This window comes from Sciurus carolinensis, chromosome X (genome assembly GCF_902686445.1).
Source record: "Sciurus carolinensis chromosome X, mSciCar1.2, whole genome shotgun sequence".
Taxonomy (NCBI): Eukaryota; Metazoa; Chordata; class Mammalia; order Rodentia; family Sciuridae; genus Sciurus; species Sciurus carolinensis.
The window spans coordinates 113930612-114001838 of NC_062232.1; the positions used below are offsets into that span (position 1 = coordinate 113930612).

Here is a 71227-nt window from a genome sequence, read left to right on the forward strand (position 1 = left end):
TCCCAGGAGAGCAAGAAATAAGATGAAAAGAGCTTCTGCACTCCACCCAGATAAGGGGCACTTACTGAGTCTGAGCTGTGTCCATCCCATGTTCAACAGACCCTGCGTAAGAAGCCTAACAGGGTGGGGGGAAGGAAGGTGGGGCCCACGTGCAAGTGGAAGGATCAGAGCACAGCTCACTGCCTTTCCTACCGAAGGCTTCAGCCGGGGCCTCACCTCAGTGGAACAAGTGAGAAGCAGCTGCAGCCCTGAGAGGGGACAGCTGTGATCATCACCTTGGACAAGACAGAGAAAGGACTGAACACTCATGGGGTGGGATACCAAGGCCACCAAAGCATGTAAGAGCCTGAAAGTGATCCAAAAGTCATAGAGCTGACCCTCTGATTGACAGTGGGGCGTGGCCAAGAAGGAACCCAGCAGATGGACAGGACAGGGGGCATCGTAAGGTGATAGAAAAAAACTCTGGTTTTAGCCTGTGCTTTTCTATGTGCCAGCCACACGGATATGGGAACAACAAAGTCCAGACTCAAATAGTGCTTACTCCAGGACCAGTAGAGTCCTTCCGTTGGAAGTTTCATTTCCTTAGCTGGATATTGGGTACAGAGGCATTTCTTTGGCTGTTACCTGTTCATGTCTGTATTCCTGACATAGATCATCAAGTGAGAAAAAGGGAGATCATGAGGCAGCATATTCAGGAGACATAGAATGATGGGCAGCCTTTCTGTCAAGTGTTGGTGCCCAGTAACACAGAGCACAGGGTTCTATATCCTGCCCCCTGGGGAGCCCTCCATGTTCAGCAGAGTCAGGTTTGGCTGAGCCATGGGATACAAGGTCTGACTCCCAGGAAGTGGCAGACATGAGAGACTCTTCCAGACAGCCTGGAGAAGGTGGCCCTGTACAGAGTGGCTCACCCCTGAGGAAATGCTAATTCTCTGCGCAAATGGTTTCCCTAACTCCACCCCATCCTGTCCCTCACAGAAGCCCCTTCAGGTCAGGGTCCCTTTACCTATGGGACTATAAATAAAGGTGAAGGTGGGCTTCTCCATCTCATTGGAGGCCAGATCTAGCATGGCCCAGTCCACCACATCCCCTTCCACTTGGAAAGATTATTGGCTCTTGTGTTTATTGATTAGATACATTTTTTGGTGATTAATTGATAGCTGGCACTGTCCTGTCCTCTGACAGAAAGTCTTTTCTCACATCCACACGGGATGGGGCAGGGAAACCCCCCACACTGCCCCACACTTCGGTGTGGGGGGATTGACATGCCAGGTGCCAAGTGTGGGTTCTCAGGAAGCGCCTGGAGGGTAACCTGTGACTACAAGCAGCTTACTTGAGAGGGAAGCCCAGGTCCTATCAGTAGGGGTGTGGGGACGTGAGACTTTTGAGGAAGGCAGATCATTCAGGGCAGTGGTATCACTGGGGCTTGCTGGATTGTTCCAAGGGAGACACCACGGGAGACTGGAGAACTCACACACTCAGATTCACTGCAGGCGTAGCGTGAGGATGAACTGGGATGTGAATCCAAAGAGCACTCTTACGGCCATACGCCTAACCACGTGCTAGAGCACACAGGAGGTTGACAGAGGTTGCTCATTCTTCCCACACAGGGAGAAGCCCAGGGCACTGACCCAGTGCGAAGCGTGAATGGAGCCTGAATGATCTGTGAAGCACAAGGAGATGTAGGTGGTCCTAGAGAAAGGACCATGTGGTATTGGTCATCTCAGAGACCACATCCCTCTCCAGCATCCCCGCTCTGATGTCTCCCCACGCGCCCACCTGAGAGCAAAGAATGCCCGTATACCTGTAGGGGCAAGAGCAGGAACTCATGGACCGTTTCCTCCAGGAGTATCATGAGCAAGCTCTGCCAATAATGTAGACCAAACATGTTTGTGTCTTTCCAAATGTCAGAATTTCTTGACTATCCCTAAGTTCACAGGCTCTATGCCACTTTCAGCATCAGCAGTTCACGGAATACTTGTGGCTCACCTGGTACTCATAAGCTGGGTGAACACAAGTTTTTTTTATATACATTTTTAGTTGTAGATGGACACAATACCTTTATTTTACTTATATGTGGTGCTGAGGATGGAACCCAGTGCCTCGCAAGTGCTAGGTAAGCGCTCTACCACTAAGCCACACCCCCAGCCCGAACACAAGTTCTTTTATTCCAATCTGAAGTTCTCATAACAGTAGAGCCACACCTCACACCTCGCACAATGATGCAAGAATAGGTCGCAGAAAGACTGAGGTTTAGGATGGCCACAGAGTTACGGGATGTGGAATGAAGAGCACAGGTAGAGAGAGAGATGAATACAAAGTCAAAGAGTCACTGTAGGTGGCCAGATGAGACACAAACCAGCTGAAGACATTGATCAGGTAGAGAGCTGTCAAAGAACACAACCTTATTCTAGGCCAAGGCCCAGAAAGACAGTGGTTTCAGAGTGTCAGCTTGGAGTGTCAGCAGCTTAGAGTGGGTGTACATGATCCTCACAGGCAGGACAAACCACACTCTGCTAAAGTCCAAGGACAGGGATTCAGTGGTTGGTCACTGTGGAAATTGTATTGGGAAGGCTTATGATGAGTGACCAGGTGATGGATCCAGGCACCCGGTGTCCGGTCTCAGGATGCTCCTCCTTTTATGGACTGGAGTGAGGGGGTTGCTTCATCTGATCGTCTGGTGTGTTGCGTGGGCTCATGAGCCTGGTTTTTCCGACATGCATTTGATGTGCCCGTGCATCCGTGTACTACTCATTAATTCCCTAATTTCACAGGTCGTCATTTTTATTAGCATACTAATTTATCTGTTTGTTCCTTACAGTTGTATGAGGCAGAGGGTGGTGTTTACTTGTACAAATAAAATATGGAGCTCAGAGCAGGGCACAGCCTGGTCTCCAAAAGGGGGTGCGATTGATGTGGACCTGGATTAACAGGGGGAGCCCGATTTCCCCGCTCAACAGTAACAGGAAACCGAGGCCAAGGTCTGAGGGGTCGTTTCGGACGTTGAGGGATGTGCATCGGTGCAAAGCCTTCAACTATTCAGCTGGGTCTTGAGATAGGTGTGGGGTTCCTCTTGTGGGCCTTCGGCGAGCGCAGATCCCCTGACTATCATTTCAGGCCCTCCAATCACCTTGGTGGAGGGCGGGGCCATGGCCTGGCTGTCAAGCCCTCCACTGGTGAGCAGCAACCCGGGTGCTCTGTGGTCGGGGAGCAGTTGAGCTGCGGGTTGTGCAGCTGGGTCCCGAAGATGGTTCCGCTCATGGATGTAGGACCATGGTGGCCCCCTCCAACAGTTACCGTCACCGTACGTTTAGTTCATTTTGCTTCCTAATTCGTGGTTAATGGTGTGATGTTTGATGGACAAGTGGATGATGTGTGCTAATGTCCTTAACCACGTCTTGTCTCGTGGGCTTCTGTGTGGATGACCGGGCGGGCCTTAGCCAACTGGGCCCGGTGTTGTGCTTAAAGCCGTTGCAGGACGCGGCTCGCAGATCATTTTTTTGGTGCACGTGTTGCTCTTTCACCACCCGAGTCGTGATCGTAAGGCGGTGTTTTGAACTTGGGATAGATGCTGGTGTGGATGCTGAGCTGGTGTGGCCAGCAGCGCACAGTGGTCCTTGGCCACCAGGGGGCCCGCTTTGACCTAGATTTTACAGCATTGTTGGAAAGGGATGGTCCGCATGGATTTGTTTAAATCTTGGTCTTGGTCGTTTGTGAGATTTCTTCCCAGCGACCATAGTCCTCGTATTATTTTGTTATTTTTGGTACCAGATATTGAACCCCATAGCAGTGTAACCACTGAGCACATCCCCATCCCTTTTTATATTTAATTTAGAGACAGGGTCTCACTAAGTTGCTTAGACCCTCAATAAGTTTCTGAGGCTGGCTTTGAACTTGCTATCCTCCTGCCTCAGCGTCCCAAGTCACTGTGATTACAGGTGTGAGCCATCGTGTCAGCTGTATTCCTGCTTTTCTTAACCTGGAAAGGAGGAAGGTAACACGTGAAGGGAGTGTGTTTGGTATTAGTTACCTTTGAGTGAAGTTTTCTGTTTCGTTAACAGTAAGATAGTACTTTTCATTTGAGTTGTTTGGTTAAATTTCTAATTTATCTTGTTTGTATGTTGTCTTCAAAATTAAAAAAATAAAAATTCTGCCCAGTGCCATGGCTCACACCTGAAATCTCAGCAAATTTGGAAGCTAAGGCAGGAAGATCACAAGTTCATGGCTAGGCTCAGTATTTTAGTGAGACCCTCAGGAGTTTAACAAGACCCCTATCTCACAAGCAAATACAAAGGGTTGGGATGTAGCTCAGTGGTGGAGTGCCCCTGGTTTTAATCCCCAATGTTGAAAACACGTTTTTAAAAAGATCATAGACATTTCAAAAATCCGCATTTCAAAAATGAGAGGTTGGTTGGCCTGGTGACTTAGGAATTGTTCACTCAGCCTAATGCTTGGCCTTCAGTATCATTGACACTGGTTTGCTTCTGTATGTAACATGACCTGTTTCCTCCTGATGCCTTCTATGCATTTTCCATAAAATGTTTGGTGTTATTTTCACTTTAAAAATAAAGAAAATAGGACTGGGGATATAGCTCAGTTGGTAGAGTGCTTGCCTTGCATGCACAAGGCCCTGGGTTCAATCCCCAGCACCAAAACAAACAAACAAAAGAAAAATAAAGAAAATAGTGGTGTTGTTGGCAAGAATTTGTTACTTTAGGTCCTTGAAGGGAATCAAGGTACCAAAAACCCTGTTGTCATTTTATTTTATAATACAATTCTGAGTTTTTTCCCCTAATAACATTGAATTCATTTGAATTTGTTTGATTTAGGTTTGTGCCATATTTCATAATTATTGTTCATATGAAATAATTTTTCTTGTGCACTTTGAATATGGATTATCTAGCTATGTACTTGAACCTTAAGGTCCACAGTGAATGTTCCTTAATGGATCTTGTCAGGCACATTTGGACCTGTTTGGTGTTCAATACTAGATGTTCATCCTCATGGCATCCAATAAATTTCAGTTCTGGTGCTCCTCGCAAATTTTCCCTTGCAAGGTTTTGTACAAATTTTAATTTACAGATTGAGAGCCTTTAACTTTATTATATAATCATGTATTTGACATAATTTATATTGTTAAATTCTGGTGTAGTTCCAAAACCATAAATTTTCTTTAAAATAAACGTTTTGTTATAGTCTTGATTTATAAATAGAGAACTTAATCAGTCTGCTCAACCCTTGATATTTAGGACCATGATTGCTTTTTACTATTTGTTTTTGTCATTTAACAGTTTAGGATTTTATTTTATAGAAACTTGTGTTTTGCATCATTTCATACTATTAAATGTAGGTCTTGACCTTTTTCATAAGCATTTCATAACCACTGTGTTTAAAAAAAAATCCCAGTATCTTTAATTCACAAATTAGAGAAAAAATACCTTTATTTATCTTGCATTTGGACAATTTACTTTGTTCAGGTAGCTACAAAGTCAAACTTTTAAACCATTAAATTGTTTTAATATCATTATTTTCTGAAAAAATAATTGGAGTACCAGGTATCGAACACAGTATGCTTAACCACTGAGCCACAATGCAAGCACTCCCTTTTATATATATGTATATATATGTATATATAATTTTAGACACAGGGTCTTGCTAAGTTGCTTAGGGCCTCACTAAGTTGCTGAGGCTGGTTAAAAACTCCCCATCCTCCTGCCTCAGGCTCCTGAGTCACTGGGATTACAGGCATGCACCACTGCACCCAGCATGCATTATTATTTTATTTTATTGGTTCTTTTTACTTATGCATGGCAGTAGAATCCATTTTGACATAATTATAGAAGCATGGAATATGTCTTATGGCCTAGGTCTTCCTTTCCAAGTATTTTTATCATTAAAAAAGATTTGTATAGTTTCTGTTTACTGTTTACAAGTAAGGAGGATAGAAGTGATCAGAGGTTAGACTGGTAGGAATGTGAACTGCAGGAACATGCGACTCCTCCAACAATAGCAAGAGTGCTGTGTCTGCCTTTTTGGCCACAAATGCTGACTATGCCTCACTGCCTCAAGTGCTATCATATTGGATTCAGTAATAGGTAGTACCTGCCTATTTATAGTCATTCTTCTATTGTGTGCCATAGACCGTATATCCAAGAGGAGAAGTCAATTAAAGGGAAATACTTGATGTTTTGTTGGGAAACCTAAGGATTCTAATCACTGAGAGTAACCTGATACTTTCAGTGAGGCAAGTTGCTTCCTTTGATAATGGTGATGGATGAATTTTTTTCTGTTGATTCTTTATTGACTTGAGTGGTATATATTATCTCATGTTGAAATGAATTAATGACTCCTATATTAATGGAATAGATTTATTGCTGCCATTTGGGTTTTACTTTATCTGTATTGTTATTTTTTAAAAATGCAGATTTTAGGAATTGGCACATTAACTAGTCAAACTAATCTTAACTTCTAGAAAAGCTATAGACCTTAAATAATATCAGTATCATAAAGTCACTTCAAATAGGATGAAACCATGAAATATATATTATGTGCTAGTGATTAATTTTTAACTATTATCTATGTTTTAGGACCTATGTTCAATCTAATTTGTTAGTGGCATTAAGATATGGAATAAGTAATGAAATTGTATCTTTTATAATCTAAGCAACTTTCCAACTTACTATTTCACTGGTTACTGACATACTAATATGTAGTTGTATTCTATGTATTCTATTCAGTGACATGCTTATAAAAGGACTGAAAACACATTTGTTTTGTTAGTCATAATTGTGCTTGGTATGATAGTGTCAGTAATCAGTAACAAAATAAGGAACACATAAAATTGATCCCATATCCTTGCCAATATTTATTGTTATTTGTATTCTTTTTTTTTTTTTGTGGTGCTGGGGATTTGAACCCAGGGCCTTGTGCTTGTGAGGCAAGCACTCTACCAACTGAGCTATATCCCCAGCCCTGTTATTTGTATTCTTGATAATTGCCATTCTGAGTGGAGTGAGATGAAATCTCAATGTAGTTTTAATTTTCATTTCTCTGATTGCTAAAGATGTTGATAATTTTTTTCATATATTTGTCGACTATTCATATCTCTTCTTTTGAGAAGTGTCTGTTTAGTTCTTTTGACCATTTATTAATTGTTTTTTTTTGGTGTTAAGTTTTTTGAGTTCTTTGTATATTCTGGACATTAATACCCTATCAGAGGAGCAGGTGGCAAACATTTTCTGCCATTGCGTAGGCAGTCTCTTCTTGCTGTGCAGAAGCTTTTTAACTTAATGCCATCCCACATATTGATTTTTTTATTTTAGGTATGCTCATACATTATTGGTGGGACTACAAATTAGTTCAAGCACTCTGGAAAGCAGTATGGAGGTTCCTAAAAAAACAAGGAATGGAACCACCATATGACCCAGCTCTCCCACCCCTTAGTATATATCCAAAATATTTAAAACCAGCATAATACAGTGATACAGCCTCATCAATGTTTATAGCAGCCAACATAAGGACCAAACCTAGGTCCCCTTCAACAGATGACTGGATAAAGAATGTGAGTATTACTCAGCCATTAAGAAGAATGACATTATGGTATTTACTGGCAAATGGATGGAATTGGAGACTATCATGCTAAGTGAAACAAGCCTGTCCTCAAAAGTTAAAGGTTGAATGTTTTCTCTGATGTGTGGAAGCTAATATAAATAAGGGGGGGATATAAAATAAAAGAAAGATCAATGGAGTAGATGAAGGGGATTGAAGGGGATGGGATAAGGAAAGACAGTAGAATGAATCTGACCTAACTTTCCTTTGTACATATATGAATATACTACAGTGAATAACACCATCATGTACACCCACAAGACACTAATCAAAAATATATAGAAGTATATGTATACTTGGGAGGCTGTGACAGGAGGATCATGAGTTCAAAGCCAGCCTCAGAAACTTAGCAAGGGCTGGGGATGTGGCTCAGTGGTTAAGACCCCTGGGTTCAATCTCTGGCATATATACATAGAGAGTAGATGGAAGGGAATAGGAGGAGGGAAGGGAAAGGGGAAGTACTGGAGACTGAATTAGAACAAATAATAACAAGTTATATTTCATGCTTTTATAGGTTTGTCAAAACGAATACTAACATTATGTATAACTAAGAAAAAACAATAAAAAGAAAAAGAAGTGGGGAAAAATGATCCCAAAATTTGGTTTCCCATCGTTCTGTGTCAGATTGCTCTAAGACTTCCCTTGCAGAAAACAAACAGCATAACCCTTATTGTGTTATTTACTATCCCTGTGCTGAATGGTTTATTGAGATGAATTATGGTTCAGTTTGAAGAAAAAGGCTTCTAAAGAGCAGGGTTATCTGATGTTTCATTTGGATTAGTGCTGTTCCTCTCTTCTCTATGATCTTTCCCTCTTTTGCCTTACCTGGCAGACTGTCTGCTTAAGAACCTTGCCTATTTTCAGAAGTTCCTCTGGAGAAGGGAGAGAGGATATCTGCTCAAGGCACTCAGTTTTATTGGAATACCCAAGGTTGTTGCTGACCACTGATGAATAACTCCATGATAGAGACCTGGTTTCAAAACCGTTGTTTTCATTAGAGAGTAATGTCTTTTCCTGGTCATTAAGTGTGCCCCTATATAAAGTGTAGATGACACTGATAAACAAAACTATTGACCTTGTTTCAATGTTCTAATTCCCCAAACACTTGACTATGATGTTTATTTCCATACAAGTTTTTATCAGAGTTGTATCCTCTTTGGAAACTTGCAGTAACAGGTGGAAGCAAGGTGGACCAAAATGGACTGTCCAGGTAAACCTTCCTAATGCAGGGATTGTGGAAGTGCTGCTTAGGTGCCTTTTTCTACTTTAAAAAGACAAGTGGTGAAGGTAGTTATAACCAGCACTATGCAAAGGGGGAAAGAGAAAGCTTTGGAAAGTGATAGGGCAGAATGGTATCTGCCAGTCTGTCTCCACCTTGGAGGGAGAGCATTTACTTGGTAGGAGTGCAGAGACAGAGGCCAACAAGGAAAGTCATTGAGAAGTTGGTATGCCTTCAGCTGTGCCTTGTTGTCAGGTCCTTACTTTGCTGGGAACACATCCTGTTTCGTTCTGTCTCCAGTAGCTGAGCCTCAATGCCCCAGGGCTCTTTCTCACTATCATATTTGGGCCTCAGTTCCCTCCTTTGCACAGTGGGAATTGTACCTGGTGCCTTGGATATTGTGAGAATCACGTGTGATTATCTTTATCAAGGGCTCAACACACAAAAGTTGCTCAAGGAATTAGAATCCTGATTTCTGGGGCTGGGGTTGTGGCTCAGTGGTAGAGCATTTGCCTAGCACGTGGGAAGCACTGGGTTCGATTCTCAGCATCACATATACATAGAAGAATAAAATAAAGGTCTATCAACATCCAAACAATATTTTAAAAAAGAATCTTGATTTCTGAATCCACATATTAGAAAAGAGTGTTCTGGTAATTGGTTTAACTCCTCCTGCCACTTCTGAAGCCCCGCTCCTGTCTGAGCTCTTTCAACTTTGCCCAAAGATCATTTACATATTTCTTTCCCAATTCCGGCAAGGTTCCTCAGTGGTTACCAGGACATTTCCTTGGAAATGACACCACAAATCTTTTTGGAAAGCCAGAGGCAGGCTCGACCCCAGACTTTTCCATCTTCTGAGGCTCATTCTGTTCTGGCCAGCTTGCACACATCACGTGGAGGCTGTCAGGGCTCAGTACCCAGCACCCAGGACCCAGTAGGAATTGCTGCCATCCGTAAACTGACCTGGAGGGGTGCCGTTAACCTGGCAGTGCCAGAGAGGTTTCTGCTCTTTCTTTGATTCTGTAAAGTCACTTCTCTTCTGTGTGGTAATTATTTGTTTTAGTTCGTGTGGAAACATCTGCCAATTTGAGAGTGGAAAGAAAAGTGCAAATATCACTATGCACTATTGAGAGATATGCTCAGACACTTGTAACCTTGGTCTCAGTGGATACCTCCAGTGCCTCACCTTTCTGTCGGCATAAGTTTCCTTCAGAAGGTAGCATCACAGACCATGAAGTTCACTCACCCAAGGTCAAGTTCCGTTTGTCTTGTTTAATACAAACTCAAGAGTCTAGCCTTTGTCCAGCCTTTTCACATTCAACCTCTTCTGGTTGATGCTGGCAATGGATTAAATGACATGAAATCTTTGGAAGATGAAGGTCATTGTTATTTGGCACCCTGTGAAAAATGGAGGCCCAAGATCCCTAGAAAAAGCTTTAGCTAAACTTATGTTTCTTAACCAGTAATGTAATGGTGACCAAGGGCAGTTTAGTTGCCATTGAAAAGCGGTTTTGACACTGAAGCGACACCTCTCCCCTGTTATGCATGCCCTCGTCCCCTCTGCCTCTATGATGACAGTCACTTGGCTTTTCTCCATTGAGTTGGGGTGACAGTGAGGAAGGCCTACATGAGTGGTGCTCTGAGTAATTCTGCTGAGTATCAACATCCAGGAAGAGGTCGCAAGGTAGAGGATTCCAAAGGAAGGTCTCTCTAATTGGTGACAATCTCAGGATACAGGAGGTCAATGAAAGAGAGAGAAGGTGTACTTCCTGAGTTTACAGTGGGACCTGATCTGGGCACAGAGGTGCACACTTGTAATCCCAGTGATCTGGGAGGCTGAGGAGGGAAGACTGCAGGTGTAAGGCCAGCCTGGGCAATTTAGTGAGATCCTATCTCAAACTAAAAGTATCAAAGGACTGGGGATATGTAGCCCAGAGGTAGAGTGCCCCTGGGTTCAGTCCCCAGTACTGTCACAAAAACGTGGGCCCTGGCTCTTGAATCGTTCCCAGGATTTCATGCCTAAGCCAATGTGATGCCAATTAGTCCCATCAAGCATGGAGTCGAGAGTGTTCACTCAGAGCCCAGCACAATGGCACACGTCTGTAATCCCAGGGGTTCTGGAGGCTGAGGCAGGTGGATTGCAGGTTCAAATCCAGCCTCAGCAACTCAGCGAGACCCTGTCTAAAATAAAATAAATAAATAAATAAATAAATAAATAAAAGGGCTGAGGATGTGGCTCAGTGGTTAAGTGTCTACTTGTTGGTGGGACTGGGATTGGGACCGGTAATGTGCTTTCAACTCTCAGTGTGACATAGTCTAGGTCAAACTCATATTTGCCTTCAAGTATTTTCCATGCCTTCTATATGCGTGGATTAAAGAAAGACAATTTACCATAAGGACACTTTAAGGCAAGGTCTTTGAAACTCTATAGATGTCATACAGAGAGGGTCACAACTGATTTGGGTGATATTTGATGAAATGGCACAACATACTTAAGGACTGATGTTCTTAGTCTTCACCTTTTCTGAAATGAGTTTTGTATTTCACGTGTGATATGTGCTCAGGTACAAAGTCCAGAGATTTCAGGACTACACACGGAAACCTAACCACTGAAAAGCCACGTGCGTGGAAATACACCCACTGGGACCGTTTTGGAACATTGCAGGTCAGGCTTTCCCATGGCAGTACCCTGTTTGGTTTTTTTAATTAGGACTCTCATCATGATCTTTATCAAGTAAGCTTATACTTACTTCCCTCTCAGAAATTTGAAAACGTTTTGGATGACATTTTTATATGCATGCAAGAGGCACATTTCCCTCCTGGGAACTGAAGGCCTGTCTCTCCCACCTTGAATGCAGCTCCAGACTTCCTAAGGTCTTATTTGTGAGTCTGGAGAATAGGGCCTGACAGGAGTAGGAGACATTAGCCAGTGAGGAACACCCAGTGGAGTTTGTTCCTTGTTATCGTGGTTCCCTGTTTGATGCATCCTGTAGTGTTGCTGGGATGGCAGCAGCCATTTTGAGCCTCATGCAGATGATGGGGATGGTGGTGATGCTAAAGGAAATGAGGCACAGCTGCCACTGATGAAAAGCCTGTGACAACTGAGTACTGTGTGCAGGCATTGCAATGGGTTCCTCACTTAACCCTGTGAATCCCCTGTGTGTTATGTGTTGATATTATCTTCATTTTATAGGTTGCACTAAAGCATTATTAAATAATTATCTTGCTTGTTGGTGGATTTGCAAATTGGTGCAGCCACTCTGGAAAGCAGTATGGAGAATCCTCAGAAAACTTGGAATGGACCCACCTTACGACCCAGTTATCCCACTCCTCAGTTTATATCCAAAGGACTTAAAATCAGCATACTACAGTGATGCAGCCACATCAATGTTTATAGCAGCTGAATTCACAATAGCCAGATTGTGGAACCAACCTAGATGCCCTTCAGTTGATGAATGGATAAAGAAACTATGGTATATATACACAATAGAATATTATACAGCCATAAAGAAGAATAAAATTATGGCATTTGCAGGCAAATGGATAGAATTGGAGAATATCATGCTAAGTGAGATAAGCCAATCCTCAAAGAACCAAAGGTGGAATGTTTTCTCTGATAACTGGATGATGATACATAATGGGGGTGGAGGGGTGTGGGGGTAAAAGAAGAATGGAGGAACTTTGGCTTATGTAGAGGGAAATGAGAGGGGGAGGAGGCAGGGGTGTGAAAGATGATAGAATAAGACAGACATCATTACCCTATGTACGTGTATGATTACACCAATGGCGTGACTCTACATCATGCACATCCATAGAAATGAAAAGTTGTCCCATTTGTGTACAATGAATCAAAATGCAGTCTGTAAAAATAAAAAAATATTATCTGAATATTTAGCAAAAATGGTAATAATAATTACCTTGCCATAGTAACAGCACCAAAATATTATGGGGAGGGTACTCAGTCCAAATTCTGCGATATTAATCACTAAGGTACAAGAAGCATTTTGAGTAATGTTTTGTGGCTGGGAAAAGCAGTTGTTACCTTATCTTCTACCTGCTCTGCATTTTCCAGTCGATATGGTGATCCAGCAGTCACTCTTGGTGTCTTTTCCCAGGATCAGTAGGTAGCATTTATTATGTCTTATTAACACAGATCATTACTTCCCCTCAGTATTTTGATGTTTTGTTATGATGGGCAGGTTTATTATTGAGGCAGAAGCCTTGCTGGAGTGAGACTTTGGTTTGACTGTTCACTCTGGGTGTTTTTTAGTAGGAGAAATAACTGCTGATGAAAAGATAGGAGAACATACTTTGATCTCAGTGGAGTTCAGGACTGGTTTCTCAACTACACTGTTCTTTTTTTGGGGGGGGGGGTGCTGGGAATCAAACCCAGGGCCTTGTGCTTACAAGGCAAGCACTCTACCGACTGAGCTATCTCCCCAGCCCCTACACTGCTCTTTTAATGAGAAGAACTGCAGAAGTTAGAGGCTCCGAGGCGGAGAGGGCTGTTGTGACCAGCAAAGGTGGAATAGCCCATAAATGTGGCCCCTCATTCAGGGGTTTACAGCCTAGAGGCAGGGAGAGGGCCTGGAGCAGCAGCACTGTGCAGAGCTGCTCGTGGAGGCTGAGGACACTGGGCTCTGTTGGGGGACCTGTGACAGACATCGTGTATTCAAGACATTGAGGCCTATGAGGCTCCTGTGCTCAGCCTCAGCTCGCTTCCTCTGACCACGCTCTGCACATCCATGGGAGGAAATAAAACCCACGGGTTCTGTCAATGGCAAGTTCAGAGCCTGGCTTTGCAGAAACCTCCAGGTCAGGTCTCCAGGCTGGCAGCAAACCCCTCCTTCTGTTCTCCAGCTTCACAGGCCACAGGCTGAAGGTGTCACTTCCTCTGTGTGTGCAGGAAGCCTTGGTGGCTTGGTGGTCCCACCCAGGGTCCTGCGTTCCTCTCGAGGGCTGCCTGCATTGCCTGGAGACTGCTGCACTCTCAAGGAGAGGGTGTGGCCAACACAAGGGGGAGGAACTTGGAAATCCCTTGGAGTGCTACAGCCCCTGGGACTGCGACAGGATAAGGTTCAGCTGCGGTTTGGGGCGGGGGACACAATAGTCTCCCTGTGTCAGGTTCCATGTAAGCAAGAAAGTGAGTTTGCTCCCTAGATGAGGAAGATACAGGCAGTTCTAGCCTGAGGGACTTCAGTGTGAAAATGTGAAGGACCTTGGGGGTCTGAGGAAATGCACCTGTCCCCCTTCCTGTTCCCTCATTTGTGGGGCAGCCTGGCTCAGCAGCCATTGCTAATGTGAGTGACATGAGAGAACGTGCCCTCTGCAAGTGGAGACATTTATGATTGGGGGGTGTCCTTATGTTCCATTTCCCCCAAGGACGCTGGGTTTGTCTGTTGGTGAAGGTTGTGCTGGGTCAGTCTTAGGCTGTGACGATGGCCATGGAGGTAGGTGGCCCTGCACACTCTCTCCATGTTGGGCAGTACAGTCGGGTGAAGGAGCTGTGAGAAGGAGCTGCTCCTGCTTTTGCTCAGTGATTGGAACCTGGATATGCTCTAGACACAACATATCTGGTCCATCTTCTGGGTCTTTCTCCTGTGGCTTCATGGGTTGCCTGGGCATTGGCTGCAATGTGCATTTCCCTGTGTCTGTCACAGGAGGGCCTGGACGAGGTTCTGGTTTCAACTTCTGCCCTCTCTTCCTCTTTCCCTAGTTCTCATGCAGCCCAAATATTTTTGCTGCCAGCTCCTTCTACATTCCTCCCATCCAGGTACTAACCAGGCATAACTGCTTAGCTTTCAAAGTCAGAGGAGATCATCCTGTCCAGGGTGGTATGGCCATCTTCGTACATTCCTGATTGTAAAATTACCATAAGGCTTAGTTTTGGATCATTAGAAAATAGAAATGCTCTAAAAGAAAGCAAGGGATATGCCTCGTCTCTCTTTCAACACAGAGAATTAAACTTTTTTTCCTTGTTTTACTTTGCATTTGCCTTTATGACATGCTAGTTTGAGACATAAAATTTCCATTTCTTCCCCAACTGATGACTCCTGAATCCTGACCAAAGTCATTCAAGTACAGTGAGCTTCCTTGAGTGGAACTTTTGCAAAGGGGGACCAGGACAAGTAACAAGTAAGACACATTGCTTCTCCTCTAACCTGCTTATGCTTTTCCTCTTAGTCATGTCCCCATGAAGAGTTTTGCATGATCAATTAGATTAAGGCATGCAAGCATCAGAATCAGTGACAGATGGTTTATGTTGGTACACTGGCATTAATGCTCTTGAAGTGTGGGCTTTACTGTTTCTCTAAGATCCTCATGTTCTTGAGTGTTCTGGATGAGCTGCAGTTTGATTTACCCCAGTTGTAGAGATTTGATCTTTGACATATTTTCCTATTGTTTATTTATTTTTTGCAGCACTGGTGATGGAATCCAGAGCCCTCTCACATATTGGGCAAGCACTTTACCATAAGTTACACCCCCAGCCCTTTGAGGTTTTTTTTTCATCAGGGATTGAAGCCAGGGCACTTAACCACTGAGCCACATTCCCAGCCCTTTTTATTTTTTATTTTGAGACAGGGTCTTGCTAAATTGCTTAGGGTCTTGCCATGTTGCCAAGGCTGGGTTTGAACTTGCAATCCTCCTGCCTAAGCCTCTGGAGTCACTAGGATTATAGGCACATGACCATGCCCAACTATCTTTGACTTTTGATACATATCACTTGATTGAATAGTTCACAGGATGTCAGGAATTACATTCTATTTTAAAGGAACTTTTTTTTTTATACCAAGGATTGAACCCAGGGGTGCCTATCCACTGAGCCACATTCCCAGCCCTTTTATGTTTTATTTAGAGACAGGGTCTCTCTAAGTTGCATAGGGCCTCACTAAGTTGCTGAGGCTGTCTTTGAACTTGCCATCCTCCTTCCTCAGTCTCTCAAGCCACTGGGATTACAGGTCTGTGCCACCATGCTTGGCTATGTTAAGGAACTTCGATGCATAGGCCTCTTAGGGAGTATATACAGTGTTCCATCGAGTTCTTCTATACAATACGTATTATTTCCTAAATCCCTTTGGATTCCCATGTTCTCCTCAGCCCATTTTACTGACTCCAAAAACACAATCTCTAGATTACTCACTGCTGCAGTTCTTGTCACTTAACACTTTAGATTTGAATTTGCCTTCTGAACATTGCTTTTGTCTTGTTATTCATATGCTGACCTTCTGTGCTGCTTTTGATTTTCCTGAGAAAGGAACAGCAATGGCTGTGCTTCTCAGTGGCCCTATCTATTCGATGTTGCTGGCTTCACAGAATGCTGGAAAGGCCTATTGTAGACTCCAGACTACTGTGAGCTGGTAGACTATAGATGGTTTTGTCAGGGTGCTGACCCACAGTGTGTGCAATGTGGTTTTAGGTAAGAACAGACACCTGTATTTTCCTCCAGAGTTCAGAAGAAATGGTTGTGGGAACCTGAGGTCATGATCAATTATCGAACCTCCTGTTCTTTCAGATGAGTCCTCCCTGCTCAAATGTTTTTAGATTTTGAAGTACAAGGGGAAGGATACTATTAAGGCTACTTTTTTTTTTTTTTTTTTTTTTTTTGCGGTACTGGGGATCGAACTCAGGGCCTTGTGCTTGTGAGGCAAGCACTCTACCAGCTGAGCTATCTCCCCAGCCTGAGGATACTGAGCAATGTATTTTATGGTTTCTGTGAATTTTTTTTTATTCTGCAGTTGGTGTCTGATGTTTTGTATTTGTGGTGTTTCAATTTAACGTTTTATCCATGGGTTTCTGAATCTCAAATAATCATAGCAATTCTACAGAAGACATGAACTCCATGTGTAAGATCTCAACTCAATGAGTGGTCACAAGACATTAGTTTTTTTATTGACATGAATACATTTTCCTTTTGGGCTGTGACTTTTGGATTAGTTTTAACTTGAAGTTTAGTTTCTTCGCTTTATTTACAATATCTTCATTTGTGCTTACTCTTACACAAAAGATCTTTTAATTTTATATACTGGGGCATGTCACATGTACTGTATAAGTGTCCTATGTGTGGAAGGCAGCAATCTCAGGCCAATTGGACTGTCCCACAGGGACCTCTTCAGTGAAACCTTTCCCCATCCGTGTTTGCTCTGTAACTGAAATCTCTGGCCAGAGCTCTTTTCACCCTCTCGCACTGACCTAATGGAACCACTCAGTTTTTCTCCTACTAATTTTTAATTTTGAAGGTAGACACCCAGACTGGATGGTTGTCTGGTAAGTCTCTACAATGCCATTATTTTTGCAGAGAATGTATTTAACAGCCTATCTGTTGAGTATTCCTGAGAAGTTATCATTTCTTTGTATAAGAAGTGTGTTTGTGGATTTGTTCCTGAATTTTGCACAATACTGTGTTCTTTCGATAAAATTTGTTTGCTGAAAAAATTCCTACATGAATATTTGCTTATTGAGAATGAATAAAAGCTTTATCAAGCAGGGCATGGGGTACACACCTGCAGTTGCAGCAACTTGGGAGGTTGAGGCAGGAGGATCACAAGTTTGAGGCCAGCCTTGGCAACTTCAGGAGACCCTGTCTTAAAAATAAAAGAATAAATCACAAAAAGGGTTGTGGATATGTCTCAGTGGTAAAGCACCCCTGGGTTCAATTCCTAGTATGGCAATAAATAAATAAATAAATAGTAGCAGTATTTTATCTAATACCACCATATAAGAAGTGATCATTTTGCTCTCTCTATGTGAGGGTAACAACACTTATTTGAATATTGATGGGTGGCATAATAATCTAATTCTGCTAAAGAGGTGGAGTGACCAGCAAGGGCTCTGCAGAAGGTTAGAAGTCATATGACCAAACCTGGAAGCAGTGATCAGACAACTAATTTCTGGTCCAGCCTGCATTATACTCTTGGTTCCTTAAGTCTTAAAAATTTTTCACACTACTCGCCATTGAATGGATTGAATGAAAAGAGTTAAGATTCTTCTTGTCATCATCTGTTCCTTGAAAATATACACACTCAGTAGGTGTGGAGGTGCCTGCTTGTAATCCCATCCACTCTGGAGACTGAGGTGGGTGAATTGCAAGTTCAAGTCTGGTATGGGTAATTTAATGAGACTCTCCCTCAAAATAAAAAATAAAAAGGACTGGAGTATAGCTCAGTGATAAAGCACCCCTGGGTTCAATCTCTAGTACAAAAACTTGTGTGTGTATATGTGTCGATACTTTTCTGACTATGTAAAATTTCCAATTAACTACATTTACATATCTATTGGACAGCTGAACATTGCTTAAACATTGTGTGAATGAGCAGTTTTATTTGGTAACTAGGTGCTGGAGCACCCATCTCCCCAAATTTTAAGATATGTTTTATTGTCCTAAGGAAATTTCAGTCTTACATAGTCATTAGAATATTCTTTCAGGGCAAAAGATGCTGGGGAGATAGCTCAGTTGGTCGAGTGCCTACCTCGCAAGCACAAGGCCCTGGGTTCAATCCCCAGCACCGGAAAAAAAAAAATCAGTAAAAAAAAAAAAAAGATAACAAGACTTTTATGGTCAGTCCTGTCTGTAGATTTGCCACATTGGGTGGTTGGGCTTAGGTCTGTCCCTGGGGTTTCATAGAGATCTTTTCTGCAAGGGTCATCAAATCTATTCTTGTCATTCATTCTAGAGGCTCTTGTTGAGACAATTTCAAGTCCTACTTGAGAGTTCAAAGATCTTTCATGATCCCCCATTACAGTTGGAACTTTATTCCTATCCCCATTATGACCTTCTGTGTGTTAAGGAGTGAGTCACCCATCAAGTTACTCCTACTTCCCTATGATTACCCATGCCCATACCTAGTACTCTATACATATAGTGGGTGCTCATTTCTCCAGGAATTCTTGGAAATGCTGGTCCATGTAGAAGCTGCATTTCAGCAATGATATAGCCACTGGTAGGCACAGATGGCCTTCCCACACTTATGTTAGGAGTCCAATAATGAATCCTTGTCATTGTTCAGTTGAGGCTTGCAATATTCAACTCCATTATTATTGCTGTTTTCCCTGTCTCCAGTCCCACAAATTACTGAATATTGATGAAATGCCTAGGAGCCATGACAACTTCTAGCTGCAATTTTTGAGAATCATATAAATGACTGAATAGGGGTCTCCTATTCAGTTAAAGGGCCCCAGCTGCTTGCCCTCTGGATAAACTGTTAAAAGAATTGTTATTAGACAAAGCCAAATCCTTTTTAACATTGAGACAGGCTCACTGAGTTTGAGTAGAGGTCCAACTTTAGTGAGGCACTATCCTCAGAGAGAAAACCCAATAGAGAGATTCAGAGCTTGACCAGTCAAGAGTCAACAAACACCTGACCACACCCATAGTAAAGGAAGAGTATGTAGTCCTTGTTATATATGATGTGTATCTCAGCCATTGTGGGAACCTGTCCCCTGACTCGGGATATTCAGTAGAAACATCTGGGTTTCTGAGACTCTTGAGAGTAGAGAAGAAAGGCCAAGTGTCCTGGGAAACCACCCAGAAATCAACAAAAGACTGGTTGTTAATGTGCAGCTTTCCTGAAGGTCCTGGCTGGGATGTTATCAGCTGTTCAGGTCAGCCAACATAATGATCCTCAGGTCCTGACAGTAATTTCCATGTGAATGTCACCTCGAATAAAAAAGAACCAGAAACAAAGGAGAGGGCAACATGAAGAGTCCAGATCATCCAGGAATTGGCAGAGGAATCAAGAGTCTTGCCATTTACAGGGAGACAATTCCACATCTATTTCAGAAAAAGATAAACAGAGTTCCTGAATTTTGTCCCTGTGTTACGTGTGGTTTGGACAAGAGGTATCCCCTAAGAGATCTTGTTGATGCTGGGATATTCAGAGGCAAAATGATGGGAGCTGTAACCTCATTGGTCCATCCAAGTTTGAATGAACTGATTGGGTAGTCACTGTAGGCAGGTGGGGTATGGCTGGAGGAGGTAGGTCTTTGGAGACCTGCCCTGGAAGGACACATCTTCCTTGTGTCCTTCTCTCTTCTCCCTCCCTCTTCTCTATCTCCTCCCCCCAACTCCCTGCCCCTCTCTGTCACTGCCATGAGCAGAGCAGTTTCCCTCCACTACAACTACCCCCATGATGTGCTTCTTCACCTTGGGCCCAGAGTGATGGACTGGTCATCCATGGATTGAGGCCTCTAAAACTGTGAGCCAAAAGTAAACTTTCCCTCCTTTAAGTTGTTCTTGTCAGATATTTGGTCACAGTGATGCAAACCTGACTAAAACACCCTGCTTAGAAGATTCCATAAAAGATATATTCCCTAGGAGATTTTGAAAATATTAATCCAAGGAAAATCAAATATTATGCCTTTCCTTGCTGAGAGTATGTTTGCATACTATTAACTATCTTAAGCATGTATGAAAAGTATGAATCTTCATTGAAGGCCTTTGCCTTGACTTTGAGTTTTGATCTGTCTTCATCTACCTTGATTAAAGAATCTTCTTTTCTTTGTCTTAATAAGTTAGTCAGAAAGCTTTTTACAAGCTGGGCATGGTGGCACACACCTGTAATCCCAGCAACTTGGGAGGCCGAGGCAGAAGGATTGCAAGTTCATAGACCAGATTCAGCAATTTAGCAAGACCCTGTTGGAAAATAAAAATAAATAAGTAAATAAATAAATAAATAAATAGGACAAAGGACTGACTGGGGATGTAGCTCAGTGGTAGTGTGGCCCTAGGTTCAGTCCCCAGTACCATATACACTATACACACATACACACACACACACACACACACACACACACACACACACAAAGGAGAAGGGTAAGGGGAGAAGGTGAAGATGAAGAAGTGCTTCTAACAAAGGTGGCAGCCTTGGCTGAGGCACTACACAGTACCAAAGTTTCTAGCACAGTGACTGTTCAGTATGATGCTGTCATGAGGTTTCCTCTATTTTCTCTTCTTTCCCTCTCCCAGTCTTGCTCCTTCCTCTTTGTTTAGAATAGTTACTTTATTGTGAGCTAGATGAAAGGAATCATTTTTCTAAAAGAGAGGATATTTTGCTTTTCTAAATGGTCCTCAGGAAGGAAGCCATGATCCCCCGGAAGAACTGAACATGGTGGGAAGACAGGACAGGGAAAACCAGAAAATTGTATTCTGAGATGATTTTATTAGAGGAAAGCATAACATTTTTAGAGTGGGGAATTGGGAATAAGAATTGAGTATGCATCTGTGAGAAGGAGATAGATTGTCAGTCACTGTGACCAAAATATCTGATAAGAACAACTTAAAGGAAAAAAAGTTCATTTTGGCACATGGTTTCATGGGTTTAGTCCATGGTGGGCCAACTCCATTGCTCTGGGCCCAAGGTGATGCAGCACATCATGGCAGAACAGCATGGTGGAGGAAAGCTAAAATTTTCTTTTGAGACAGGATCTTGCTAAGCTGTCGAGGCTGGCCTCCAACTCCCTATCCTCCTGCCTCAGTCTCCCAAGTAGCTGGGATTAGAGGCATGCACCACGCAGCTCTAAAGATTCTTACTGTTATAATAAAATAGCATATGGGTCTTACCATCATAATTGGAAATTTGAGATTTTAGGTTCAGCACCCTTTTCAGAAGTGTTCAGAAGCTTGCTGTTGAGTTGCTACCTTGTTCACAACAGGGACTGGGGTGAACCATGAGGGAGAGGGATGAGGATTAGAGAGAGATTGATATAGAATCACCAGTGATGGGAACAGGGCCACAGTCAGAGTAGGGCAGGGCTGATGTGGCTTTTGATACCATGAAATGTGAGGGTGGAGTAAAGTTATTTTTATTACTAAGCACTCTCTCTGGCCATGGTGACAATTTATATAGTGTGTAAATCTCATAAGGGTGAAACCCTCCCCACCACCGTGACAAATGTAACATCCTTCATATTGACCTCATGTAAGATGTTATCAGAATGATATTGTTCCTACTTGGGGCATCATGCCTTGAATCTGAAATGTGAGGAGCCCCAGATAATTTCCCCTAGATACTAAAAATGCTTTCTAATAGGAAACTTCACTTAATCCTTAACCTAGCTCCCCTTCTTGCAAACTTCACGAGCATTGCTGGGCTCTGTTTTAATGAACTAACTTAATATTACACAAAATTTTGCATTTAAAACAGAACAGTGTTTGGTGCATACCTGTATTTGTGCCAGTTGTAGGTAAATAAACATAGCTAAAGGTCTCTCTTCTAAGTCCCTGGCTCTGGGATCACTGTAAAACAACTCTGGCAGGAATTTCAGTGAGTAATCTGCTATTGAATGGAAGGATTGATGACCTCCAATCTCTTAGAGTCCTATTTCAAAAATCAGCTTCAAGCTCCTTACTGCAGTGTCCCATTGAGGTTGCTTCAAGGGATAAATAAATTCAGTTTTTAAATTTCTATTTTTACATTTTATATACACACTTTAAACAATTATACTTTTATTGTCCAGTTATCCCACAAAAGAAACAAGAACATATTTCAACTGACTTTCACGTGAAAGGGAGAGATCAACACTGGGGCAAGAAGGATCCCCAGTCTCTAAGCCTAAGTAAGTACAAAAGGAAACCTGGGAGACATGAACTGACCCTGCGTAGTAGCTACACCTCCTCATAGCAAAGATAGCATGGGAAAATGGCAGAAAGGCACCTGGGTAGAGAATCAGTACCACACTTAAGTTAGGTAAAATGCAATGGCAAATGCAAAGCAAATGGCAACTCAAGCATGACAATGAGAGCAAAGTCTGTAGTCAGTGCCAAGGGTAGGACAGGGAGTGTGGAAGGAATTTTGTAATATGAAATCACTGAATATTTGATTTTTTAGAACTCCTTTACCAATCACTATCTAAAAATTTTTAATAAAGGAACTTATAGGTTCCAACATCATAATTGGAAATTTGTGGTTTTGGATGCAGCACCCCCTTTCAGAAGCATTTAACTTCATTGACTTATATGATTTTGCAATGTGCAAAATCACTACTGCCTTAAGAGTTGCAATTTATCTAATATTTTAAAAATGGTTAAAACAACTGCCTTGATAGATATTAGAAGAAAACCAGTTAGGCCAGGCATGATGGTACACACCTGGAATTCCAGCTACTCAGGAGGCAGAGGCAGGATGATTGCAAGTTTGAGGTCAGCCTCAAACAACTTAGGGAGACCCTGTCTCAAAATAAAATTTTAAAAAAGGGCTGAAGATACAGCTCAGTGTTAAAGTGTCCTTGGGTTCAGTCTCCGGCACCAAAAAAAGACAAAGGGGAGGGGAGAAAAAGAAAACCAATTAGCAAGTTTATTGGCAATAAAAGACTTTCTCAACATTTATTTCTTCCAGGAGCTCAACAATAACAATAGCAAGGTCAGTGAAAGTGTTGTCTGGTTTGAAGCTTTTTTTTTTTTTTTTTTTTGGCTGTAATGGGGATGGAACCCAGGGCTTCACACATGCTATGGAAGTGCTGTACACTGAGCTACATCCCTAACCCTTAAAGCATTTTTTTCAGCCTTCAATCTAACTTTCAGGCACTTTTTTGGGGCGGGGGTTACTGGAGATTGAACCCAGGGCCACTTTACCACTGAGCTACATTCTCAGCCCTTTTTATTTTTTATTTTGAGACTGAGTTTTGCTAAGTTGTTGAATCTGACCTTGAACTTGCAATCCTTCTGCCTTAGCCTCATGAGTTGTTGGATTACAGGTGTGCACAAGAGACACCAGATGCTTGTCTCTTTGCATGTATACACAAAAAACAGCCATGTGAGGAAGAAGGCACCCACCAAGAACCCAAGCATGTCAAGTCTTCCATCCTCTAGAACCATTAGAAATGAATATTTGTTGGTTAAATCATTTAGTTGATGGTATTTTTATAGCAACCTCAAGTGATTGAAATGTAGGCCTTCGAGAGCATATTTAGGTTCCTTTCAGTAGAGATTCTTATGCGTTAGATAGAATTATTGGTTTTTATTTATTGTGACTCTGCTTAGTTAAAAATTACAACATTCTTTGTTGTAAGTTTTAATTTTGGAAATTCCTTTTCCTTATTTTGGTCATCATGACCTTATTCAAAATCACAATATTCTCTTCAAGTTGTTTCCACCTATAAAGTTGTTTGCAGCTCAAGATCACACTTTGATTGGGTGATCCTAGGAGGTTGAAGTATTTAGAGGACAAAAAAATGCCTGTGTGTGTATTTTTTTTAATCAAACCCAGGGTATTGCATGTGCTGAAAGTGTTCTATCACTGAGCTATATCTCCAAGAACAGAAAATGCCTTTAATCTGGCCATCCTCACTGGCTAATGATTTAGTTGAAGGGTTGTGTGGGAATTATCCAGAAGTAACAGTGCCTTAACTTCCTCTTTATTGAGTAATGAAACATTATGATGAAAATGGCTGATGTCAGGAACATAGTTTTTTGTTGTTTTTAATATAGTTTCACTTATTTGCATGTCATATTTGTGCAAGGGCTATGTTGAGTCTGTGTATCATTCCAATTTTCATAAATGTGCTGCTGAAGCAAGCACAAGAACTTCTTTTTAAGTTGTAGATAGACACAATACCTTTATTTTATTTATTTATTTTTATGTGGTGCTGAGGATCGAACTCAGTGCCTCACATGTGGTAGGCCCAAGAACATAATTTTGAAAGAACCATTCTAAAAATTTTCTTGTGAGTCTAACATCTTCACTAACTTTATATATCACAGGTGACAGACACAGTGTTCACTTGCACACTTTTGAGCAGCTTTTAGTTTGTTGTTATTGTTTTAGTACTGGGGATTGAACCCAGGGGCACTTAACCATTGATCCACATCCCCAGCCCTTTTAATTTTTTAAAATTTGAGACAGGGTGGTGCTAAATTGCTAAGGGCTTGCTAAATTGCTGAGGCTGGCTTTGAGCTCTCCATTCTCTTGCCTCAGCCTCCATAGCTGCTGGGATTAGAGGACAGTGCCTCCACACCTGCCAGGCAGCTTCTTTATTCAAAGGACCATTGATTTTAATTTACTTAGAGTCTCATCTTCATTTGCATATGAAAAGACAAAGGGGGTGTGTGGGAGTTTTGTTTATTTTCCTCCTGGGCATACCGATATCTCTTGTTTGTCTGAGTAGTTTCTCACAGCGACTTCCTAAAGATGGCACTTTCATCCCCATTGTACAACTGAGTTTAACAGTCTCCTCTTTGATTCACATGGACCATTTCTGTCCAAATGGCACAACAATAGGTAAACACTGAGAATTTGGAGAATACTGACAATCTGAAATACTCAGATTCTTAGGAAGATGACTCAGTAAATATTTACAGAATACCTACCTCACCTAGAGTACTGCTAAGCACTGCCAGCGATAACATTTATGAAGATACTAGATGAAAATAAGACCCCTGTCCTTCAGGAAAGCATAGCAAGAAGAAAATGCACAGAATATGACAACAAGAGACCTAAATTCTTGTCTTAAATCTGCCACTGGTAATCCCTAGGAAGTAATATTCTACGTTTCAATTTCTTTCTGACTTCCTTTTTTTTTTTTTTTTTTTTTTTTGCAGTATCGGGGACTGAAACCAGCGCCTCACGCAAAAGGTCTGCCACTGAACTTCAACCCAGCTTCTTAATTTCTTTATATGTAAAAGAGAAATGTAAATGAAACCCACTTCAAAAGTTTAAAATCTACCTAACAAGAATAAAACAAAATAATTGTGGGGAGGGACTTGCGAACAAACCAGAAAACTGTTTTAAAAACGTAAGGCAATGTTGTTCCCGATCTAGCGAGGGGCTCCCACTAGGACCAAACTGTTTACTCTTGGAGGCTGCTGACAAGTCTAGTGAGGACAGTTCCAACTCTCTGGGACTCAGAAAGGCCCAGGGCAAGGCGCTTGTACCGTAGTGTACAGGTGTCCCCACCCATCTGAGTTTTACTCTTTCGTGGCCCCTTGGTAGAAAGGGCTACCTGTCGCCGGGAAGCCAGCAGAAACAATGTGGACGCGCCACACCTTGGCACAAGAAGTCAGTAGGCTACTTTGCTTCAAGGTGACTGATGATTTGCGGGGCTATCGTAGACTTCTAGCAGACCTGGAGACTCGGTGGCATTAACCCCAATGCCAAACTGGAGCAGGAGGCCGGTTCCTTGGGGTGGCAAGGACTCGCGAGACAGTTCCTGATTTGGCTAGGATGACACTTCACAGGTAGAGGTGGGAAGATGGCTGGGCGTGGCTGTTAACGCAGCTACCGGAAACGCATATTTCCTTTTCCGGTCGGGGTGCGGTCCACACCAAGACCCAAGAATAGGAAGTTGGGGTGCGGTCTTGAGGAGGTGGAGAGACCGGGTGGGTGCCTGCTTTTTCAAGGACCCTGAGCTTCCGAGATCCTGGAGCTTCTCTGGCCAGGCATCGCGGGTTTTCTTGACCTGGCCTCCCCGAGTGGCGCGCGAGCGGGGCTTCGCTCCACAGAGCGGCGGGGAGTCGTGGAGACTTTATAGTGAAATTGAGGAAAAGAAAAGTGGCCGCCACCGAAGCCCAGAGTTAACCGGAGGTAACGGAGAAACTAATCTACCCTTTAGATTCGGTTGGCGAGCCCCTGAGAGATAGCCGCTCTTGTCATTTGCAGCCCTTGGGGTTGCTGCGTGGCGGCGAGTGGGGGCGGGGATGGGACGCTGTGTCTTTCAGTTCGCGGTGGCTTCGTTGCCAAGCGGCAGGTTGGCAGGAGAGCGAGCGGGACTTGTCGTCAGCAAGGCCCAGATGTAGGTTCCTACAGCCACTTAACCTCCAGAAGCAACCTCTTTACATGCAACGTACAAATATAACTCAGGGATGCTAGTGAAACTCACTCGGACTGCTGGCGCGGAGCGCCTACGGGCATCCCCGTGGTCTATCCAGGAGGTGTAGTGAATTGGTGGCGGAGTCTGGGGCACTTGTGTCCACCTCTGTACCTAGCGAAATTTCCTAATTTCCACTGGCTTATGAACCTAACACTAGAGAAAGGGCCATTTCAGCCCCAAAGACATTGACTTCTGTAGGCACAAAAATCTAGGAAGTGCCCCTGTACCTCCTGAACCTGTATGGACAGCAAGGGACCAACCATTTCTTTGAATACCCACGACGTCCTGAAAAGTTTTTTTTTTTTTTTTCTGTTTCTGCTGATCTCCTTGGGGAAAAATCAGACTGTCAAGTCTATCCTCAGCCTTGAGGATATGGAAAGTCATTTCCTGAGGAAATGCAAACTTAGGAGAAAGGTTACTCTTAAACCCTCCTGTCTATAAGAACCTTCATCCATCCATCCATCCTTTCTTTCCTTTCTTTCTTCAACCTGGCATTTGGATATATTGTAAACAAAGGCCAGCTGTAAGTTTTTCCAGTTAAAGTAAGCACAAAAACTAAAAGACAGATATAAATCTCTACATACCTTTTGTAAATCTTCCAAACAAGTGCAGCCCTCCCCATATTTGATCTGGTTGCTTAGTGGGAGAACATTTGCTGAGAAAAATTAGGTTACTTTTTCCCTAATTATGCCTCTTATTGCTGATGTCTCTGTTTTCCTATCAGTATTAATACAGTGGAGTGAGAATATCAAATAGTCCATGAAGTAAAGGCTTCAGTCTTCATGAAAAGATAAAGCAGCATAGAAGTTATTTTTCCAATGACTAGAGCCAAAAGACTGGGACGATCTATTAAAATTTGGAAAAGCTCAAATATGCTATATTTGTGAAAGTATAACAGGAAGCACACAGATTAAGTACTGGATAATCTCAGGGCTGGGGAGATGGTTCAGCTGGTAGAGTACTTGCCTTGCAAGCACAAGGCCTTGAGTTCGATCCCCAGTACCGCAAAAAAAAAAAAAGTACTGGATAATCTCAAAACTGCTTTTGGCCTAAGGGTGCCTGTTTTCTCACCGACCAACCTTTCTCAAACTCACACACACACACACACACACACACACACACACACAAAACAACAGCAACAAAAATCAGTGGGTGTGGGGGAAGGAAGATGTTTGACATTTGTCTTCTATGAGCTATGCCTAGTTTCAAAGTTGAGTAACAAAGAAAAGGTGAAAAACATACCTCCTGAAGTAACCTGTGATCATGAATGTCCTAATACTTGGCAGTTGATTTTAAAGGGGAAGGAGGGTAGTGACTTTTCATTTTTCTCTGATAATAATTAGCAAGTGAGTTTGTGTCAAGTGGCTTTCTTTTTGACATGCACTTTTTTTTCTGCTCTCCCTACAGTGATTTTAGGAAGAAGATCTGTACATTGGTTTTGTGTCTAGTCTGATGGGGCCTCAGTTGTCAGAGATGGCACCAGCAGGGTGTCAGTGTCACACACAGAAATAAAACTGTTTCTAGAGCAAATGATGAGTGAGCTGAATGTGGATGTGTGCTTGAACTCCCACATGGGGGCTGTGTTCCTGGACACTGAGGGATCTGTGCAGGAAAGCTCCAATCAGAGGAAGAAATACAACCCACAAACCGAAAGCCTTCATCCTGAGAGTGCCCGCCAGCGCTTCCGGAGCTTTTGTTATCATGAAGCACCTGGGCCCCTAGAAGCTGTCAGTCAACTTCAGGAATTATGCAATCAGTGGCTGAGACCAGAGGCCCACTCGAAAGAGCAGATCTTGGAACTGCTGGTGCTAGAACAGTTCCTGACTGTTCTGCCCTGGGACATCCAGAACTGGGTGCAGAAGCATCATCCACAGAATATCAGACAGGCTGTGGTCCTGGTAGAACGCTTGCGGAGAGAACCTGGTGGAACAAAGAATGAGGTGAGAAGAAAGATTCCTTACATGTGCACTTGAATAGGATAAAGGTAGATATATGTGGGTAGGGGGTTATCACAGAATGAGATGGATGAAGTCACACTTTGCTTGTTCCTTTAGGATAGCCAGTCAGGAGCTGAAATCACAATCATGCAGCAAGCCTCAGTCCACAGGTTTCGGAGTTCCTGGCAGAGTCTTTTCTAATGTTAGAGGGAAAAAATACATTTTTCCTTCTTTTGAGCCAGGATGATTGGGGGTGGTGGGCCTAGTTTGGCATGGCCAAGGAGATAAGACTCGAGTGCTTAGAAATCAAAGTAAAAGACGAGAAAGAGTTGGGAAAGGGGAAACATTCCAAAAAGTGTACAGCACTTATAGAAACCAAAGGAGAGAGAAGGTAGCAAACAGAAATAAAAATCAAACAATTCTGGGAGACTTCAAGTGGAGGGAAGAAATGGAAAGCAAAAAGGGAAACAAAGATATGGAAAGAAGAAAAATGACAATAGAGAAGTGAAGGGAGTCGGGATGTGGAGGGACAATGTCTTCTAGTGGGAACACACACCTCTGAGCTGGGTGAAAAGAACCTCTGCTCCCCTCCCTTTGTGGGACCCCCGTGCTTGACCCTACTTGGGAGTGGAGAACCAAGGTATGTCCTTGGGAGATGGCAGCACGCTTCCTATACACAGGAACCTACCTTGAGGGATATAGGTAGGGCAGAGCATATTTTTGGTGTCTTACTGCAACCAAATCATATGGAGGGAGGTTGGAGCCAATCTCTTCCCTCATTTTCCCTTCCATCCCATTCTATTTCCACATGAAATCCTTCCTTAGCTATAGGAAGATTGGAAGATCTGGCTGATAAGAAATACTTGTTAATTCAATTCCTTATCTTTGAGAGAAAATTAGAAGATTGAAATCCACTAAGGCAGGGATCCAAGTCAAAAAAGCAAGCTGATGAAGGCAGTGTAAGAACAGCCAGCCCACCCAACCCCGCTAATGGCTTGCACTGTAGCTGGGTTCACAGGAGTAGAGATTGCTGGCATGGAGGAGAGGGGCTGGAAGTTGACGCAACTTTTTTCATTTTATCTTAATTTTCTTAGATTCTGTGATTCTTCTTTATAAGAACATAGCAACACATTTTCTCTTCAGCCTTTGTATTACTTCCTGTAAGATTACACACTCCCCAAATCTGGGCTCTACTCAAGTTCCTCCCTCCTCCACTATCCCCAAAAGTGAGTTCTGTGCTAATGAGGATGGGGATTATTTCTAGGTCACAACCCGTGAGCTGGGGAAGGAGACAGTGCTCTTGGGAGGAGTAGAAAAGGCCTCAGGCTTCAGGTGGAAGTCAGCAGAGCCCCAAGCAATTGGTGTGTTCCAGAAAGAATGCTGCAATACATACCAGGTACTACAAGAGCTGCTGGGCTGGCATACTCACAAAGAAACCCAGCCTGTATATAAAAGAGGTGAGGCACTTCATAATAATTCTCTTCTCCTGGGAGCTGTGATAGTAATTGGTTTAGCTAGAATTTGTGGGAATTTTCCAGGTGCTCAGCTGTGCCTTGCAGTTATGATGTTTCCCAGGTGGGAGTGCAATAGTTGGTGAAGGTGGGAATTGGCCTGGGGTACAGAAATATCCAAACCACAGAACTCTGAAATTCACATCACAGTATTTACTCTTTAGAAATCTGAGAAGAAGATGAATCAGGGACAGGTGGGATGATTATATCCTTGTAAGTTACAGGAGAAATTGAGATCTGAAATGGGCTGTCAAGGGGCAGAATGTGAAGAAAATGATACACCAAGAAAGAAATAAGATAAAAGTCTCCAACATTTCCTACTGCACACCAGAGGACTTGTGTACTTTATATTCAAATGCTCCTAATTCTTGCTCAGTTAGCTGAACAATTTGTTTTATATGATTTAATCTATTTACTAAATTTCCTTTTATTAATTCTCTTGTGAAATCTGGGGAAATAGTGATCTGAGGAACTGGTTCTATGAGTGGTGGATACCTGATTCCTGTTTCCCATGAGGTGACCACTCTGGACATCACACACAATGCTTCTCACAGTGATCCATCTTTCTTGAAAGTGTCCCAATGTTTGCATTTTAGAAGCAGCTCATGATGTTTATAAACAGGAAAGAGAGAAATTTTCTGTGGCTCTTTTCCACCCACAGCTGTGCATACTCCACAGATTTTAGCCCTTTCTGAGCAGAAAAGCACCGAAGACTGGAAGAGGACATCTGAGCTCATCTGGCCTGAGTCCCAGGTGAGCTGTACTTTCCAGCTTTCTCAGGCAGGCTCATCTCTGCTTTTCCCTGCTGCCTACAACCTATACTTCCCAGCAGGTATTCTGCAGTGTGTTAGCCCCAAATGTTCTCCAGGCAACTGGGCATGGCACAGTGGGAATGGAAATTGGGTATCTCCCAGGCTGGTTACCCATCTGCTGGACTCCCTCCTTTTCTGCCATCTCATTCCCCTCATCCCCTAAATTTTGTACTGCTAACCTTTTTAGCACCTGGCCTACCATGTAATTCAGAGATGGGTGGTAGGACACCCTTTCCAGTGGCAAATATTTAACTAAAACCCATTCTCTTCTTTAGAGTTTGTTGACATTTGAAGATGTGGCCGTATATTTTTCCGAGGAAGAATGGCAATTTTTGAACCCTTCTCAGAAGACCCTCTACAACGATGTCATGCAGGAGAACTATGAGACTGTCATCTCTCTAGGTAAAGATTTTTCCTTCCTTTTGTGCACAAGTTGAGAAATGTGTTGTGTCCTCAGGTTTTGCAAATGGCATCCTAGTGAGAGAGTCCCTGCGTTCCAGCAGCTTATTGTTTTAACTTGATAGTGTGGGGGAAAGGCACTTCCATCTTCTTAGTGGAAATATTGATTTGTTGATAATTCCCTTACCCCATAAAACATATAAGTCCCTTCTCAGTAATGGGCATCACCATTTACTCAACTGCTTAGGCCAGAAACCTCTCAGTCACTGTTTACGACAGTCTTTCAGTTATATTCTACAGCCAATCAAGCAGCAATTCCTCTTTGCTCTATCTCCAAAATGTATCCTGAATCCAACCATGTCTCACCCTCTTCCACTCTTACCATCCTAGTTGGAACCACTGTCACCTCTAAGCAAGCCTACCTTCAACAACACTGGATTCCTATTCCCACACCATTTGCGCCTGTCTTCCTTAGGTTAAGTTCCTAGTTTCCTCATTGTATATCTACCCACATCCACAGTAGAATAGAAAGATGATATTATATCCAAGATTCTGCCCACTTAAATATTTGAAATGAGAAAAGTTATTAAAGAGTCATTCACTTTTCCTGAAAATAGGAATTAAGATGGCAGTTCATGACCTTGAGGTTTTATTCTCAGAATATTATTGTGATTTAGAGCAAACACCATAGATCCAAGTTCTCTAAGGATTCAAGGATAGTCTTGGAGCATTTCCTACACGTAAGTATATTCATGGGAAGAAGATAAATGTTCTTTGGTTAGGAACCTTTATAGGGGTTTAACATTTTAAGATTCTGCTCATATCTTTCCATTGAAATTTTTATTGAGGTCATTTTAGATTCACATGCAGGTTTAAAATGTAATATAAAGAGCATCTGTGTACACATTACTCGGTGTCCTGCAATGCTGACTTTTGCAAAAGTATATCATAGCCAGACTTAATACTGATATGACCTGCTGATCTTAAGCAGATTTCCCAAATTTTACTTGAATTCATAGTATGTGTCTATTATTTCTGTACAGTTTTAACACATGTGTAGATTTATGTATTCACTACCATAGTCAAAATACTGGATAGTTCCCTTACCATAAGGATCTCTTCTGTTGCCTTTTCTGAATCACATATACTTCCATCACATTCCCCACTAATCCATGCCAACCACTAACCTGCCAACATTCCTAACATTTTGTCATTTGAAAAAGCTTATATGAATGGAATCATGAAGTATGTAATTTAAGGGGATTAGGTTTTCTCATTCAAAATAATTCCCTAGAAATTCATCTAAGTTGTTAACATGTCTCAATGGCTCATTTCTCTTTAATGGTTGAAGTAGCATTCCACACCACTATCATATATAGGTTTTTTTGCAGAGTATTCATTTATCTGGGAGAAATGCTTCAAGGGTATAGTCACTGTTTCATATGGTAATTGCATGTTTAATTTTATAAGAAACTGCCAAATTATTTTCCTTAGTGTCTATATCATTTTACATTCCTACTAGTAATGTATGAGTGATCCAGTTTCTCTCTACATCCTTGATGGTGTTTAGTCTCAATATTTTAAAAAATTTTTGCCATTCTGATAGGTGTGTATTGATATTTCATTGTGGTTTTGATTTACATTTCCCTAATGACTGATGATGTTTTATATCTTCTCATGGGTTTATTGGCCATCTCTTTATGTACTCTTCAGTGCAGTGTCTTTTGACCATATTTTAATTGGATTATTTATTAACTGTTGACTTTTGGGAGTTCTTCATATAGTCTAGATTCTAATGTTTGTCAGATCTATTATTTGCAATTATTTTATCCCAGTCTATATATTGTCTTTATCCTCTTCCCATGGGCTTCCACACAGTAAGTTTTAAATTTTGATGAGGACCAGTTTTTCCTGTTATAGATTTTTTTTTGGTGCCAAATCTAGAACTCTGACTAGCTTAGCCCTAGGTCTGTATGATTTTTATCCTAAAACTTTTATAATTTTATGTTTTACATTTAACTCCATGATGTATTTTGAGTTAGTTTTGTATAAAGTGTGGGCTTTAGGTTGAGCCTCATTTTTTTCTTCTTGCCAATGGAGGTCTAATTGCTTCAGCATCATTTGTTGAAAAGGATATCCTTCCTCCATTGAATTGCCTGGCATGTTTATGTTCATTCTATTCCACTGAATTGTGTATCTGTCCCTCTACAAATATCACACTCTCTTGATTACTGTAGCTGTATTGTAAGCCTTAATATCTGTACAGCAAAGTGATTTGTACCACTTTATTCTTCTTCGTCAAGATTCTCTTATCTATTGTAGGACCTTGCCTTTCCGTGCAAGTTATAGAGAAGTTTATCTGTGTCTGAAGTAAACTATGTTGAGATTTTGCCCGAAGTTACATTAAATCTATATATTAGTTTGAGAAGGATTGGCGTGTTTATTGTATTGATTCTTCCAATCCATGAACACAGTGTATCTCTGTTTATTTAAGTCTTTGATTCCTTTCCTCACTTTTTTATAATTTTCAGTGTACAGATATTCTACATGTTCAGTGCACACATAAGCTTTTCATTTTCATGGAACAATTCCTTTTATTTCTTTTTCTTGCTTATTGCATAAGCTTCGACTTCTGATACTATGTTGAATTAGAGTGGCAAGAGAAAACATCTTTGTCTTGTTCCCAATTCTAGCATGAAAACATTCAGTCTTTCACCATTACCTATGATATTAGCACTGGTGTTTTTGTGTTGTTGTTGGTATTCTTATCGAGTTGATATAATTCCTGATTTTACCAATGTTTTCATCATGAATGGATGTGGGATTTTGTCAGATACTTTTTATGTGTTGGTTAATAGGTACATATGATCTTTCTTCTTTAGTTTTTTGGAATGGTGGGTTGGGTGTATTGATTTTCATGTGTTGAACCAGTCTTGCATACCTGCGATAAACCTGACTTTGTCATGGTATATAAATCTTATAAACTCGCTGCATTCAGTTAGTCAATATTTTGCTGACAATTTTTACATTTAAGTTCATGGGAGATGCGACTCTACAGCTTCCTTTTTTACTATTGTCTTTGTATGGTTTTGGAATCAGTGTAATACTGGTCTTATAAGATAAGTTGGGTAGTATTTCTTCCTCTTTTCTGGAAGGGATCACATATAATAGGTGGTAATTCTTTAAGTGTTTGGTAGAATCCTCCATTGACACCATCTATACTTGGAGATTTTTTGAGGGGAGGACTTTTAAATTGTGAGTTCCATTTCTTTAATATTCAGAGTACTATTCAGGATCTATTTCATATTGTTTGAATCCTGGTAGTTTGGAGGTTTTTAGAAATTGGTCCATTTTTACTAACTTAAAATTCATGAACATAAAATTCATAGAATTCCCTTATTTTTTATTTGCTGCAGAATATGTAGTAATATACCATTTCATTCATGATATTGGTGATTTGTGCCTTCTCTTTATTTTTGTCTTGATAGAGTTTTATCAGTTTTTTTAATTTGATGAATGGACTTTTTGTTTTATTGTGAGTTCTGCCCTTGTCTTTATTATTTTCCCTTTCAGCCTGCTTTGAGTTTATTTTCCTTCTTTTTCTTCTAGTTTCTTGAGGTAGGAACTTAGATTTTTTATTTGAGACACTTTTTTTTTGTACTGGGGATTGAACCCACGAGTACTTTACCACTGAGCTACATCCCCAACCCTTTTTATTTTGAGACGGGGTCTCACTAAGTTGCCCAGACTGGCCTCAAATTTGCAATCTTCTTGCCTCATCCTCCTGAGTCACTGGGATCACAAGCATGTGCCACTATGCCTGGTCACTTTTCCTCTTTTCTATTATAAGCACTTAAGGATGCAACTTTTCTTCTGATCACTTCTTTAACTACAGTTCATAAATTTTTATATATTTCAATTTCATTTTCATTCAGCTCTCAGTATTTAAAAATTTCCTTTGAGACTTTCTCTTTGGACCATGGATTACTCAGAAGTGTATTATTTCCTTATGGTTTTAGATTTTCCTATTGCTTCTCTGGTTTTTATTTCTATTTTGATTACATTTTGTCACATTTCCCCTTCTTACTCAGGTTGTGATTTTTTTTGTTCTTGGCCTAATGAATGATTATTTATTGTATCCAGATCATTTTGTCTATTAGGGTAGGAGAGTCTGGTACCTATTTAAATATTTTATTTTAGCAGGCAGTCACTGTGCTTTACTTTAGCACACAGATTCTTTCTTACTTTCATGAGGTATGCTTCCAATAACAGTTTAATTTTCTGAGTCTTTATGAGTTTATGGTTTATCTGGTACTACTGGGACTCCTGTGGGTCCCATCTGGTAATAACTGAAGGTGTGGAAGGCATTTCCCTTGGACAGAATGTTTCTTAATGGGGAAGGGGAGACTCAAGACTCATGGGGATGAAGAGGCTTCCTAGGCCAGGCCACTGGTTGCTTGGTCCCTTTTGCCAGTTCTGCCGCTTCACATATCTTCTGTTGAAGGGAGGGAGTCTCATATGTATGACATTAAAGAAGCTTCTGTTCCTTTCCCTTTATGTGACTGGGCCTCTTTATCCAGTCCTGCCCATACACCTTGGAATCTCTCAGGTGAGGTTTGGGAAAGTCTCCAGCCCAGCATGGAAGGCTATTATCTCTCTTGGCTGCTTACTATGGATAGATCACAGGCTAATCCTCTTTGCCAGTATTGTATGGTTTCCCTGATGTTGTAGGAAGGTTTTCCGTTCAGGCTGGGAAAGTAATATGCCTGCCCAGGCAACTTTCTATTGATATTATGAGGATTGGAAAGCCCTGGATCTGAGTAACCTTCTTCTGCTGGGTGTTGGGACATAAGACACCCTGCCATGCTATTCTTCCATTCCTGTTCTCCCACACCAGTTTGCCTTCTTCCTAACACTTTTTTCATTAGTGTATTATACATAATAGCGGAATTTATTATGCCATATATGTACATGCACATAACATAATTTGATCAGTGCCATTCCTCATTGCCATTCCTTTCCCTCTCCTTTCCTTCCCTGGATCCATTTGCTCTACTCATTATTATTTTAATTAGTGTGTTGTAATTATACTATTATATTATAATTATATATAAACAAGGGATTCATTGTGGTATATTCATGCATGGACACAGCATAATTTGGTAGGTTTTGTTCCCCAATATTTCCCCATATCCTTCTTAATACATTTTAGAAACCTCTTTTAGTTGTTTCTTGTATTATTTAATGGGATTGATTTTGTGCCTAGTAGGGAGGATTGGGGAGAAATGTATCTGTGTAATTTTGTTCAGATTGAACCAGAAAGAAATTTCTTGTTGCTGTATTTCTTAAAAGCAATTATCATTGACTTTTCTCTCCAATCCTATAGTTTTTTTGCTCTGAGAAGCAGATGGCTGATTCTTCTATTTATTCTAACAGGGTTAAAGCTCAAAAATGGCACTGGAAATGATCAGCCTAATTATATTTCTCCATCAGAAATACAAGCATCAGGATGCAAAGTGTCAAAGAAGACCAGAGTGAAAGTTGTCCAGAAAACAATGGGCAAGGAAAATCATGATGATACATACAGGGTACAGAAACAGGGTCGAGCTTTACCAAGGAAGAAAAGAAAGAAACTTTCAACTTGCAAACAAGAGCTTCTGAAACATGTGGATCTTCATGGGAAAGGATACACAGGAGAGAAACCTTTTAAATGTCAGGAATGTGGGAAAAGCTTCAGAGTTAGTTCTGATCTTATTAAGCACCAGAGAATTCACACTGAAGAGAAGCCCTATAAATGTCAACAATGTGATAGGAGGTTTAGATGGAGTTCAGATCTTAATAAGCACTTCATGGCACATCAAGGAATAAAACCATACAGATGTTCATGGTGTGGGAAAAGCTTCAGTCACAACACAAATCTCCACACACACCAACGAATTCACACAGGAGAGAAGCCCTTTAAGTGTCATGAATGTGGAAAAAGATTTATTCAGAACTCCCACCTTATTAAACACCAGAGAACCCACACAGGTGAGCAGCCTTATACTTGTAGCTTGTGCAGGAGAAACTTTAGCAGACGGTCAAGCCTTCTTAGACACCAAAAACTCCATAGGAATAGGGAAGCATGTTCAGTGTCTCCAGTCTGAAGAAAGTGACCATACGGATTAACAGAAGTGATGAAGGAATACAAAATTATGTGACATCCAGTGATAGGAATCTGATTATCAACAGAAAATTTGAGAGAAGTATATATCCTGTATAACAGAAGGAAATCTAAGTTATTTCTCTTATTCAGCATTGTATCTTCAGTGCCTAGCACAAGACTGGTATATAATGAGTACATTATAAATAAAATAATGAAAATATAGGTATCAGATACATCTATAGCTATGCATTTATCTAATTATTCAAAGTTTCTCCACCCTCAATGACAGAATCTTCAGGTATCAGGTGCTCAGCAAATGCATGCTGGTTACAAGTCCTATTGTCATTCTTCATTCCTTCTCAGGAGAAATGGAAAATAAGAGTATCCCAGGTCTCCTGAAGGGAACGCAGAGAGGATTACTGAACTAAGGACAGTTTCAAAGCTGCAATTCTGTCTCCATGGACAACCAAGCCCAGGGCTCAGGGAAAATTTATTTTAATTTTTTTTTTTATTTTCAGGAGAACTTTATAACAGCAAGAGAGGATTCAATGTTTGTCCTGGGAGAAGTGCTTCTGTTCTAGTTGCCTTTTTCCAGAGTACCCACTACTGCAGTGTCTTTTTTTTCTGCAATGTCCTTTGTCAGGGAATTCCAAGCAGCAAGGGAAGGACTGAAGGCCAAAACAGGCCTAGGGTCCTTACAAGCACTTAAACTCTACCTCTGCCCCTCAACACAGTCTAATAGACTGAACTGATGATGGAGGCAGTCTGGGCCTTCATCCAAATATCTGTCTCTTTGTATAAAGAATAGGGCAGTAGTTAGTGGATTTTTTGGCTTTGATTATGTGCATTGGAAGTTTTCAAAGCAGTGCCAAAGGGAGGTTCATTTTTATGGTTTACTCAACCTTGACCCTATACACTTGAATGCTCTACAGGAAGGTCTAAGCATTTGTTTTCATGATAATTGCAAGGAAAGTCTGTGACCTCTCCCCTTGGTGCACTTCTGATATCAGGAGGGAACATCCACAAATATCCAAGAAAAGTAAGGTGTGTGGCTTAGAGTATGGTCTCAGTCAGAGTCAGGCTAGAATGGAAACTATTTTCTGATGCAGTTTTTCTTCCTTCTCCACTGGTTTACAAGATTATCTCATAACAGAATATAATGTGAAGGCTGGGGATGTAGTTCAGTGGTAGAAAGCTTGACTAGCATACACAAGGCCCTGGATTTTAATCCCCAGTTACCACCCCCACACACACGTGTGCACACACACATGATAACAAAAAGAAAATGTGATATCAAAGGAAGTGGAATACATTTGTCAGAACCTGGTTTGTGATGTTGGCCAAGGCTTCAATATATTTATTTAGTATTTCTCCCCTTCCCTAGTACCGGAGATTGAACCCAGGGACACTCTACCACTGAGCTACATCCCTAGTACTTTTTATTTTCTTCTTGAGACATCATCCCACTAAGTAACCCACAATGACCTCAAACTTGACACTCTACCACTGAGGTACATCCCTAGCCCTTTTTATTTTGAGAACAGGTCACACTAAGTTGTCCAGGCTGGCCTCCTGCCTTAGTGTCCTGTGTGCTGTTTGCCTCCATGCCCAATCTTTATTTAGAATTTCATTTAATTTTATTTTCTAATAAAAATGATGTTTCATATGTAATTTTTTTGGGGGTGCTAGGGATTGAACCCAGGGCCTTGGTGCTTGCAAGGCAGGCACTCTACCAACTGAGCTATCTCCCCAGCCCCTCATATGTAATTTAAGCATAAAACAAAGCTTCTTTGATACTGAACCACCCAGAAATGGCCAACATTCACTTCTTTGGAATAGGTACTTTCACATTTTTTTCTACCAACAGACCTTCCTGAGTCTTTTTCCAGATTTGCAAAATGGGAATGGTAATTCCTACCTCTCAGGGCTCCTGTGAGGATTAAATGAGACACACGTGTAAGCATGCCTAGTACAGTGACTAACACACAACAGATATTCCATAAACATCTGAAACATTCTTCATTCATCTTTCACCTGATTATTTAGAAAATAAACTTCATCTGCTTTTCCAGCTTTTAAGTGTACTTAGTGTTTCATTGTTTTCAGTTTTTTTAGGTCTGCTAATGATGGTCAGAAGGGTAATTTTCTGGCACATGGCATTCCCTTCTAGAGAAGCTCTTCTCTAGTCAACATTAAACAATAAGCTAATGTCCCAGTTCAGCTAGAAACACTTCTCATGAGTAACAGAACCAAATATACTAGAAACTCTCAACTTGAGATGCCCAAAAATGGAGGGGAGGTGACGGTAAGGGGTAGAAATTTTATGGACAGTAATTATGCTGTTAGGTACATCCTCAAACTAATTGCATTTGAAGTGAAAGAGGAAAGAGGTGACTTCATAAAATGACCACTAAAAAGAATGAAAGAGCTAAACCAAGAGGAGGAAGTGACCTGAGAGGAAAGGATTCCATTTATTTCCAAAAGCTTGGAGACTGACTTCCCGCCATCCCTTCCAGAAGTATCTGAACTTGTACTTTGAACTAAGAAGGGGAAATTCAAATTCCTGCAGAGGGCTGCACTTCCTGTTTGAATCCATGTGTGTATCCTGGATAGTCATTATCACACCACCATTCAAAGGACATTCATTTATTAATGTAGCAGCTTTTAGAAAGGATTGACTCCATAATTCAAGGAAGCTCTGAATCAGTGGAGCCAGCAGGTACAGTTAAATCCCCAGAAGTGGGTCAGCAAGAGGATACTGTGTTCCCACTAAGCTGCTGGCCCCAGTTATAATACTTACTAGCTTCAAAGTTCATCTTACAGGTCCTATCTACACTGGCACCATTCCCAGAAGGGATCCCAAGCAGGAACATGTGGGTCCCATTTGAGAGATTAATTATTTAAGGGAAGTGACAGGAAATGATTGCCTTTAGATGTGTCTGGGGAGAAACAGGAAGAGAAATGAGGTCATCATCATTTGAATACAACAGCTGCAGGAAAAAGTAAGTTCTTATCCCAAATTTGTGGAACGTAATTTAGAAGTCAGAGATCCTGGCTGGCTCATCAATATCTATTCTCCCCTTTCAGCCCTCTGACAGTCTTCCAGACCCTATTCCCCATGCAACCTGCACTCTCTCATGCAGCCTTCATCTCAGAAAAAGAAGGAAAGTCTTGTATCCATGGAGAAATGGACACTAAGGAGTGAAATGGCTGGATGGGATAAAGGGAGAGATATTGTTCTACCTCAGACCTGCCCACCACTCCCCAGCATATGGCTGAGACATGAACTCCATGGCCTTTCTGAGGACACAGTGGGAAGACAGCATGCAAAGGCTCAGGGACTGGAGAAGTGCACAGTATTCATTCAGGGAAGAGAATAAAGAAGAGTGTTCCCCAGATCCCACGGGAAATCCTGTAGTTCACAGACCAAACTGAGGAGACAAAAGCTGACGTGAACCAGATGTGAAACAGTCTCTGTGCTCCTAGAGAAGATGGGCTGAGCAAAGAGAGGATGAGAAGGAGGCTGGGAAAGCAGAGAACAGCAATCCTTTTCCATTCAGGTGTGCATTTGTAAGGCCTGAGGTTTGAAGTCAAGGGCTTAGGGAGCAGAATGTCAATGCTTGCTGTGGCTGGGGCACAGGAACATGCCTGTGGGTTGAGGCCAGCTCATGCCAACCCAGGTCTTTGCCTTCCTCCTCCCAGCAGATAGTGACATGATTTTTACCCATTGACTTGTTTGGGTTACTTCCAGCTTCTCCCCTCCTCCTCTTCCTCCTTCACTGCCCGGTTCCCTCTGCCATAGTCCAACTTATTCCTACCATTTTGCCAGTACCAGTCCCACTAAGCAGGAGAGGAGGAGGTGCCAGGAACAGGGCCCAGTGAGTGTTACTGTGTTCCACTGTTCTTCCCAGAAAATGGGCATGAGAAATGAGAATGGGTAGGCAGGCCTGGGGAGAGAAGGAACAAAATTGAATCATGGTCTATTTTTTCTCAACGGATTTAAATGCTTTCCTTGCTACCTTCTCTCTCTCTTCCTTGAAAACCAACAAATGGCAGGTTGGTGGATATGATGATGACTTGGGAGGAAGTTGCTCCTAATTTGAAGGTTCCCTATAAAAGTTCTGTCCCTGGCTCAGCAGTGGTACATAGTCACTCCTAAGCACTGTCCTCCTTTGCCTTCCTTTTCTTCCTCTGTGCCACCTGCTCCTTAATACCATTGTGAATTTAAGCTAGGGACATAGCTGTGGAAGAAGGGACAGTGGGACAACTCTCCCATGATCAGTGATCATGAGCCTATGAAGGGAGAGGGAAGATCTGAACCATGGTTGAGAGGAGCAGAGGCACCATGTTTTCTCAGATTTGGGCAACCCCCAGAAAGTAGGGAGGGAAGGGGGCAAGACCAGCTTCTGGAAGAGTGTTCTGCTCCAGGGCTGGCATTTAGGGAGGTAGTAGAGAGCTAGGCAACACCAAGAAAGATTTTTTCCTGTTTCTCCTCAGGTTCTGTGTTTCTCTGTATGAGACTTGAAGCAGCAAGAAGGAACTGACTCTAATGTGAGGGCTGCAGCACCTGGGGGTTGTCTCTTCAGATTTTACCCATGTATCTGTCCATCTCCAAGCTTCCCTTAGGGAGGCCCTCAGCTTCCATAAGGGAGTGATTCTGGGTTTCCTTCTTTACCTCATGCCTCATTCTATTGACAGGAGTATAAAGATCCTATTTTGGTGACATTCCCCTGGTTAGAGGCTGGTGCAAGTGGTCTCTCCATTGCCTCTTAAAGCCAGGAATCCCTTCTTAGAGGATTCCAAACCTGTCTTTCTCTCAGGACGTTTCTTCAGCAGGGGTTCCCTTTCTGAGCCCTTTAAGAAAGAACTGCTCTTTTAGCAGGGAGGACCATTTCCTCTCAAAGTACTTCTTGTTCCTGTGCCTAGTCTGATCGAGAAATCATCCTTCTACCCATTCTCAGGTGAGAAAGCACAGGATAGCAAGCCAAATGCTGGATATCTATATAAAATCCTTGAGCATGTGAACCTAATCACTTTAGGGTTAAAGATTAACTTAATTTTCACCTTGTTCTCATCTGTTTCACAAATATGCACACTTTTAAAGTGTACGTACAAAATCTCCATGTGTTTCCTTAATTTTGAGGCTCTCCATGCCTGCCTTTCTAATCTCTCCTGTTTCTGTCTCTAGGACTGCCAACATGCTTTGTGTTCTCCATGCACTCTGGATGATGGGCCTGCACTCATTCTGGGTCTCCCTCAGTAGGAAGCCCAGGAAATGCTCCTTCCCCAGCACCTTTGCCATCTGGCACATCAGTCACCAACCACGAAGCTGGCTGCATTGAATCTGGCAGCATCTGGGGGTGGAACTGACTAAAATACCTAGGAAGCATCTCTTGTGCCTCCCCAACTATCCTACATGCCTGCTGGCCCTTTGGCACTCAGTCTGCACAGCATACTGCCCCTCTAGGAACTGACCCTGGCAGAGGTCCCTGGGAGCCTGAAATGCCACAGTTAAGTGTAAAGCATTCCTTCTCTCCAGGGAGATTTGCCTTTCTCTGAGCACTCCTATCTCTTGCCTCATTCTGGAGATGGGCAGGGGCAGAATCCCTCCAACAACCCAGAGATGGACTTGACAACAGACATTATGAAGGAGACAGCATGATTTCTTACACCTGTCCAAAGTTCTTAGAGAAGGTGAGGACTGCCTCCAGCAGTTTGGGTGGGTTCTCATCTTGAGCTCTGCAGTTCCTCATCCCCTGCAGGTCAACAGCAGCCTTGGCACTGGAGGCCCAGAGAGGCCTCTGGAGATGTCTGAAGAGCAATTTCTTGGGAGTCCTTCATCAGCTAGGTCTTTAGGACAAGTGTTTCTTGTGCCTGGAAGTACACAAAGACTGAAGGAATTCAGCATAGGAGTTGTAAAAGAATCCATTTTCAAATCCTCACTTCCATACATTCAGAAGAAAACCTTAAAGGAAGTTCTCCTTTTACCTTCCTGTTTAATACCCAACTTTCATCTCCTCTGCCCTTAATGCTGCATTGCCTTAGAGTTTACCATCTCCCATGAGGCGAAGCAGGTTTCAGGTGAACCCTAGGCATACAGTTTTCCTGCTGACCTGTAAGACTTTGAGCAAATAATGATACTCCAATGAGTCTTGTTTTTTGCCTCCCTGAGGTAAAATAGTCACAGTTGTCCCACTCACTTCAGAAAATGACTTTTAGGATCAAATTTGAGACTGTGAAGGCACCCCTCAATTATTAAGAGTTTATAAATGTTAGGGGTTATTTACATCATTAGTAGTATTATATACAAGGAGTTTGCCTTCTTAACTACTTTAAAAAAATTTGTTGAGTATAATGATGAAGGTGTAGATATTAGTATATCCTGTTTGGAGATAATCCAATATATTAAACTTAGTGAATTCTTTTATATAATTCAACAATACCAGAGAAGAGTTCAGCCCGTGGCCCTGTGGAAAATGGGGGTACTTGCAGTTTTCCCACTTATGAGGAAGGAGAAAGAGGATCAGAGATGTGGAAAATAGCAACAGTGTTTGCTTTTTTTCCTCATAGCTTGACATCATAGGTTTAGTTTCATGGAGAAAGCCTCTCTCTTGGAAAATCAACATTTTTTTTTTTGGTACTAGGGATTGAACCCAGGGATGCTTTACCATTGAGTCACAGCCCTAGCCCTTTTTAATTTTTGATTTTGAGACAGGGTCTTGCTGAGTTGCTTAGGGCCTTGCTAAGTTGCTGAGGCTGGCTTTGAACTTGTGATTCTCCTGCCTCAGTCTCCTGAGCTGCTGGGATTAGATATGTGCCACTGTGCCTGGTGAAAATCAACATTTGATATCCATTGTTAGAAAGTTTTCAGTCTTTCTATCTGTAATTACTGCTGAGTACCTACCATGTGTATCAGGCACTTGAAATACAATATGAGCAGAGCACACAAAGTCCTTGACTTTACAAAGTTTACTGTATAGTGGAGAAGCACAAATATTAAAGAAGTTGAAAATTTTTAATTTAACCTATATTGTAGAATTCCAGTAGTGTTCACATTTCCAACTTGGAAAGATGGTGCTTTGTATTTTCAGGATTCAGTTGGTGGTTCTGTGCTGGGTAGGAATGGAGAGATACCCATCATCAGTCACAGGGATTTGGAGTTGGAGGAAGCAAATAGTGAGTGAATTAGTGTCTACTCTAAAGAGGGTCCAATTTGGTAGGGCTGACTGGCATTCCTTTTCCTAATGTTAAGTTGCAATTGTATTTACATATTTAAGCTGTACTAAGAAAAGATGGTTCCAGACCAAAAAAGCAGTTATGGGAAGGAACTGCTGAGATGAATCTGAAAGAAGGTGGCTGAAGCTGAGCAAATAGGAAGAACTAAGTAATCCAGAGTAGGGCTGCCTTCTGTGAAGGCACAGCCTGGTTCCTGTGCATGGCCTGACTCTGCTTCATTGCCTCATGAGGCTGTATGCTACAGGCCAGGGTGGGGGTAGTGTTGAAGGCTGTGGTCTATATGCACACACACTCCCCTTTTGTGCAGATCTCATAAGGGAGGAGACAAGGCTGTGAAACTTAGTGTTTGAGGACTGTTTCTTCATAGCTTCTAAAATCCACCCATCCTTTAGGAACACAGAAAAAGAAATTTTAAAAACCTACACTTGTGCAAGGTAGATGTTTAGAGAAAAAAAGGTATCATCACCACAATATGATTGCTATGGAAGCAGACTCACTAAAGGACCCTGGCTCTTAGTGACTTGGATCACTTTGCATCTCTGACCTGTGCTTAAGAAAGATGACAACAGAGGATCACTGCAGTTACACTGAGACTGAGCCTCCTGGGTGCATCGGTAGCATCACATTAGCTTCAGTCTAAGACCTTCTGCCTCACAAGTCTACATTAATAAGCTGGCTACAAACACAGACCAAAGTACCCAGACATGACACATGCAGACTTGTTTGGATTTCTGGTAACTTATATTCAAAGTGCTTTTGCATAATGGGCAACTATCCTCTTTTAATCACTTCATTAGTTTGGTTATCTTTTAAAACAAAAACCCTATTTTAGTGCTTTGTTGGAACATAATATACATGTTGTTTACATAAAATGGAATTTACCTCCTGAATTAGGGTCTGCCACATTATAACCAAAAGGGACTTTCGTTTCCTTATTCAGTCATTCATTCATTTGTTCTTATATTGATTGAATGTATTTTATTTATATATTATTTACTTTTTTAAATTAAAAAGAATGAGATTATGACCACCTTCTCATTTTTAAAACAGTTTCCTGGCAGCCTGAGGTGACATTTCCTCACTCAGAGCTCTTGTCATCCTCCTAGAACGCTCACCTGCAGGCCACACTGGACCGTCAACTCTAAAGCATGAGCAACGGGGATGTCTAGCAGTAGGGCCCTGTCTGGGTAAACTGTGGTGAATCCACGATGGGATACACGCAAGCCGCTGGAGCCACGTGCTGGGATTAGTTGTGCCAGGGGGCAGCCAGGGACGCATAGATCATTGCAAGACAGGGGCAAGCAACTTTGTAGGTCAGTTTAGATATAATGACCCGATTTCTGTTAAACCTTGAACAGTCTTGAAATACTAAAGTATATAAGTATGAGTGGGTGCATCATAACATGCTGGGCACAATACGGCATACCTGGGAGAGGCGCTTGAGATTCTGGCTCTGCGGGCCATACGTTTGATTTGTTTCCAATTTGCATTAAACATTTTACATCACATTATATGTGCTCAGGGCATATGTGGTAGTGTAAACTAATGTGGTGAAAGAAATTAAGGTTGGGTGAACATCTGGACATCAGGAGGGGCCTTTGATGGTTTCTTACACAACAAGTATAAACAACACATGTCTGCAATCTCACTAACCAAGTTCAATGAGTATCTGAGTTTCCATTTTCAACATTCCAAACTTTGGAAAACTCCTATTCACCCCGCACTGGTGGGGTTTACCGTCCTCAGCTAAACTCAACTGTGCTCAGCTGTTCCTTTGCAAATGCATTCACGGCAGTCCGAGGGGGCACTGCCTCGCCTGCCAGTGAGTTCTAAAAGGGATCTGCCAGGCCCGCCCTCTGAATGAACCGTGGTGGGTGCAGTCGATGGGCTGCCCTACATTTATGGAAAACAACGTGGGTTTGTGTGTGCCGATGTCCAAAGAAGCGCATGCATTCGGTGAAATGAGGAAAGCAAGTTCCCAGGAGAGTGAGTCCAGCAGGACAGCATTTTCAAATTGCTGGGGAAATATCTATGGTCAAATATCTGGAAGGAGACACAAGACCTCGCCTGGCCACCGCTAGAGCTCAGAAGTGGAAAGGGAGAGCTTGTGCTGTCCGCTCCACCTCCTCCACACCTGTTGACACATTTCACTGAGCACTGACACGTTTGACATCACAATAAAGAGGGCCCCTGGAAATGTGTACGACAATACAGTAACACATAAATTGCTGCAGGCTCACTGTTCCAGGGGCCCTTGGTGATGTCTGCACAATTCACGTAGATAAAAGTTGTTAGAATCTCACCTTGGAGAACGCGCACTCTCTGGGACGCAGAGGGTGCAGAAGGTGATTTGTAAAAGCAGATTGTGCCCCTTGAGAAACAAATATGAGGTTTTCAAGCCAGGCTGGGTTTCATTTCCCGAGTCGAAAAAGGATCCTTGAGCCAGTGAAGTTGCAAACAGCACAGACCTACCTCTGAAGTAAACACAAACACAGCTATGCAGAGCAGGCATCAAATGAACGCAGATGCAGACTCCAGTTGGGGCACGGAGACTGCCTCCCTGACCAGCAAAGTGAGCAGAGTGGAAGCCCCGGGATCTGCTGGGACGTCACCTTGGAACTCACACAGCATCACTTCTGCTGTACACCATCAGCAGCCAGCTGAAGCCCACCGAGAGTCCAGGGCAGGAGACCTAGCCTCTGCATCTTGATGGCAGGTGTATGGGATTGCCATTGCTGCTGCAACATGACCACGCACTTAGGGCCCTAAAGGGTGCAAATCCATTTTACACATAGAGTTCTGGAAGGCAGCAGTGCAAAATCCAGGCGCCAGCCAGGCCTGGTTTCTTCTGGAAACATGAGGGTGGAAACCATTTTCTTGCTCTCTTTGGTCCACAGGGTCCCCGCTTCAAGAATCCTTCCTGGCACCTGTGTGAGCTCTACTCCTGAGTCTGATCCTCTGGCCTCCCTCCTGTGTGCCTCTCCTGATGCCTTTGGTGGCCCTGCATAACAGTGCGATGGCCCCATCTGATGGTGTTTTAGGGAATCGCAACACCGAGTCTCGGGACAGAAAGTAGCACAGGTTCGGGTTCTGGGGATTAGCACTGGGGCACTTTGGAGGAAGGCGTGTTCTGCTCTCCACAGCCTGATAGAAAGGCACGCGGCTACGTATAATACCACTCCAAAAAGAAAGGAATTGAGACTCGGGGTTGTGTCAAGGACGTGTACGTGACAGATTATGGGCGACTTCCCCATGATGAGTAAGTCACTCAGCGTGAGAGTGGAAATCCCACAGTAAGAACCACAGAAGCCCCGAATGCTTCCTTCCAGCTTCACACACTGAGGGTCTCTAGCACCTGGAGTGTCGTCCTGAGAGGAACGTCTCGGAAGGCCCAGGTGGACAGAAGGGACTCAGGAGACATGAGGTGCAGGTGCTCCCCTGCACCCACAGACAAGGAGGGGCCCCCTGCCCCCGCTGCCTGCCTGCCTGCTACGCTCCCTTAACGTCCTCAATTTAGCCTTCTGTTTTTACTGCCAGCCTCAAAAGCTAGACACCTGTTATAAATGGTGCTTTAGCTTCCAGAAAATGGGTCCAAAAGAACTCGTCCGAAGGAGCCCAGGGGACACAACTGCGGGCCACCTGCATGCAGCTGCACACCGCTGTCCCTGCCCGAGTGCCAGGGATGCTGCCAACGACTCAGAGACAGAGTCCCCAGGCTACTCTCCAGGAGTGTGCCCTACAAATCCAACCCATATTTTCTGTGGTGCATGGGAAATGATTCCCCAAGGAAATCGAAATGATCATTCCAAAGCAGAAATAAGGGGAATGCCATTTATTAATCAAAATGCAATATGGCCAAAATGGGCAGGAAAACATCAACACTGTTCACCTCTTGGAGCAAAGAGGAAATGACAGGAGACGTCACTATCAGTAACTGTAAACGCACAAGCAAGAACATCATCTCAAAATTGTTGGAAGGTGAGCCAAGCTAGACTTGAAGCCAAACCCGTGGCCCCACGTGCTTCCACCGTTTCAAACAGCAGGCAAAATCAAGTCAGCTGAAGCTCATTGGAAGCTTCTGCAGGCAGGGCCTGCAGGTTAACAGGTCCTGTGGTCTCGCCATAGCATTTGGGTGGTGTTTGTGTGGTGGGGACCCTTTGCTGTGCTTCACTAGGTGCTGTCCTCATGAGTCAGCCTTATCTCTTTGAAATGGTCCACATGTCAAAAGTGGACCATGTGAAAGACTCACAGGAGACACAGGGAGCACCAGGGCTGCAGCAAAGCAGTACTCCTGGCCTGGGCCCTGGCAGGAGTGGAGAGGAGTGCTCGTCCCCATCTTTGAGAGCAGCATCTCCAGGTGGTTCCGACCTGGCACTGCAGACCCTGAAAGGGGCAGAGCCCGTGCCCTTCCTCCTCCGTGGGTCGGACCTTCGCGGGTGGGGAGACTGCATGCCTTCAGGAGAGTGGGGCACATCAGCCTTGAGGGTAGGGGCCCCGCTCCCACAGGAATGGCAGGCTTTCTACGCCTCTTACTTATGCACCTATCTGGCTGACTTGGGAGGAAACCTTTGTCAACCCAGCGATTAAACACGATGCACCTCGGCGGACAGAATGAAATCTCAGGAGCCTGCTCTAGAAAGTGTACGCCTGGGAAGGTGGGTTTCTCAAGGAGCTAAAGGCAAAGCTGTTCTGGGAAAGGAGGTCAGACCAGAGCGTCCTCCGGCCCCAGCCCAGCACAGGCAGGCGCAGCCCCTGTGGGGTTACTGTCACTTGGCTCGGGACTCATTCCCTCCTGCGGCGGGTTCCCAGGGAACCCTTCTCTGAAGTGCGCCGCCTGGTGCGCGATGAGGCCTGCTTTCTTTATGAAGCTCTTGGAACAGTGGCTGCAGATGTAGGGCTTCTCCCCGGTGTGGATCCTCAGGTGGATCATGAGGCTGGATCGCTGTCTGTAGCTTTTCTCACAGTGCTGGCAGGAGAACGGTCTCTCCTGGGTGTGCGTCCTCTGGTGCAGAGTGAGAGCCGTCCGCCGATTGAAGCGCTTCCCACAGCTGTGGCACTCGTGACGTTTCTCCTGCGTGTGAGTTTTCAGGTGTCCCATCAGGTTGGCCCTGTTGGCAAACCTCTTGCTGCACTTATGGCACTGGTAGTTGTCCTTGGCACAGGGCCCTCTCTGGTGCATGGTGAGGTGCGCCCCCTGAATGAAGCGCTTGTGGCACAGGGAGCACTCGTAGGGCCTCTCCCCTGTGTGGATGCGCACGTGCCGGTCCAGGTCTGAGCGGTGCAGGAAGCCCTTCTCACAGCCGGGGCACTTGTAACCCAGCTCCCCCGCGTGGATTTTCAGGTGAGTGGACAGCCGCTTCTTGCAAGTGAAGCACTGTCCACACTGGCCGCAGCGATGGGGTTTCTCTTGGGGATCCCTGGGCTTGGGGGCTGCCAGGGGCAGGGGCTTCCCTGCCGCACAGGGCCTCGGCGGGTGCACCGGCTTCCAGCAGGAGCTCAGCAGCTCCTCTGGGGCGGTGTCGCTCGGAGGTTCCAGCTTTTCACAGCCCATGGGTGGAGGAGCATGAGGCGCATTCGCGTCTAAACAAACCAAACATGGCTGCACGCTGCCCAGGTTTCCCTGCGCTGACGCACTCCCTTTGCTTTCTCTGCCGATTCCAAAACCTGAGAGAAGACAGGGCAGGCGCAGGGGTCCCCGTGTTCCAGGAAAAACGGAGAGGCGGGCCCACGAACGCTGGGCTCCCAGCCTCCAGGAAAGGTGGGAATCCCCAGGCGCCCTCCCCACCCGCTGCCCCTGAGGAAGGCTGCAGGCTTCTCTTCCTTCACCCCGGGCACCGGGGCACTGGCTCAGCCCTCACCTACCTCTCCTGGACTCAGGTGCTTGCTCCACGTGCCGGCCGCCCAGCAGCTCTGCCATCCCTGGCTCTCCCCTGCACTCCAGCAGGCAGCTCCAGCCAGACTCTGGGGTGGCATGTCCTGGCCACAGGGAAGACGGGGGAGGAAGGAGATTTCGAGTCACCCCAGGCTTTCCTGCTGCCTTGGACAGGCACCCTCTGCACATCTACTTCCTCCTCAGTCAGGATGACTTTGCCCAGAGCCTCTGCCACAGGGTTGGTGTCTGCGTGTGCCTTTTAATTCCAAGAAGACAAGAGCAAGTGAGGGGACAGGCCCAGTGTGCCTACTTGAAGCTCTTCTCCTCTGATGGTTGGCAGGGTCAGGACTCCGAGAACCGAAAGAGTTTCGTGGGAACTTTGGGAGGGAGAGTATTTAGCTGAGGGGCAAAATGCAAAGGAGATCTTCCTGTGGTGTGTGCTGGCATACGGAAGCTGAGGAGCATTCTCCTGTCGACGGCAAGGGGCAGAGAGAGGCAGGGGCCGAGGCCAACACAAACTGGAAAACTGCTTACTAGCTCCGCTTCTGTAAGAGCCGACCAAGGTGAAAGGACACCCGAATTGGGTTGGACACGAGCCCGGAGCACCTCTGCGTGTGTGTCTCAGCTGAAGCCTAGAAGCGGCTTCCTCTGCCAACACCCCGAGAAGCTAACAGTGTCCACCTAGGACAACCAGGTAACCTTCCAATACCACTCACTGTCCCCGGTGCCCAGCCGGCCCTGTCCTCACTGACAGCCCCCGTGGCTGGCATCCTGTTCTCCACACCACTTCCTCTCCTTCCTCATCTCTGGCCACCTCTGCTACTTTGCCATGAATTGTGGGTTCAAATGTTGAAGTGGAATCAAAGAGAGGATAGGGGGCTGGGGAGATAGCTCAGTGGGTAGAGTGCTTGCCTTACAAGCACAGGGCCCTGGGTTCGATCCCCAGTACTGCAAAAAAAAAAAAAAAAGATAGGATAGGATGGTGAACTCTTACCGTCACAAAACAACAACAACAAGGGAGCTGGGCTGGGTTAATCCCAAGGGAAATCTGAGTTCTGAACATCATATCAAGCCATAGGATGTTGAGACACACACACACACACACACACACACACACACACACACCTTACATTGAATTTTCCTTGAGAGGAGGCTGTGTGTTCCGGACTCTGAAAAGTGAAACCCATTTCAAATAAACATCTGCTTGAATTCACGGTTTTGGGTGTGCTTGCATTTCAAAGCTAAGGGTGGGACTCGAGGGCAAGGAGGCCCAGCTCAAATAACTCCACAGGTCCGAGGTCGAAGGGAAGCTGCCATCAAGTGAAATGGGAGGAAGCCACAGCACGGAGGTAGTGGGTGGTAGTGGGGCTGGCTGTGGCAGAAACTTGGGGCCCCAGAATACCCCCCACGAGAGGGAAGCAAAACAGTTTGCGATGGCAGGAAATGCACCTGGGTGTGCCCCCACACCATTCCCCATGGACTCGAACCTGTCAGTTCTGCAGAGTGCACCAAATGTCCCTCTGAAACCAGGCCGCACACCAGTCCCTTGTTTGGAACTGAAGCCAAAGACCTATTTAGGGACTGAAAGCAGCCCTTCAGCAGAATCGAGTAGCCCCGAGTTGTAGCACAGGGCAGCCCTGTCTCCTGGGCTTTCCCGTTGGGCTCTCATGTCCCACTGCTGCTTCCCGTAAGCACCACACACACAGCAAAGGAAACGGTCACCTTAGGTCTGTGGCCCCAGCACCAGGCTCCCAGGTGCCAGTTTTCAGAGAGGCCGGCCCAAACCAGAGCCCCTTCCTGGGTGGTAGCCCAGTGCATTTCCTGACTGAGCACCAATTCAGCCCTTCCTGCCAGTCATGGTGGTCCTGAGCAGCACTGGGATCCAGGTGAGTCCATCCCCTGGCCGATGGAAGCCCTACTCCTGTCACTCTCACAGGTTGGCATTTCCCAAACTTCTGCTCACAGCGCATGGCACCTTGACCCATTCCCGGCCCCCATCTAGCCTGTGTCCGCATCTGCCACTCTTTTTAGATACTCTTGGTTTTGGTACCAGGGATGGAACCCAGGGGTGCTTAACCACTGAGCCACATCCCCAGGCTTTTTAATGTTTTATTTTGAGACAGGGTCTCACGAAGTTGCTTAGGGCCTCACTAGGTTGCTGAGGTTGGTGCTAAACTTGCCATCCTCCTGCCCCGGCTCCCTGACGCATTGGGATTACAGGGGTGTGCCACCATGACCGGCTGCCACTCTTTTACATTGAATAGATTACCATCGCCAATACAGAACGAACCTGCCACTCACCCACAGGTTTTCCCTGACATTGGCACAATTTCTGTGTGCCAAGGCGGTGGGGACAGTCGTGGCTCCTGTTGCAGGCCAACATCAGAGCTTCTGAGGAGGCCCAAGGTAGGCCAACAGGAGCAGAGACTGACACATAAGCTGCAGCGGGAGGGTGCCTGGACACAACTGTTTGTGAGGACGTTTGGCCATGGCTATTTATTTTTATTTTTTAAATACATTTTTAGTTGTCGATGGGCCTTTATTTATGTGCAGTGCTGAGAATCGAGCCCAGTGCCTCACACATGCTAGGCAAGTGCTCTACCACTGAGCTGCAATCCCAGCCCCCGAGTCTATTTATGTCCTAAAATGTCTCTCCATCCACAGAACAAGTGATCCTTTTTCGAGAAATTTCTCCTGTGGACACATGCCCAGAGAAGGATGCTCACTGTGCTTTATGGCGTAGCTCCAGGGTGCTGCTGACAATGTTCAATGCTACTGACAAGCAAGAGGCAAGTCCCTGTACCAACTTCTGCTGCAGGGTGGGGTGCGCTCTTGGCTTTAGTCCTGATGCCAGCCAGCCTGTGTTGTGATGGAAACTGGCCTCAGCAGTGGTCATGCAGTGAACCTGACATGGCCTTTTCGCCCTGGTCCCTCTGTCCCAATCCCTGGTGTCCCTACTTAGCTCCAATTCCGCACGGGCCATTTCCATCTGGAAAGCCAAACTCACCTAGACCTACAGAACCTGATCCTCCCCAGTGTTCTCCATGTCAGTGATTAACATTGTCATCTAAGCAGTTCACTGGCCAGAAACCGGGATGCTATCTATGAACCCTTCTCGTCAATCCCGTGACCCCCTGTCAATCAACAAGTCCTCTATTTCACACCCGCTCAGTATCTTGTGAGTCACCCCTTCGGAATCCATCATCAATACCACAGCGCCCCTACTCCTGCCCACCCTGCGGAGTGCAGCAGCAGGTCTTCTCTCTGCCGCTGGGCCTCTGCACACGCAGCCCCTTCTGCCAGGGGACCTCCCTCTCCTCACTCCCGCCACTCAAAGGTTGACTCCAATCCATCCTGGAGCTAGCTACTGGCCCAGATCCCCCTCCTCCAGAGTTCTCCCCTCTCAGCCTAAAAGCTGGCGAGGGACCCTCCCGTGTGCTCTGCCAGCATGCTAGGGCCTCCAACACACGGTTTCCATCACAGATAGGACATACGGTCCCATGGACACATCTGAACTCTCCACCCAAACTGAGTGCCAGGGCAGCGGGGGCTGCTTTCACGCCGGGTGGCCTGCCTGGTCCCCGAGTCCAGCAGGATGCCTGGCTCTTCACCAGTGCTCATAATGTTGACTGTGACAATAAATGTGGAGACGTGGGGGGACACAGTCGCTAAGCCTGGGCTCTGTGCTAGTTATGGGGGCTTCCCACGTTTCCATTTTGGAACATGGGCCAATCTCCACTAATCTTCCTCTGCAGGTCTCCTTGGTGGTCTCAGTACTACACAGTGTCTTCCACGTGCCACCAAGGTGAAGCTGAGCCTGCTGGAGATAGGGGAGAGGATTCCCACCACACCTGGGGGAGGCGAGGGCGGGGACAGGGCATGGGTAGCAATGGAAGGAAACCCCAAAGGGAAGGGGAACAGGACACCGGGCATCAAGTCCACCTGGCCTCTTCTCCTGCTAGCGCCCACCCATTGGTGTCTGGGGCCCTGCATCTCAAAGGGGGGTGTGTGCAGCACTCGCTCAGAGAGCTTGTTAAACACCTACCCCAGGTGACGCTGAGGCTGAGGGACTGCTGACTAATGAGCAGGGTCATTGGTTTCGCCTCCTCCCAAAGCCACTCTACCCACAGTGCATGGTTCCCTGCTGTTCCCAGAGACGCATCTCCTTATCCTCCGCCTGCTTTGTATCCAAGAGGGCCGTTCCCATCGGGGAGTCCACGTTTCCAACCAACCCAACCTCTGAGAGCTCTCGAGTGTTCGATCACACACAAAAGAGCAGAAAGAAAACCCTTCCTTACCAGGATCCAGAAAGGGCTGGCATTCCCCAGCGGCACCATAGTTCAGCTCCTGAGGCCCTGCCTGTGGGATCCAGGCCTCTGTCACTGGGGCCTCCTGGACAGGTCCCATTCCCTGGAGTGCAGACGTCTCCAGGTGCATGTTTGGTGGCATGGGTACTGTTCCTACTGGAGCCAGTTCTTCCAAGAGCATGTCATGCATGTCGACCTGGGGGAAATGCCAGAGCCCATCACTTCAGAGTCACCCACGATCGAGCGGTGAAGTTAGTTCCACCTCACTCTAAAGCAAAGTGTTGCCGACTAGCAATACAATCAGAGCCACACGTGCAGTGGAAACTTTTTCAGTGGCCACAGGACACAATGTATAAAAGGAACCGGAGTGTTCTTGATCTTCATAGCAAGTGGAATCTAACCCCACAAGCGCAATCCGTCAGGATTTCTGCATGTAATCCATGTGAACAGTTACCAAGTTACCTGCTCTTCCCCCCAGAGCTTCTGCACGTGCTATGCGGTTTACACTCCCAGCAGGTCTCAATCAGCACTGGCCACGTTTCACTTGCTCGAGAGGCACACGTGGCTAGTGGCTCTTGTACTGGGCAGGGCAAGACTAGAACACTTGAAGATGAAATCTTGCATGGTAAACAAAACGAAGAAGACAGAAGGGAAGGGAGACCACAAACGCATCCTGCTCTGGGGAGGCAGGACCTTTAGCAGCCTCCTGTTCAGGCCTCTATGTGCCCTGAAGCCAACAGCTCCTGCAGAGCCCTGCCCCACGTGGGACCCAGCACCCTGACACCCTGCTGGAAGCACATGCTCCCCCTCGCAGACACACCACCCTCCCCTTCCCCTCAGCCCTGCCCTCCCCAAACAGAGGCATGGTGTGGTCCTTCTGAACCCAGGGCAGTACCACTGCCCCTGTGGCGTATCCAACATATGCTGGCTGGTGCCGGCTATTGGGATTCCAAGGATCGGGATGGGAGCATTGCTCACAAAGCAGAGCTGTCCCAGGTCCCTCCCAAGTGGGCAATTCCCCCTCGAACATTCATGCAGTTAAAGAGCACCTGCCAAGTACCACATTGTGGTGACCAGATACTGACAAAGTGTTTTTGCACATTTTAGCATGACTTGGATTTCCTAGGTCTGCACTGTGCAAATCAAAGCATGATCCCACTGCTTGTTCTGAGTTCCCAAGACAGTTTGCCAGGTGGGGAGATCGTGTGGCCAGCAGCAACGGTGCACAGTGCTTGAGCCTTACTCCGTTTCTAACTGTCCCATCCCAGTGACTCTAAGCAGAGATGTAGGCATCTCACAACTTCATGATGAGACAGCCCCGACATGTTTATGCAGAAATGCACATTCGTTAAGAACCAACTGTGTTCATTCTCCTTTTCAACCTCTCTGGACGCTACTTGACCCACAGTAGACAGACTTTCTCTGAAGAGCCAAAGAGTAAATAGAGTGTGGGCTACATTTACCCTGTCATTTCTTTTCTGTCATCCTCCTCATTTACATTTACTTGTTGGGATTTTATTTTATCTGTATAAGAGTTGGAAGCCAGGGCCGTTTTAGCGCTGAGCTACACCTCCGGCCTTGTTATGTTTTATTGGAGACAGGTTCTCATCTCGCTAAGTTGTGGAGGCTGGCCTCGAACTTGCCATCTTCTGGCCTCAGCCTCCCAGGTGGCTGGGAAGGCAGGCCTGTGACACCACGCCCAGCTCCTCTTTTGGGGGACCGATTCATCAAGAAGGTGAAAATCACCAGGGGTTTGCAGGGCACATACCAACGGGCTGTGGCCAGATCAGGCCTGCAGGCCATAGAGCAAATTATTGAAGCTCATGGTGGATGCCTGTGGGTAGTTGATGTCATTTGTGAATTTCACTTGTGGACAATTCAGGAGACATTACAGAATATGTGCTGGGGATGGAAGACAGGGTCTGATAGGGTTGGGAATCATGGACTGAGATGCTGACTCGAGGGGAAGGGAGAATGAAAAGGGAATTGGAGAACTACTGGGGCCGTGGACTGACACACAGACAAAATGAGTGGTCCAGGCCCAGCTGCCTTAGCTCCTCTTTTGGACTAATAACCCAAACCCCCGACTCTTGTCTCACCTCCAGCGGTGGTATGTGGCGCTGTCTCTGCCAGTCTTCTATCAGGGCCAAAAGTCTTTCTCTGCTCTCCGGGCCGTACGCGCTCACCCAGCTCTCCATCTCCGTGGGCAGTATGGTTAGGAATTGCTCCAACACCAGCAGCTCCAGGATTTGCTCCATAGAGCGCATCTTGGGCTTCAGCCACCGACAGCAAAGCTCCCACAGCCTGCTGAAAGCTTCCCGAGGCCCGGCCGCCTCTGTGTACTGGAACTGCCTGAAGTGCTGGCGCAACACCTCGCAGTCATTGCTGTGGTCGTGCAGCATCGGGTCCCCCTTGCACAACCAGGCGGCCTCCGTGGCAGCGTCTGCCCTGAGCGTCATCGGCCCTTCCCGGAGTCGAGTTTCTCTGCAGCCCGAGGTCTCAGGTTCCAGGCCCTCCTGGAGCCGAGGACAGGGAAACGGGAGAGAGAAGACCCAGCCCTGAAGACAAAGGGGCACTAGACTCTGCCCTCCAGTTTGAGGGCCTGCCGACACACAGCCACCGACTCACTCCCCAGGGAAATGCACGTGCACATCCGACTCTGCGCCCAGTCCCCAAAGGTTCGCAGAATGCCCGAGCCCCAGCACACACCCTCTAGAGCCATGCTGCCCAGCACGTCAGCCGCTGGCCTCACGTGGCTGAGGCAAAAGTGGTGAAAGAAGGAGGAAGATGGCAGAATAATGTGAGGCACCATTCCTCTCAGCTCGGCTACCCAGAACTCAAACAGCAGGAATACCACTTCTCTCTGAGGCTTAGAGTGAAAACCCCTGAGACTGGAGGGGCAGCCTGCCCTAGCCGAACCAGACTGCTTGACGTGTCAATGGGCTACTCATCAAAACAAACAAAAAACAATAAAAAGAGAACCTCTCCACCGGAGTTTATCAATCGTCCGCTATGCAGGAGCCATCCGTGAACTGCAGCCCGGCTGAGCCTAAGGAAACGGAAACCCAGACCTGAGAGTTTGCAGCTACTAGGGCTGCGTGGGCAGGTCTGAGCCCAGCAATCCTGTGGAAAGTCGGAAACTGGGAGCATTTTGCCAGGGGATCACGGGTTAGAGAGCCTGGAGAGAGCCGGGCTCTCCCAGCTCTGCGACTCCCGAAGCCTGCGGGGACTGATGGGGCTGGCTACAGTGGGTGGGAAGGTTGGAAGAGGGGGCGAGGGCATCTTGCTCTCAGCCAGCCCAGCCAGCTGGTCTGGCGCCCACCAGGTCCCTGGGACCCACTCGGGCCAGCATTCACCAGGTCCTGGCACTAGCCCGGTCCCTGACTCCCTCCCCAGTCTGGCATCCACCGATCCCCCCTAGTCCCGCCAAGTCCGTCATCCCAATCCCCAGTCTCCCAAGCCCTCCCTAGCCCCCACCCCAGCCCATCGCTCCCAGCTACTCTGCCGGCCCGCAGATCTCAGCACCTGGTCTTGACCCGCCCGATACAGAACAGCTGCCCCGACAGGTGCATACATCCCAACGCCCAGCCCTCAGGACCACCTGGGAGAGAAGTGCCTCACTGGGAATCCAAAAGGGTGGGGGTGGGAAAGATGGAGATAGGAGACTAAATCAGAGACCAGGAATTGTGGGGTCCGCAGGTGACCTAAGTGGCCAAGATCAGGCTCCTACATCACACGAGTGAAAACCAAAGGAGATTCCTGGGGTGCAGTCTTCCAACGTGGCCTGGCAACTGTCTTTATATATTTTGTCTTCACCATCCTGAGGGTGGGGCTACCATCAAGCTCCAGACAACCCCACCTATCAGCAGAGAAGGGAAGCTGAGAAACTTTTGAATACCAACAGAAACATCTGTTCAATTTTCCATCAAGATCCTTCTAATCTCTCTCTCTCTCACACACACATCTCTACCATTTTTGAAACCAAGTATTTTTCATGCATCACTTTATTGAGGACTGGGATGTCTGAATAGTACGTTACACTCCTGTTGTGTATTCTTTTATTTTACATATATATATATATAATTTTATATATACCTGTATATTTCCTCTCACTTATTAGTTTCCCTGGATTCCCTATCTCTCTACTCTCCTGCTAACAGCCAAACACTATTGATTCCGCTTTCACTCTTCCTATAGTTTTTACTTCTCCCTTCTTTCCTCCTTCCTCATAAACATCACATCCTACACCGCTTCTGTTCTCTCTTGATCCACCATCTGAAATTGTAAACCCTTTTGCAAATTAACTTTTTATAGTGTAGACAATAACTGAACACAGCATTTCTGCTTATTGCAGCAAAACTGTAGACGTCTTAATAGGAGTTATTTGGTTTGAGGCTGCATATTGTTTGCATTGGGTGCTGTTAATATTGGTCTCTCCCTTAAAGGCGAGGTACTGGAAGCCGTCAGGGACATTATAACTCTACAGGGTAGAAAGTGTACAGCCTCAGATCCACACTGCTAGATGGGAAGGCACACAGACAACATGAATAAAAAAAAGGGAATAAAGTGCCCCAAACGGACCAAGATGCTCCAATAACAGAATCCACTGACAACACAGTAGAAGAAATGCCAGATGTGGCATTTAGAAGGCACATAGTTAAACTGATCTGTGACAGAAAGGACGATGTAAAGAGTGAAAGCAGAGAGAAATGTCAGGAGGTGAAAGATCACTTCAATAAAGAGATAGAGATTCTGAAAAGAAATCAAGCAGAAATCCTCCAAATGAAGGAATCAAATTAAAAATTGAATGGAAAGTATCACCAACAGAGTATGCAACCTGGAAGGCGGAACCTGGGGCAATGGAGACAAAATATGTAATCTTGAAAATAAAGTTGACCACCCGGAGAAGATTGTAAGGAACCATGGACAGAACTTCCGAAAATTGTGGGATAACATGAAAAGACCAAATTGAAGACTTATCGGGATAGATGAAGGCGCGGCGATACAAACCAAAGGAATGCACAATCTTTGCAGTGAAATAATATCAGAAAATTTCCCAAACCTAAAGAGTGAAATGGAAAATCAAATACAAGAGGCTGACAGGACCCCAAATATACAAAATTACAGCAGACCCACACCACAGTACATTATAATGAAAATGCCTAACGTAAAGAATAGGGATAGAATTTTAAAGGCCGCGAGTGAAAAACAGCAGATTATGTATGGGGGGAAACCAAGTCGGATCTCAACCGATTTCTCAACCCAGACCCTCAAAGCTAGGAGGTCAGGGAATAACATGTAGCAAGCTCTGAGAGAAACTAGATGCCAACCAAGAATGTTGTATCCAGAAAAATTATGCTTCAGACTTGAAGGTGAAATAAAAACCTTCCATGATAAACAAAAGTTAAAACAATTCACGAGTAGAAAGCCTGCACTGCAGAACATTCTCAACAAAATATTCCATGAGGGTGAAATTAAGAAAAAAAAAAGTGAAAACCAGCAAAGGGAGGAACTACACTAACGGAATAGTCAATGCAAGGAGAAACTAAGTCAAATTAAAAACCAAAACTAAACCAAAATGACCAGGAACACAAGTCAATTCTCAATAATAACCTTGAAAGTTAATGGGCTAAAGTCATCAATCAAAAGACATATACTGGCAGATTGGATGAAAAAACAAGACCCAACAACATGCTGTCTCTAAGAGACTCACCTTCTAGGAAAAGACATCCACATACTGAAGGTGAAAGGATGGGAGAAACATATCACTCACCTGGACTGTGTAAACAAGCAGGGGTTTCCATCCTCATAGCAGATAAAGTGGGCTTTAAGCCAAAGTTAGTCAGAAGGGACAAAGGACATTTCATACTGCTCCAGGGAATCGTGCATCAGCAAGACATGACAATCGTACATATGTATGCCCCAAACAATGGAGCATCCACGTACGTCAAACAAACCCTTCTCAATCTCAAGAATTAAATAGACCACAGCACAATAATACTGGGGGACTTGAACACACCTCTCTCACTACTGGATAGATCCTCCAAACAAAAATAAGCCAAGGAAGTATACAATTAAATCACACAATCAATGGTTTAGACTTGAACAGACACAACTAGAATATTTCATCCATCAACGAGCGATCACACATTCTTCTCAGCAGCTCACGGACCCTATTCTAAAATAGGCCATATCTTGTGCCACAAAGCAACTCTCAGCAAATCCAAAAGGATAGAGATAATGCCCTGCGTTCTATCAGATCCTAGTAGAATGAAATCAGAAATCAACAATAAAATTAAAAAATAGAAGCTACTCTAACACCTGGAGACTAAATAGTATGCTATTGAATGAGGAATGGATAGCAGAAGAAATCAGAGATGAGACTAAAAGAAAATGCCTAGAGGAAAATGAGAACACCGGTAGAACATATCCAAATCTCTGGGGCCCTACGAGGGCAGTACCAAGAGGAAAGTTCACTGCATTGGGATCATTCATTAAGAGAATAAAATGTCAACAAAGAAATGACATAGCATTATATCTCCTAGCCCTCGAAAAAGAAGAACAAATCACCAGCGAAAGCAGTAGAAGACAGGGAATGCTTAAAATCAGAGCCGAAGTCAACAAAATTGGAAAAAAGAAAAAAATTCAAAAAGTTGGTTCTTTGAAGAAAATAAATAAAACTGATAAACCCTTAGCCACGCTGAGGAAGAGAGAGAGAAAACTCAAATTGCTAAAGTTCATGATGAGAAAGGAAATATCACGACGGACACTACTGAAATACAGAACACGATCGGGAACTATTTTGAAAATTTATGTTCCAATAAAATAGAAAATCTTGAAGACGTCAACTAAGTTCTAGAGACATATGACCCACCCAAACTGAATCAGGAGGACATACCCCATCTAAACCGATCAATTTCAAGCCATGAAAGAGAGGACGCCCTCAAAAGCCTAGCAATCAAGAAAGCCCAGGACCAGACGGACTCTCTGCCGAGTTCTACAAGACCTGCAGAGAAGAATGGACACCAATGCTCCTCAAATCATCCCATGAATTAGACAAAAAGGGAACGTTTCCAAACTCATTCCACGAGGCGAGTATCACTCTGATCCCCAAACCAGACAAAGACGCGCCAAGGAAAGAAAACTTGAGACCGATACCCCTGATGAACACAGATGCAAAAATTCTCAATAAAATTCTGGCAAATCACACACAAAAACACAGTGCACCACGATCAAGTGGGGTTCATCCCAGGGATGCAAGGTTGTTTCAACATATGGAAATCAATAAATGTCATTCACCACATCAATAGACTTAAAGAATCACATGATCATCTCAACAGCCGCAGAAAAGGCGTGAGACAAAACAGAGCACCGCTTCATGTTCAAAACACCAGAAAAACTAGGGATAGTAGGAACATGCCTCAACATTGTAAGAGCTACATACGCTGAACCCAGGGCCAACATCATTCTAAAGGGAGAAAACTGAAAGCATTCCCTCTAAGAACTTCCACCACTTCTATTCAACACAGTCCTTCAAACTCTAGCCAGAGCCATTAGACAGAAGAAAGAAATTAAAGGGTTATGAACAGGAAAAGAAGAACTTAAACTATCGCTATTTGCTGATGACATGCTTATTTAGAAGATCCAAAAAATTCCACCAGAAAAATTCTAGCATTCATAAATGAATTCGGCAAAGTAGCAGGATATAAAATCAATACCCATAAATCAAACGTGTTCCTATACATCAGTGATGAATGCACTGAAAGAGAAATTAGGAAAACATCACCATTCACAGTAGCCTCAAAAGAAAAAAAAAAAATACTGGGGGCTGGTGTTGTGGCTCAGTGGTGGAGCACTTGCCTAGCACGGATGAGGCACAGGGTTCGATTCTCAGCACCGCATATAAATGAATGAATAAAATATAGGTCCATGAACATCTAAAAAAAATATCTTAAAAAATACCAGGGACTCAATCTAACCAAAGAGGTGAAAGACCTCTACAATGAAAAGTACAGAACACTAAAGAAAGAAATTGAAGAAGACCTTAGGAGATGGAAAGATCTCCCCTGCTCTTGGATAGGCAGAATTAACACCGTCAAAATGGCCATACTACCAAAAGTGCTATACAGATTCAATGCAATTCCAATTAAAATCCCAATGACATTCTTCATAGAATTAAAAAAGCAATCACGAAATTCATCTGGACAAATCAGAGACCCAGAATAGCCAAAGCAATCCTAAGCAAGAAGAGTGAAGCGGGAGGCATGACAACACGGAGCTTAAACTACACTACAGAGCCACAGTAACAAAAAGGGCACGGTAGTGGCACCAAAACAGACAGGTAGACCAATGGTACAGCATGGAAGACGCAGAGACAAACGCACATCATCAATACAGTTATCTCACACCAGACAAAGGTGGCAAAAACGTTTGTTGGGGAAAAGATAGCCTCTTCAGCAAGTGGTGCTGGGAAAACTGGAAATCCATGGGTAGCAAAATGAAATTAAACCCCTATCTCTCACCCTGTGCGAAAAATCAACTCAAAGTGGATCAAAGACTTTGGCCCCAGAACAGAGATCCTGCGCCTGACAGGAGAAAACGTAGGCCCAAATCTCCACCATGTCACCATAGGAACCGACTTCCTTAAGGAGACACCTAAAGCGCAAGCAGTAAAATTGAGAATCATTAAATGAGATGGAGTCAAAGTAAAAAGCTTCTGCTGAGCAAGGGAAACAATCGATAACGTGAAGAGAGAGCCTACAGAGGGGGAGGAAATCTTTACCACACGCACCTCAGAGACAGCACTATTCTCCAGGATATATAAAGAACTCAAAAATGTGAGCACCAAAAAACCAAATAACTCAATCAGTAAATGAGCTGAGGAACTGAACAGACACTGGACAGAAGAAGAAATACAATCGGCCAAGAAATATTTGAAAAAACTGTTCAACATCTCTAGCCATTAGAGAAATGCAAATCTAAAGTAATGCAAATCAAAAGATTTCATCTCACGCCAGTCAGAATGGCAATCATCAAGAATGTACGCTGCAGTAAATGTTGGCGAGGATGTGGGGAAAAGGTACACTCACACGTCGCTGGTGGGGCTGCGAATTGGTGCAACCACCCTGGAAAGCGGTATGGAGATTCCTCAGGAAGCTTGGAATGGAACCACCACTTGACCCAGCTATCCCACTCCTCGGTTTACACTCAACGGACTTAAAATCGGCATACTACAGTGACGCAGCCACATCAATGTTTATGGCAGCTCAACTATGGAACCAGCCTAGGTGCCCTTCAACTGATGAATGGATAAAGAAAATGTGGTGTATACACACAATGGAATGTCACTCAGTCATAAAGAAGAATGAAATGATGGCATTTGCCGGTGACTGGATGGAGCCGGAGAATATCATGCTAAGCGAAATAAGCCAATGCCAAACAAGCAAAGCCTAATGTTTTCTCTGATATGCAGATGCTAATTCGCAATAAGGTGGGCGGGCTAGGGAAGAATAGAGGTACTTAGGAATAGACAGAGGGGAGTGAAGGGAGGGGAGGGGGTATGGGGGTAGGAAGGATAATGGGATGAAGCGGACATTATTACCCTATGTGCACATATGATTACATGACCCGAAGGATTCTACGTCATGTTACAACCAGAAGAAGGAGCAGTTACACTCCACTTATGTATGAGGTGTCAAAGTGCATTCTACTGTCATGTATAACTAAATTTAAAAAGCGGTGAAAATTGAAAGGTCAGCTCCTAGGCACCTTTCAGCCATCCACAGCCATCACTGTAGAGAGCTGCGCCGGGGAGGGCAGCTCCCCTCTAGCATTCCGGCCCGGGGCCAGTGACACCTGCCCTTTAGGAGCCCCCTACAGAGGCAGCGAACACCTTTCCCAGTCTAAGGAGGGCAAGCTCGGGTTTCTGCATACAGGGAGGCCACCCAAGAAATGCAGGAGGAGTCCCTTGAATGCCGCTGCTACACAACCTGACACTTCATGTCAGGGCTTAGAGGCCTTCAAACAAAGGGACCTCAGTTCAAGCCATGCCATGCAAGGGCAGCCAATCCTTAGTCCCTCATTCTTCTTGTCATGGAGTGTGTGTAATGGCACTAGTGTGCCCATGCCCTCCTCCTGACACCCCTGCTGCCACACCTTTGCAAGTGTCTCTCTGAGGGGAACAATGCACTGCACGAGGCCAGACCCTGCATTCCTACTGAAGGAAGGACACTAATCATGTGGCAACTACTGCTCTAAGCATCCCACACGTAGCAGTTACAGAACCCCCGCCTGACATTCGGAGCTGGGTACTCGTGTTTTCCCCTGAATGCAGAAGAGGGAATGGAATTGAGGATCGGGGAGTGGGACCGAGTTTTCCAACGTCACTTCCAAACTGCCAGAGGGACGTGGTGCTGAGGTCTGTTTTAGATGCAGCATCTAAAAAGTCTACAAAACATCCACATCCTCTTGGGACAGAATCTGCAGTCACACCGCTGGTCATGTACCTGTCTCCACAGGTCTCAGGACCTTGATCTTCTGGTGCGGCGTGGGTCCTCTCTCTTGGCTTTTGCTCCTCCTCCCTGAGGGGGAACATGGAAAAGAATCATTCATGACTCTTCCCACAAAGTCCTCCAGAATCAACACCCCACCCCAAACCATTCCTGTGCAAGATTTCCTGAGGGACAACCAGCGCCTCTGTCTGTAACAGGACGCTACTCACTGCATGCACTTCATAAAATACCCTGGGAAGACCCAACTTCAGGCAAAGAGCAGAGTCCCTGTGCAGAGGGAGTGCTGCACAGAGTTACATATGACCCTGGGATGCAACCAACAACCGTGCACTGAAGATGCTGGGGAGAAAACTGCATCTCTCTGTGATGGATACAGACCTTTTTTCCTCATCATTTTCCTTAAGCACACAGTATAACAACAACGATTCCCACAGCTTTTACATTGCATTATGAATTATAAGTCATCTAGAGTGAGTTAAAGCATGTGGGAGGGATTGCATTAGGTTCAGTTCAAATTCAAGGTCGTTTATAGAAAAGGATTGAGCATGGCGTCGTGTTGGTGCCCGGGGCCTCAGAGAGCCAGTCCTCCAGGGATAACCAGGAAGGAGTGTACTTGCTGGTCCTGTCTCCTTCCTAGGAAGCTTCCAGTTTCCTAGCCCAGGCACCTAATGGTTGCTGGAGTCCTTTGGCTGTGGACCACCCATACATGGGCTCCAGCCTCACAGGTGCTCCTGTGACTGACTGGCCTGAAACCCTCCACCAGGTCTACCAGGGAAATGACCCTCGGCTTTCCCTCCACAGACCCTTCCCAACTCCATCCACTTCACTTCACCAGGGGGTGTCTAGAGCTCTCCTGGATGGATCTGCCTTCACCAGGACTGGGAAGAAAGCAGTGTGTGACAAGAGGGCACCTGGGGAATGTGGGAGCTGTCCCTGAAAAGCCTCCTGGCTGACCTTGGCGCAAGCCTGTAATCCCTGCAGCTCCATAGGAGGGGGCAGGAGGATTGCAAGGAAGACGCCCTCCTCGGCAACCTAGGGAAACTCTGTCTCAAAATAAAAGTAAAGGGGGCTGGGATGTGGCTCAGTGGTCAACACTTCTGGGTTCTGTCCCTAGGAAAAAAAAAAGGAAAGGAAAGAAAAAAATGGAAGGAAGGAAGGAAGGAAGGAAGGAAGGAAGGAAGGAAGGTAGGTAGAAGGAGGAAAGAAAAGCAAAGAGAATAAAGAGAAGGGAAGAAAAAAGGAAAAGAAAAGAAAGGAAAGGAAGAAAAGAAAAGAAAAGAAAAGAAAAGAAAAGAAAAGAAAAGAAAAGAAAAAGTAAAGAAGGAAAAGAAAGCATGAGGTTAGCACATGGCATGTCCTCAGCTGAGGGTGGCTCCTCCCCCTGTGAGGACCCCTGTGGGCGGGGTGGGTGGGGAGGGGGCTCGTCTGTGCCCAGGAAACTGGGGACACTGGGAGCCCCGGTAGTCCAGCTACCCATGCACAGTTCTCACAGACCCACTAGGGCCCTGAGGACCCTGTCCCTCACCCAGCTCCAGGGCCCCACAGGCTCCTGCCACTGTCGCTCCCGTCCATCCCAGGCTCTCTGAGCCATGTCCCCACCCCTGGGCCCGGCAGGGACCTGCTGCCGGCCGCTCTTCTCCACACCCTGAGGTCAGGACCGGAGGCAGTCAGTTCCGGAAGGCCTGGGCTGAGGAAGGAGCCGGTGCCCGCGCAGACCACGTGGGCCAAGCGGGGCAGCCACCCACCTGCAGCTCCCGGGGAACAGGCTGCGGCCTGTGGCTTTTTCCCGCCTCCTGGAGAAGGGAGGGCGCCACCTAGGGCAGGCCCGAAAGACACCTGGGGCTGGGCGAAAGGGAGCTTCCAGACCCCTGAGGCTCCTGGGCGCCGGGTGCAGGGCGCGGCTCCTACCACTGCCGCCTCCCACAGACGGGCCGGCCCCTCGCACCTCCTTCTCAGTCCCCGGCCTGGTCAGGGCTGGAAGCCACCAGTTACTGTCACCCTGCCCGGCCAGAACAGCAGCCTCCTGCGGCACCACAGGGGGCGACACGACCTCCCCCTCCCCTCACGCTTCCTGCGCCCAGTGCGCCCTCGTGTGGGGAGCCTGCTGCGGCTGTCTCCTCGTGCCTCCGGGGACTCCCTGCCTTCTTGAGCCTCCGGGGACTCACCCCTCAGTGTCCCTGTGCTGTCTTGGAGGGGTTGACTTTCTCGTGGTCTCTCAAACCTCGATCCAGCCTGGCTTCCCAAACCTGAGGTGCAGCTCGACAGTCCACGTGACACATTTGCAGCGCCTGCGGCGTTAAGCAGTCTAGGAGCACCCAGCGGTAGGGTGTCGCTCTTGTCAATGTTCTGTGACCAGGTCTGGGCGAGTGAGGTCAAGCAGAGGCCACTCCCTTCCCCACAGCCAGTAACGGAACAGCCCATGGACGAGCTGGAAGGCACTGAGGCAGTAGGTCCTGGAGGGGGCCGATTCACGCGCAGGACAGGGGCCCAGGCTCCTAGCCCCACGCCTGACTGGGAGTGGGCCTGGAAGGAGCTGCTCATCGCTGTCCCTGTGTGGAGGCGGGACAGGTCCCTCCACCACCACCCCCACCTGGCCTGCCGCACAGTGGGGCTCCCTTTTCAGGTCAGGCCTGTGTCAGGTGCGTGCAGGCAATCTGGGTAGTTTTACATTGAAAACACGAACACAAGTGTCGTCGTCTTAGTGGAATGAGAACTAGGACACAACATGGCCAGACACTGAGCAAGTAATATGTTATTAAAACACAACTTAGTAGCAAAACCAAATGAAATTTTAGACTTCCGGGCAGCTTAGGACCAGTACCAGGTAAAGCAAGGGGCACCAAGCCCATTAGAACAATTGTGCCGGGAGGAACAGTGGTTTGGAAACGTTGTCCCTGGCCAGTGGAAGTTACCAGAACCTCGCCCAGCCCAGCCAATCAATAAAAGTGTGCATCTCCCTTTGTTCAGGGAGCTGCGGAGTCCTTCTCTCCATCACTGCTCTCTTCCCTCAGCTGAAGCCCCAGTGAAAACCTTGCTGATGTACTTCTGCTCACTTGACTGATTCCACTTCTACCTTCGCCCAGTCAAAAGTTCCCATCTCCAGTATCAATAAAGTTAAGTTATGCACCGAACACAGGGCCAGGCTCTGTGCCACTCTGGCTCCCCATGGCAATGACACTCTTCTTTCCTGTCATCCCTCTTCCATGCCATTCCACACTCACTCGCCAGACTCAGGCCCTCCTGCTTCCTTTTAGTCCACAGAACATGCCAGGACCAGGAACTTTCCTAACTCGGAAATTTTACCGTTGATGTTAATCGGCCCTTTCTGCCTGGTGGGATGGGGACAACCTGCCCCTTCGTTCCCGAGCCACATGGCCATTGTTATGCTTTAGACATGAGGTGTCCCCCAAAGCTCACATGGGAGACAGTGCAGGAAGGTTCGGAGGAGAAATGATTGGTGGTGAGAGTCTTAACCCAATCAGTGAATTAATCCCTGATGGGATTAATTGAAGTGATAGGGTGTGGCTGGAGGAAGTGGGAACTGGGCGTGGCTATGGGGGGTATATTTTGTATCTGGAGAGTGGAGTGTGTGTCTCTCTCTCTCTCTACCTCCCTCCCTCCCTCCCTCCCTCTCCTTTCTGATGATGCGAGCTGCTTCCCTCTGCCTGCCACTCTCTTCCACCATGATGTTCTGCCTCACCTCGAGCCCTGAGGAATGGAGCCAACCTTCTATGGACTAAGACCTCTGAAACTGTGAGCCCTCAAATAAACCTTTCCTCCTTTACAGTTGTGCTGGTCGGGTCATTTCTCCACAGCAGTGAAAAAAGCTGCCTAAAACAGCCATTGATGGAACTTCCACCAGTACAGGTTATTACTTCTCCTCATCTTTCAGAATGCAGCCTGGTGGGGGCTGGGCAGCGGCAGGGGCTCAGAGTCCTGCTTGGACAGCGCAGGCAGGTATCTCCAGTTCTCCTGACTCCAGTCAGTCACGCTCACTGCGCTCGCTGCTCAGTAAGGCTCTTCTCATCGCACCATTTTAATGCAGTCACACACTGGCCACTCCTAGTTAGACTGGGAGCTCTCCCCTTCCGTAACCGCGGGGAAGCAAGGTGAACCTTCTTCCCATCCTAGACAGAGTCATCTGTCCTTCAACTCTGGGACCACAGGCCTGAAGGAATCCAGACTTTGGGGCTGGCGGCAGCAGGTCCGAGAAATGGCTAGCTATCGCTCAAGGCTGCAAATGAATTATGACTCTTGACAGGGAACAACAGCTGGAGAGCAGACTTTGTGTCCCCTTCAAAAGCCCACTGTTCCCACTGAGAGTTAGAATCACAGCCTCTGGGATGGCAGTCCCCAGTGTTTCTCCTTTGCTCACAAAGCAATAAAACTTCCTTTCCCTCTTTCTCAAAACCTTGTCCTCATTATTGGACTGGCTTCTGGGGGAGAGACCGAGCTTTCGGTATCACCAACTCATTCGAGGCCTCATTATAGATCTTTATCATGGTAGACCTTTGCCAATGCCAGCAGGGTTCTGCAAATAAGTAAATACAGTGAAGATGACAGGTGGTAGGGTTCTAGAAGTCTGAGAAGGAAGCACTAAACACGGAAAGGTGGAAAGACAGGAAAACGTAGAACAAACTCTGCTTTTGGACTCTTGCTCGAGAGGAGGGTGTAAGGCACAATTCTCTTTGCTTACAGAGAGGACAACTTTGTGTCTAAAATCTACACTCTCCAACGAAAAGGAATAGGGATCCTTGGAGGTATGGATGAAGTAACGGCATTTTTATCTTCCCAGGAACCAGAGAACCACATGTGAAGCACGACAAAGAGGGATCGTTTGGTCACAAAACACATCCCTTAGGAGGATACGGTGAACCTCGAAATGATGAAGGAGAATCCATCAGAAATACAAGTAGTAGTAGATAAAACCACAGTCGGGACGAGATGCTTCAGGCCCCTCTCTCCAGAACGACATCCATCATCGTGATCACAAACACCGAACATACAATGCACCCGGCCCTTAAAGTCTCCCAAGTCCTTTAATGGAACCCCACCTTAAAGCCTCATTTCAGGCAGTGGACTACACTTGGCCCAAGACCAGTACTTTGCCAACCTCTCCTCAAGATCATCGTCTTACTTCGCTTCCTGGGGAACAGCAGCTGTTGCTGCTTCACACCTGACTGGGCTGACAAACTCCACAGTTGTTCTCTGAGAACACACTAATTCATCTGCCAGACTGGAGAATGAATGGGAAGTCGTGGAGTCCGTGGCTCACGCACCTCTCAGTTACAACCCTGGCCTTCTCTGTGATTCCCACTGGTGTGGGACCGTACTGGAATGGTGACTCCCCCAGGCACCTGCAGCTGCCACAGCCCCTGCTGGCCCTTTCTCTCCTAGGAGCTCCTGCTCCATGGGTCAGGAAGCCCAGGGGGCAGTGACAGAAGCCAAGTTCCCTTAGGACCCGGGATTTGGTCCTGTTGGCTTCACTCCAGTGCCTGGCACGTAAAATGGGATCCACAAGAATTTGCAGAGTGAACCACTGAGTGAAAACACAACCTCCACAAGCTATTCCTGACTACCGTGTTCCCCCAAATGGAGAAGTAACCACCGGGTGGTTGGGAGGTCCCACTAGACCTGTAAAACAAACCCAGAAGCAAACTCTGTTTATTCCGGGGGCAGGGGGTCATGGTGGAATCAGGAATCCCAGGACTGGGGCTCACAGCCACTTTCCAGTGGTGCTGAAAGCTTTCCAACAACACAGTTACCTAGTTAGATGCTCTCTGAAGGCAAGGCCAGAAGCTTCATGGAGTACAGCTGTGGGATTTAGGGAACATCCTCCCCCGCCCCAGGCTACAGCGCCTCCCACCCACA

General features: G+C 45.2%; 2 protein-coding genes and 1 non-coding gene across 5 annotated transcripts; 1 reads left to right on the forward strand and 2 right to left on the reverse strand.

Annotated features, from left to right (window-relative positions):
* Positions 1-24234: 24234 nt before the first annotated feature.
* On the reverse strand, positions 24235-24339 carry LOC124972734 (U6 spliceosomal RNA). Its single transcript, XR_007106520.1, has one exon. It is a non-coding gene; the product is annotated as a U6 spliceosomal RNA (small nuclear RNA).
* Positions 24340-26080: 1741 nt separating this feature from the next.
* Znf75d (zinc finger protein 75D) lies at positions 26081-46013 on the forward strand. Of its 3 annotated transcripts, none has more exons than XM_047537195.1 (6): positions 26081-26340; positions 28034-28566; positions 29828-30020; positions 30736-30827; positions 31162-31288; positions 45717-46013. In XM_047537195.1, the coding sequence occupies exons 2-6, from the start codon at positions 28156-28158 to the stop codon at positions 45770-45772; spliced, it is 879 nt and encodes a 292-aa protein (XP_047393151.1). In that variant the 5' UTR covers positions 26081-26340; positions 28034-28155; the 3' UTR covers positions 45773-46013. The 3 variants fall into 3 exon arrangements, with proteins under 3 accessions (XP_047393151.1, XP_047393150.1, XP_047393152.1); XM_047537194.1 differs by lacking the exon at positions 45717-46013 and adding an exon at positions 36722-39497; XM_047537196.1 differs by lacking the exons at positions 26081-26340; positions 29828-30020; positions 45717-46013 and adding an exon at positions 36722-39497 and having other exon boundaries at positions 28439-28566.
* A 3355-nt stretch (positions 46014-49368) lies between these two features.
* Positions 49369-57247, reverse strand: LOC124971667 (zinc finger protein 449-like). The gene is made up of 4 exons (XM_047535327.1): positions 56945-57247; positions 54837-55041; positions 50529-50642; positions 49369-50330 (listed from the first exon to the last, which is right to left on the reverse strand). Exons 1-4 carry the CDS (start codon positions 57245-57247, stop codon positions 49369-49371), a joined length of 1584 nt encoding a protein of 527 aa, XP_047391283.1.
* Positions 57248-71227: the final 13980 nt, after the last annotated feature.

What these genes read in the sequence shown, in the direction of transcription:
- LOC124971667 (XM_047535327.1), bottom strand. Translation starts at nt 57,247, where the DNA reads ATGCTGCACGACCACAGCAATGACTGCGAGGTGTTGCGCCAGCACTTC. An exon ending in GCCACATACCACCGCTGGAG is followed by an intron (nt 55,042 to 56,944) that starts GTGAGACAAGAG and finishes CATTTCCCCCAG; the next exon opens with GTCGACATGCATGACATGCT. An exon ending in CCAGCCCTTTCTGGATCCTG is followed by an intron (nt 50,643 to 54,836) that starts GTAAGGAAGGGT and finishes CCCTGTGGCCAG; the next exon opens with GACATGCCACCCCAGAGTCT.
- Znf75d (XM_047537194.1), top strand. Translation starts at nt 28,156, where the DNA reads ATGATGAGTGAGCTGAATGTGGATGTGTGCTTGAACTCCCACATGGGG. An exon ending in CCAGCCTGTATATAAAAGAG is followed by an intron (nt 30,021 to 30,735) that starts GTGAGGCACTTC and finishes TTCCACCCACAG; the next exon opens with CTGTGCATACTCCACAGATT. An exon ending in TCATCTGGCCTGAGTCCCAG is followed by an intron (nt 30,828 to 31,161) that starts GTGAGCTGTACT and finishes TCTCTTCTTTAG; the next exon opens with AGTTTGTTGACATTTGAAGA.